This window comes from Pteropus medius, unplaced genomic scaffold (assembly GCF_902729225.1).
Source record: "Pteropus medius unplaced genomic scaffold, Ma_sr-lr_union100, whole genome shotgun sequence".
Lineage (NCBI taxonomy): Eukaryota > Metazoa > Chordata > Mammalia > Chiroptera > Pteropodidae > Pteropus > Pteropus medius.
The window spans coordinates 1,794,751-1,866,684 of record NW_024356397.1 but is presented as its reverse complement, the minus strand read 5'-3'; the positions used below and the strand labels follow the sequence as shown (position 1 = coordinate 1,866,684).

General features: G+C 45.8%; 3 protein-coding genes and 1 pseudogene across 3 annotated transcripts in view; all 4 read right to left on the bottom strand.

Moving 5' to 3' along the window:
* The window catches only part of KRT2 (keratin 2), a 7,445-nt gene extending 4,116 nt beyond the window's left edge, over positions 1-3,329 (bottom strand). Inside the window, 5 exon segments of the mRNA XM_039862161.1 lie at positions 189-284; positions 1,105-1,165; positions 1,544-1,758; positions 2,704-3,032; positions 3,065-3,329. Of these exon segments, the coding sequence (XP_039718095.1) occupies positions 189-284; positions 1,105-1,165; positions 1,544-1,758; positions 2,704-3,032; positions 3,065-3,329 (966 nt within the window).
* Positions 3,330-21,282: 17,953 nt separating this feature from the next.
* On the bottom strand, positions 21,283-27,528 carry KRT1 (keratin 1). The gene is given in 10 exon segments (XM_039862162.1): positions 21,283-22,389; positions 22,391-22,608; positions 22,707-22,741; positions 23,244-23,464; positions 24,029-24,154; positions 24,286-24,450; positions 24,652-24,747; positions 25,148-25,208; positions 25,607-25,821; positions 26,956-27,528. Coding segments are annotated over 10 exon segments (1,875 nt in total). The 3' UTR covers positions 21,283-22,224.
* Positions 27,529-31,388: 3,860 nt separating this feature from the next.
* LOC120602271 (uncharacterized) lies at positions 31,389-31,507 on the bottom strand (annotated as a pseudogene).
* A 5,415-nt stretch (positions 31,508-36,922) lies between these two features.
* Positions 36,923-48,607, bottom strand: LOC120602256 (keratin, type II cytoskeletal 1b-like). Its single transcript, XM_039862382.1, is given in 11 exon segments — positions 36,923-37,227; positions 37,674-37,708; positions 38,163-38,383; positions 38,504-38,629; positions 40,045-40,209; positions 41,211-41,306; positions 41,828-41,888; positions 43,071-43,285; positions 47,948-48,157; positions 48,216-48,243; positions 48,312-48,607. Coding segments are annotated over 11 exon segments (1,758 nt in total).
* Positions 48,608-71,934: the final 23,327 nt, after the last annotated feature.

Here is a 71,934-nt window from a genome sequence, read left to right as displayed (position 1 = left end):
TGACATCAGAGGAGAAAGTTTCTCTCCTCCAAGATCTATACCATAGAAACCTTGTGGCCTGGAATAATGGCAAGCTGAAGTCAGCCAGTCCATAAACCCCACTCATACCACATTTTATCAGTTAGGAAAGGCTTTCTTTTGGTGGGAAGGGTAGGCAGCAAGGTTCTATCCAGAAGCAGCCTCCTTACCGCATCAAAGAGAACTTTCATGAACTCAACCTCCTGGTTCAGCACATCCACCTTGGACTGCAGCTCCACCTTGGTCATGTAGGTATTGTCCACATCCTACAAGAAAGGTCAGGGGCCACTGGTGAAACTCATGCCCCCCACCCATCTTGCAGCTTTCTGTGTGTAAGCCCCACCCTCTCTACATCACTCTATTTCACCCAGTCCCTGTTAGCTGCTCTCCAATATCCTAGGCACCTCCAGGTGAGCCATGTCCCCAATGGGACCTCATTGGACATTGAGTCCCTATGGGGACTCCATGGTTCTATTCACTGATCATGCCCCTCTAGACCATCAGAAGTCTGATGGGCCCAAGCTTTGTCAACCATTCTCCCCTTCCTAACTGAGACACTGTGTGCTCCCACTATGAGACGTAATGGCCTCTGTGACTTTTAACAGTCCTCAACTTTCCCATCCTATCTGTCCATCCCACTTCTGAAAATCTCCTGGATTTGATTCCAAAACCTCTGCAGAACCAGGCAAAGAATCCACACTTTTGCCTTCTAGCTCAAATCTTTGTCAGCAGAATCGACAGCCTCTTTCAGTAGGCATTCTAAGAGAAGTCCCATTCCTTCTCCAGCTCTTTAGAAGAATTAAGTGTTCTCTGTGTTTGCGTTTTTCATGCTCCGATATAGATTGTAAGTAGGTTATCAATAGGAAAATCTCTATCACATTGCACAATATCTTTGAAAATTATCTCCAGAAGTTTGAACTACAGAAACACTTTTGTTTTTAAGAGAACCAGCCACAGACACACCTCATCCCTTTCCCTGACAACCGCTCTTTTCACTCAGAGTTGTTCTCTAGCCTGTCTGCTTGGACACAATGGATTTCTGAAGCAGCCTAATTCCCACCTGAGCCATGACATTTTCTTGCTCACCTTTTTAAGAGTCACGAAATCATTCTCAGCAGCTGTGCGCTTGTTGATTTCATCCTCATACCTGTCGGAACCCAAAAGACACAGCTGTTAGATTAGTTCTATGTTTACTTTTTTTCTTTTCTTTTTTCTAGTGGATTCACCAGAAATACCCTATTCTCTTGGCATATTAAGCACTCTTTAACTGTCTGTCTACATTGAAACTATGATATCCCAAATGAGGACCGTTTTCTATAAATTAACTCTCAAACATGCAAAAAAAAAAAAAAAAAAGATCCCTAATACCCTAAATGTCTTCCTCACAAAAAAATGACAAACATTCAGATGCCTCTCCCCTTTATCATCACAAATGCAATTGGGAGATGAGTAGCTTTTGCTGGAGGAATGGTTAGATGGTTCAGGTTAATATTTATCTCCACTCAGTGTTTACTCTGCCACCTACTTCTTCTTAAATTCCTCAACGAGATCCTGCATGTTGTTCAGCTCTAAATCTTGTGTTGTTCTTTCTGCAGAGAGCGAATCCACATATTTCTTCAGCTGGCCGATATATGCTTGAAAGATGGGGTCCAGGTTGGTGGTACGGGTGCGGACATCTATTTGCTGCAGCAGATCCCATTTGGTCTGCAATACTTGGTTCTGCTGCTCCAGGAACCGCACCTGCAGTGACCAGAAGGAGAGTACATGAGCTCCGGATTGCCCTGCTTCAGGATATGGAGAAGACTATGCAGCTTCATCCTCCTCAGCTGAATGGCGGGTAATGCCCAGCAGAGTTTCTGAGCTCCCTGCCTCCACAGGGGGAAAGTCCTACAGACTCCTAACTGTTGCATCCAGCACTCTCCTGCACAGAACTCTTTTTTCTGCTTCACCACCCACTATTTGGTTTGCAGCTGCTCCCAAGACTCCAGGCCATTTCCCTCCCTCATCCTAGTTGAATTTCCAGCAAAGGTCCCATAAATTCTGGGGAAAACCAAAAGTAGGCATCCGCTGGCACTGCCCCTAAGGGTGAAAAACAAATGCACTGGAAGGCAGGGCTCCTCAGCCTGGTTTTTAAGAGACTTGTAAATTCCTGAGACAGGTTCAACTGCCCTGAAATAGAAGAAAACCCTATAAAACTCCAAAGTGACACCAATAAAGACTTTATGGGTCACAAAACTGAGAATGCTTCTCTTCGAGGTAAGAATTTCATTTATCTCCAAGCAGATATGTCAGGTTCAGCTTCCTAGAATTTTATAGAGTAATAACTTCTAGGGAAGGAAGGACGATCACAGGAGATGCCTTACCAATCCCTTCTAGAACTTGCCATCCCATAGCCTGAACTATTTGTCTATATCACTTGTTCTAGGATTTTCAGAATTTTTCATAAATATTATTTATTTAGGCAAAAACAATAAAGCCAAGGGCACAAATAATTCCTAACTGCAGATGGTTATGGAAGGTGTAGCCCATGAAGCCAGCACCTTTCCCTTTGGAATATTGCCAGTAACCCAGGCTCATATGACTACACCGATAGCTCCTAAAAGAAATCTCTGTCATTGGCTTTTCAATTAGCACTGAAAGTAGGGCATCCTGAGCATCAGACGGAGCCAGCTTCTCATGACTCACCTTGTCAATGAAGGTGGCAAATTTGTTGTTGAGAGTTTTGATCTGCTCCCGCTCCTGCGACTTCACATTCTGGATTTCAGGATCGATTTTCACATTGAGAGGCTGCAGGAGGCTCTGGTTGATGGAGACTTCGTGGATGCCTCCACCAGGGAATCCTCCAGGCCCAAAGCCACCAGGACCCCCAAAACCTCCAAAGCCACCGCCACCTCCTAAGCGGCCTCCACCAAAGCCGCCACCTCCAAAACCGCCGCCTCCGAAGCCACTGCCACCGCCACCTCGAGCCGCTGCCACCTCCAAAGCCACCCATGCGCCTCCGAAGCCACTGCCACCTCAAGCACCTCAGGAAAACCTCCTCTGCCACCAAATCCACCACCGGAGCCAAAGCCTCCACCTCCTCCAGCCACACTAATGGAGATGCTCTTGGTCCCTCCAAGGCCAACAAGACTCCGGCTGCCAAAGCCGCCTCCACCAAAGCCCCCTCCGCCACCGCCATGGCGGCTAATGCAGGAGAAGCTGGCGCCTGATCTCCGGCTCCCGCCAGAGACCACAGCAGAACCGCTGCTGAAGCCCCGGAATCCACCACCTCCTCCTCTTCCTCGAGATTTGCACGTGATCTGACAACTCATGATGCCTTTGCCCAGCAAGGAAAGTTGAAGGTTCCTGAGAAGAGTTAAGGCTGGAGATTCGACTCTGCTGTTGGAAGACTGTCAGGGTCCCCTTTTATACTCTCTCAGCTAGGTGTTGGTGTGCATGGGTGTGGGCCCACTTATGCATGGGTTTGGCCTGCCTGGAAGCTATTCCTGGTGTGTGATTATCAAGCTAATAGCCATTAAAAATCTATAACCATCCCAGGACTTGCTACGATTGCAAACTTCTCCTGTTTATCTAGGCATCTGTCATGCGATTTGATTTTTGTAAAATCATCAAAAGAGGAGATCAGAATGTGGGTTTCTCAATCTGAAAAGGGACCTTCTGCAGAATGCTGCTCCCTGCCCTGGACCAACCCAAGGGAGGCCAGCTACCACTTGGGCCTGTGCAGGCTCGTCACCCCAGTTCAGCTGATTAAAGAGATGACAGATTTAGAGAGACTGTAGGTGCCCCTCAATACCAGCCTTAGAGTTCTCTTTGCTTTTCCTTTTCCCCAGGAAGAGTTTTAACAAGTGCTTTTGCATATGCTATGGGGAAATAGACATCCTCTTACAGAAAGAAGTTGGCCTAGGATACTGCACAAGTGTTGTCATTCTTCAAAATATCTTGACCCTTTCCTTCCCATGCCATATTAGCAATGCACAATAGCCAGGCATGGAGGAGAAGAGAATTTTCTTTTCTGTAACCAGAAATTTTTATAATCACCGACTCTGTCATTTTTCCACATGAAAACCCAGAAGATGAGGGGCTTAAGGAAAGTGCCTGTATTCCTAGGCTTGTCTCACTCTGGGCACCCAACAAAAGTTGCAATAAAAGGCTTTCCATAACTACAAGATCCAAGTGTACATTGACTTAGTCAGTCAGTAATCATGTATTGCCCAGTGATTCTGCTAAGTAATTAGGAAGTCGGGCTCCTCAATGATACCCAGGGATGAGTGAATATCAGAAGACCCATTAAGTAACCAAATGCCCAGAGCACTGGCACCTAAACTTAAGCACAGTCCTTTCTTTGTCCATGTGGCCGAGTATATAGGAGAGGCACCAGAATGAAATTTAAAGTCAGAAGTTCTGAGTTTGAGTCCCAGTTTTGCCTTTTAATATCTCTGTGACATTGAATTAAACTCTGAGTCCTGTACTTTTAGCTATAAATTGGAAAATTCATCTAAACTGTTTTGATAACTGCGAGGCATAATATAAACATTAGCTATCAATATTGTTTGAGGTGAAGCAAAGGTTTCTCCTTTTCCTTCCACATGTCATGACCATGCACTCCACACAGCTGGCTAAGTTACAGAACCAGGATTTTTCAGATCCTAGGACAGAGTTAGCATACAATCATGTGAAAAAACATAATCTTTGAGTTTAAGTCCTAGCTTCATCACATTTTAGTTAAATGACCTTGGATAAATTCATAATCCTCTTTTAGCTTCAGTTTCCTCGTCTATGAAAAGTGAATAATAAGAAGAAGATGGCTGTTGTAAAAAAAAAAAAAAGATAATAAACATATGTGCTAAGTGCAGTCCTAGTTAATAACAAATTCAAGTGTCATTTGCCTTCTCACACCACCATCCCCAGGTCTCCAAACCTATGTAGTAACTATGTGGCCAATGTGGGATAACAGGGAAGAACAGGGATTCAAGAGATTTGATTTGCAGTAAGGGAATACTGAAGGAAACAAATCCATGTGTCTCTTTACTTTCTTTTTCCCAGTCAAGCTTATATAATTATAATTATGCAAATAAATTATAAAGCTAAAAGCTTTGGAGAGAGCCTCAAGCCTTGTTATCTGTGGATATCTGAACCACGCCCTAATCATCCATTACTCCACCATGACTGTGCCGAGGCCATGCCGGCCTCAGGGGGTCTTACTCTTTCTGAGACAGAAAGGAACAAATATGAATCGAGCATCTACGATGCACCAGGCTTCTGCCGGGCACACAATCTGCATGTTTTATTGCTCTGTAATTCTATTTTCACACGGATTCTCGCTTTTCAGGCTTTCTGCTGGGCACCTTCCCTTTCTAGACCCGTTCGCAGTTTTTGAAAGTCAGGTTGAAAAGGAAGAGTCCTCCTCTTTTGTTGAAATAAGGAGGGTAAAACGATATATTACATAACATATTTTATTTCCACATTTTTTACTTTACCAATACATCATCTCAATGTACTTGTCTAGATAACATGTTCTGTACTCTTTGAGGGAGCTAAATGGGAGTTAAGATGCTTGATTCAGCTGTGATTTTGCAGCTGGCTTTGATTTCTTTGCAGCAGTCCTCGATTTCTTCATCTATAAAATGGTAACGTTCATCCTGGATTCCTACTGTCTCGCAAAGATATTGACCTGTTGGTGTAATGGGTTTTAGCTTTGCCGGCTCTGAGAGCAGAACAGGGATCCTGCAGGACAAAATGCTTCTTTCAACAAGCTGCCGGCAAGCCCAGGCCCCTGAATGCTTTTCCTTATAGGTTTTCCAAAGCACATTCCTTGGCTGGTGGAATAGAAAAGCAAGTTTCCAATGTTAAGCAGAGAGGAGGTGAACTGTTTAGCCAGTGGGAAATAAATGTGCATGTTAACACCAGATTCTGCTGGTAGAAATTGGTTTTACCCTCCCAACGACTCCTTTACAGCCGGCACAGTACTCTTTGTGTTACAATGTGCCATGTCCCTCGGTTTCTGCAGGGCAGAGCCAGGACTATATTTATCTTTACTGCAAACCTCCATCCCCTCAGCACAGAGCAGCCACTCAGAGAATAAGCCTACAATCCAAAAATCTTCTTTAAAGCTTTAGGTTTGGAGTTGTAGCTTTTCCCTAACGTGGAAATGTAATGTTAGCAATGCTTAAGTCTTCATAGTCTGTCATGTACTTGTTCCCTAAAGATCCCACCTGGACCTTGTCGAGGGTTTCTGTCCCGCCCATCCTCCACTGAGACTTCCCCCTCCACAGACTAGCAAGGTGAGTCTCTCCAAAGACCCAAAGCATCAGTGGAACAAAGCTGCTGAGCCCTCAAGCCATCTGTTCACACAGCCCCAGAATGGAAACCAAGTGTTTAGATTTCAAAAAAACAAACAAACAAACAAACAACAAACCCTCCTCTTTCAGCTCCCATTGCTGAGTTCAGGCTGCTTAAGGGGCCAATACCCATAGCGTCCAAGAACACCAAGAAAGAAGTTTGGGGAGCAGAGAGGAGCAGCAGGCTAGAAACAAGCTGTCAACAGGCCGGCCGGCAGCAGAAACCTTACAAGGCGTCTGCACCCAGTTACCGCACTGCTTGCTAAGCCCTGTGCATTCCATCAGAACCGCTCCAGCGGCTCTAAGGGAAGGTGGGACAGGAGACTTCCAGGCTCCCAACAGGAGTCACTTGCTCAATATCTCCTCCAGGGCATTTCTTTGTAAGTGATTTGTGAAAACTGCTCACTCATCTACAGTCCCAGTCCGTGACCCAGTTATCTATCGCAGCCCTGGACCTCCTTTTCCTTCTCACCTAATATGTCATTTTTAGTTCTATTTTCAATCCATCCTTTTTCTTACTACCAGCCCTGTGGCTATCGACTTCGAGGTGCCCTTGGGCAAACTGGTTTTAACTGAGAAGCCAGGCTGGTGGGCATCCAGGTCCACCCACCACCGCATCAAGTGCCCAAAACCATCCCGGGTAAAAAAGTCTATTTTGGAATGCAGAGACTCCCGGACTCATCAGGAAAGCAGGATGTGCTCACTGCTCTGAAACAATGCACAGCCCAGAAACAGAGGAGGAATGAGGACAGGGACACTGCCCAGTGCACAGCAGGGGCTTGTCACATGCTGGCTGAACTAAGGAAGCAATCCAGCTATCAACAAAGGAAGCTTCCAACATCATGCCTGGCAGGTACTCAACACATGTCACTTCCTTTCCCATTGCTGTGACCAAAATGTCACATGTAGTTCTAATTTTCTAATGAGACCCCAGCAGCTCTGGCCCAGGCAATGGAAAGTCACACATCCTAGGTTAGGTCTCCATGGAATCAATCAATAGCTGAATGAACTCGGCTCCTGTTATGGCTACTGACAATGCACTGGGGCACGTGCCTTGTTTGCTAAAATGCTGTCTAGCTGCTGAAATTACTCTGACATGTGTGCATGTGTGTTCTCACCTACATATCTTTATTCACAATGAGAGAGCCAAAAAAAGGGGGTCTTCCTATGAAAAGTTCTTGCCGTTCTCAGCCCCAACCCTCGTTCCAGGCACCAACATTCTTACTCTTGCCCACTATCTTATAGCCACCCCAACATGAAAAGACAGGACAACCATCAAATAATTCATATCATCCTAGTTGTGATTTCTTAAAAGTGGGGTCACACCTTCCTTGCAGTTCAAAGAGCCCTCCAGGTTTCCCTGGATTTAATGCTGCCCCCTTTCTATCCAACCCCTCATTCCTGGGGAGCCTTCCTACTAATTCTATATTGCCCTGCTGCCATGTACAGCTGTGATTCACCATCAGAGCCCCTATCTGAACACCTGCTATTTATTCAGCAGCATCCCCATGCCAAGTGCCCACCTGACCCCTCATCCGGGAGACTCATCAGATGCTTTCAGTCCACACTTTCCCTCACACCTTCAGCCCCCATCTCCTCCTACTCCATCACTTAAGGCTATCCACCACGTGATCTCTTCTATTGCTTTCAAAGCTTCCTGTGTTGAGTTGGCTGGGAATAATGGTAGAAAGTGACAGATGGAGAAAAATCCACCCACCCACCGCCCCCAAAAAAATGAGAAAGAGAGAGAAAATACTGAAAACAAATAGAATTGTAAAAATCAAATAAAAAGTTTCTTATCTCAAGAGACTCCTGCTCCTCAGACTAGTAACAAAGCTCTCAAGATGTCTTCACATCTGTGGGCACGAGAATGCCTCATTTTGGAAGGAATGGCCGAAGGAGTTGATTCTGGTTGTCTTGCTTGCTACAGGGATTTTTATCAAATGAAAAAAAAAGAAACTGTTCAAAACTCTCTGAACAACTTTTTTCAACATCAAAAATCATGGATCTTCCATGCCTTTCTTTAAAAACAAATAAATTCTAAAAAATAAAAAAACAAGTGAAATCATTGCTAATTAAGCAGGGAATGTTCGATAGAGCTAATAAAGTCATTCAATTGGAATGTGTCAAATTTGTATTTTTATGAGCCATAGGCACACTTCATAGACTATATTCAAAGCAATTTATTTGTTCCCATTTAACAGTACTTTCAAAAGGGATGCTGTGTGATAGACTGGGAAGAGTGCATTTAGCTACAAAAGTCAAGTCCCTCTGCCAGAAACTAATCGTGTAACCATGGCATGTCACCCCTCTTGCCGGGCCTAACTTTCCTCACCTGTTGACTGAGGGATTTGGAAACCAACAGGAATAAGAAGAACGTCAGATGAGGGGGTCAGAGAACCGACATTGTACTTGCAGCCCTGTGACCCCTGCCTGCAGAACCTAGAAGCAGCCTGCAGCCTTTTTGAGCCTTGATTTCTTCATCTGCAAAACGGTGGCGTTGAACTACGGATCAGTTCAGAAGTCAGTTTGTGCTTCAAATGGACATTAACCTATCAAGTTCTGAGAGCTGAAGCAAACTCTGGGAGAAACTTGGAAAGCACAGCGTGTAGACCCAGACCCTGCTTTCATTTATCTTGTTCTCACTGAGGGACAAGGATGGAAATGGAAGCCGCAAGGCAGACAGGTCCCAAATCTGCTGCTTTTCCTGTTATTCTGTCTCTCTCCTTGGCATCAGTTTACCAGCAGACCTGGGAGCAGGCAGAGAACTTCGCCCCTTCTTCTTGGGCTCCACCTTAGCCACTCAGAAAAATTTTAACAAATGTTTGTCTGCCTGGGTTTTGGGGTCTCTGTGATATCAAATCTTCAGGCTCTCTCTCCTCCCTGGAGCAGAAGTACTTTTGCTATTTCTGGCATTTGTCTAAACACTCTGACTTGTTTGGTGTTGTAGGCTTCAGAATTGTGTCTCTACCACACAGAGTAAAATCCAAAAATGGAAATGTTCAGAAGCCTCTCAACAAAGATCCTTGGGGGCAGGGGTGGAGATGGAGGGTCTACATGAACCCCACCTTCCCCACCAGCTCCTCTAAATCAGCATTTCAGCTGGCGCCTAAAAACTAGAGCATAATATGCTGAGGGCTTCCCGTGCCCCCATCTGTCAAGGCAGACCCCACACAGCCACACCCTCTGGTCAGGGCCTGTCCTCTAGAGACCCATTACTACAGCCATGGAATTGGCGTAGGTCCACACATTGGAAGTCCCCAGAGGGCCGGAATGGTGCCTGCTCTTCTCTCTGTAGATTTAACTCCACGCCATGCACTATTAAGCAGGAACAGTGTTTCTCTGGTAAGAAAGAGGAAGGTGATAGTGAGAGAATTTTACAAAGGAGAAGTTGTGCTAGGGTTGTCTAGGCAAGTTCGTGGTCGACATTTTCCATCGCCCTGTTTTGTAGACACTCACCAGGCACAAGTCTGCCATTCATAGCCAGCAGAAAGGAGTATCAGGTTTGACCAAGCAGGTCTCCCTCAGGAACCCTTCCTACTTGGGCAGTGAGCACAGCATCTGGAGTTACTGACCCTGGAATAGTTTGTACACTTGTTTGGCCTCCTTGGCAGGACCTCAAATATCTCTCATTTGCACAGCACTTTGTCTTTCACTAGGTGTTTTTTTTATATATTTTCTGGTCTCATTTTTAATCTACCGACAATCTCGTGAGGTGAAATTATGCAGATGAAATGGGGACATCAAAGGGTTTGCTATTGTGACCAGGGCGTGCAGGACATCTGTTGTTTTTTTTGGCCACGGAGATTCCCAGCCAGCTCTTGAGACACCAGAGGGCCAATGTTTTGGAACAGTCACCCCTCCCCCTCCCACTGCCCCCAGCTCATTTCCACACATCTTGTCTCTTGTCATTTCCCCAAATCTCTCCTGTTCAGAATTCCCCTTTGCTAGAAAGCTTTTGCTGATAAACCCCATGGAGTACCCGCTTCCCCCTAACTCTGTGCTCCCTCACTCTATCACATCCGTGCCTTTGTTTCTTCTTATTTATCTGACTTAGTACTCCACTTTCTCAAGTGGGCAAGCCATGTCTGTGGGTCTCAGCTCACACACTCCCAAGATGGTTTCTTAAACAGGAGTCCGTGGAGAGTCCCTGGCTGGGTTCTGGGCAGTTCTTACAAAATTGGATGCTTGCACAAGAGTTGTGCAGTTTCTCTGAGGAGAGGGAGTAAAGCTCTTCCGTATTCTCACTGGGGCCCAAGACCCTCATAGGTTTACACAGCACTGTCCTGAATTGATCTCGCTTCTTGCTATTTCTTGCCACCTGCCCCAGGCCCAGACTCCCAGAACAGCTTACCATGTTGCCACAAATATGATGGCTGACTCTGTATCTCTGGCCACTGTTTTTCGGCCACACAAGGGAGCCCACAGGAAGAGGCCTTTGCGGGATGCTCCGGGTTTCTGCTCACGCCCAAGAGGGTGGAGATGGTGGGCGGGGAGCACAGAGGAGGGGAGGCTACTATGGGTGTGGGCCCAGCAGGAGTATGATAGATTATCAGATTGAGTGTGAGAAAGAGGGGTAGTCCTCTGCCTCCTCCAGTGTCCCAGGACATCTGTATGTCACAAACTAGAAAAGACAAGATGAATCTTGGCATCCTTCCCCTCCATGCTAGGTGTGAATTCAGCTGGCAGTGGAGATGTTGTGGGAGACAGCAGAGAGTTGCCGAGGGCCTCGGCACAGAGGTGCTGGCACAGCAGTGCTCAGGACTGAGCACAAGTGCACCTCGACAAGAAGAGTAGCAGGAGAGGCAGCCACCCTGCCCCATACCGGGAGTCCTGCTCCAAGGGCAGTGGGAAGTGAGTAGTAAAAAAATCAAGGGTATCAGTTGGAAAGTCGCCAACCACACTGTACATGAGTCACTAACTTCCGGGGGGTGGGGGTCTCAGCAGTTGAGAGAAGGCTGGGAGCTGGAGAGTGTCCTGGGGGCTGGAGAGCTATCCAGAGGCAGACACTGAACTAGGCAAATGCCCCTGAGAAGAGCAGAGCAGAGTGAAAAGGAAGCAGAGGGAGTGAGGAGCTCGTCCTGCTCCTCATCTCAGAGTTGTTGAAAGAAGGGCCAGGCTGTCTGCACAGTATTTCCACAGCTCCCACACCCATGAGGTTTGATCTCTTACTCACCAGCCACCCTCCTCCTGTTATTTTCCACCTCTACTTCCCTTCTTCTCAGATTAGCAGCTGGGAGCTTGAGCTCAGCTGGATCTCCAGGATTATGCTGCCTCTTCCTATCCACGTTCCTACAGGAGGTCCTACAATGCCAGACCCCCTCCCAAGCCCTGGTGAGGGCCTGGTGTCCTGGCCCTTCTAGAGGCAACTTCTTCCCAGATAACAAACTGGGAACATCACACCGGAGCAGGCTGGCTGCTTAGATGATCCTGGAAAAGCATACTTTGCCTTTGCCCTAAAACTCGGACAACCATCTGCCAGGGGGTGAGCAGTCTCCCCTGCTTCCCCTGAGATCTGGGAAAGGAACGGTGCTGTCTGTGGAGGGGGAAGGATTTAGGTTATCCTTGCGATGAGGCTTGGAGATGCCAGGCCAGGTTTCCTCATCAGCATCTTAGCAGCAGCTCTGGAGTCTCTGCCTGGCATTGGGGGAAGTGCCCCCAGCCCCTGTGCCAGGGCAGACCAGGGGCCCATCCAAAGACCAAGAGGGTATGGCTCCATGTCCTCCCCTGAGAGCATCCTGAAGAGGAAAATTGTGAGAAGGAAGCTTCTGAAGCTAAGTCCAAGGCTGAGCTGCCCCGGTGACAGAGACCGCAGGCGCAAACAGTGAGTCTTTGGGGCTTCTTCCTGTCCATCAGGTCTTTCCCTTGCCCTTCGTCCCAACACGAAAAGTGACTACAATATCCTGAGAGAAAAGATCCTGAGGGATTCTCTGTTTAGGAGGAGAATAGCTATAGCGACAAATTACATTTGCCGGGTGCCTTGTAATAAACAAAGACCGTGCAGTGTGCTGGTTAAGGATGTGGATTTGTGTCACACACCTGGGTGGAAACCCGGCTTCACCACTTAGCTTCTTGACCTTAGAAGAGTAACCTACCATTCCATAGCCTCTATTTCCTTATCTGCGAAGTGAACAGAATAGTAGTATTCACTTCAGAGAGTTGGCAGAAAAATAAATGAAATCATACATGCAGCACTTAGCACAACTTCCGGCAGAAAGCAAACTTGTCCGCTTTCCCATTGTCCCAGTTGCAGAAAATGTTTAGAAATTCTAACACCGTGGTAATACAATAAAAATGACGTTAGCTCCTAGGCTGCCACCTGACTGCGCACTCCTACCCAAGTCTCATAAGTCCACTTCTCCGTCTCCCTACTCCCTAGAGCTCTGGTCTCTTCCTCATCCCAGGTCCCAGAGGGAGGTCCACTCAGCCCTACTCAGATATTAACCAGCTTCTCATTGCAAAGCTTGTGGTAATGGTTCTAGAATATGAGCCTTCCCCTCACGAATGAGTATTTCTTTTAAAAGGAGGACTCTTTTAAAAGGAGGACTCCAGCTGTGCCTCAGCTCATGGGCCCTACCCCACACTCCAGCACCTTCTCAAGGAAGAACGATGGTGGTAATGAGGGCTCCCATCATGTCACACTTCAGATCACCATCACAGATGTCATTTCATTTGGACCATCTCCTTCTGAAATAAGTTGGGCAAATATTACCATGCCGATTTCACGCATGAGCAGACTGGGCCTCTAAGAGAGTGAGAGACCTGCCCGAGATCAACAGCTAAGTACAAGACCGACCTAGGATCTGACCAATGTCTTTGGGCTCCATGTTTTTTTGTGAGACCGACTTCCACTCACGCGAGGTCATTGAAGGCAGAGTTGAGGGGAGACGCACTATAGCGTATCATCACATAGCAGTTCCACCCAAGTTACAGGAGATGGAAATCACCACAAGAGCACAGAGCACAGCAGGATGCAGTAGAAGATTAGGACATGATGTGTTCTGAGTATTGGTCGCCATTGTTTTTAATATGATGCATTTTATTCTAAATTTATATAATTTAAGTTTTGATAATGGCCATATCTAATAACTGACTCGCAAAAATCCTAAAAATGTAACAATTGGCTCTTGGGAACTGACATGGGCTGATGTCAACACTGAGATTTAATGAGAGTGATCTGCCCCTCTGAAAGGCTCTCCACCCCATTCCAGTATCTGTACTAAAATTACAGCTCAGAAACATGCTAGACACCACCCTGACTAATACCTTCATTTTTAAGATAAAGAGGCTAAGTTCAGTGATTTGTCAAGGTCTCGTGACTAAAAGATGAAAAGACCAGGAACCCAGCCCAGCAGCTCTGCCACCAAACCACACTACCCCGACAGCATGGAATTTCAGAGCCAGAAAAGGCCTCAGGTGGACCAACCACAGGGGCTTAATAAATATCACAGTAACACCCAATTACCCACAATGATGGAAGATGGGAGGTAAACAGGAGTTGTGCCTTTTACAGGCTTCTAAATCTTACACTGCAACACTTCCTCTGTCCTGTTAAAGTGTCACACTAACTGTTTCTTCCTAGTCGCACACCTATGGGTGGCTAGAGAAGGGGTTAACAGGTTGGGTCCAGAAGCAAGATAAATCCAACCCTTGCTCCATTAGACTTTCAGTAACCACACACTGGTAATTGTTCTGCCACAGGATAGACTGCATTTCTTCCCCTGGTCCTGCAGGATACACATGTCTTCATGGTGGCACGTGGCAGGTCACATGTGCCAATGAGGTGGCATGAGGCTCCTGGCACACCACCTTGCCTTACAGCCTGATGTTCTCACCATGGAAACCTTGTTTATGTATTATCAAACCAAGAAAGAAAATTACTGAAGAGAAAGGAGCCAAAAACGGGGCTTTCCCCCTGGATCCCAAGCACACCCTAGCAGTTAGCATGGTATAACTGAAGACTCTCAAATATTAACCTATTGACAAGGGATGGTTTCAATTGCAGAACCATCTCATGCTTCCTTCAGGGACACAGGGGTAGTGCAATATGTTCTCCACTTGCCCAATATGTTCTCCACTTGTCCTAGCTCCACTGGATGTAGGACAAAAAAAAATCAACTGTGCTGACCACAGTAGAAACTTAAGGCTGATAACAAAAAGGACTAATCAACTACTCATTGCATATAAAGTAGGAATGTGGAGAGTAGGAATGTGGGAGCTGTTGGATCCAGAAAACTAAGCCAGGGACCTGCCCCTCCCCATACCCCTTCTCACCTTCCAAGTAATTTTAGCTAATTAAGGACCTAGAGCTGGAGGTGGAGCAAGAGGGCCTCACGTCAGTCTTTGTCTCATACCTTGCCACTAACAACCCATGCTCAAGGACTGAATTCTGGCATTTTCTTAACTGAACAGACAAAAATGTTCTCCAAATAACCTATCAAATCAGCTCAAACCAAGACCAAACTTTTAAACATTTAAATAACTAGTCAAAATATTCTGGAAGTTGAATCTGAGACTTGGGACAGGAAAAGAGAGAAAGAAGAATAGGAAGGATTTGGGAAGATTATAGGAAAAGAGGCAGCCATAGGGTCTCAAGTTGGAAGTGGTTCCATCCAGGATTCAAGTGTCTTCTGAATCATCCTTGCCTCAGGAAAGACCAGTCTACTTGAGTGTCTCCAATGGAGACTCACGCATCATCTCTGGACCTGGGTGAAAGTTCTTCAGAGTGACCCTCATCACTGCCAAGCAAGAACAGGCCTAACCTTCTTCCTACAACAATGGTGTAGTCCATCTGCAGTGAACATGGCTGTCATGCCCACCCTCGGTCAACTTTGATCTCCTCCTAAGTCTCTTCTCTGCCCCAGTTCTTGTCCCTGAGTTCACACTAGCTTTTCAGTGTGTCACTCAGAACTTTCCAAATCCTCAAGATTGAGCTCAACACCCAGGAGGGAAGCTCTTTCTTCCACTGTCAGAGACCAAGAAGGTTTAGCTGCTTCCCTATGTCCCTGTGACCAACAGAACCAAGAAAAAGTCCTTTTAAAAAATTATTCCCAAGAAGTTTTCTAAAATATCCATATTACATCATCTTCACCACCCCTGAGAGCCACTACAGCTTTGTGGTGACCAGTAGCATTGTTGTGTGTAAAGGAGCTTTTGTACCAGCAGAGGACACTCCATACTGTCTAGGCAGAACTAACAGGGCCCGTTAACAGATTGGAAACTGCGCAGGCACCAGGGAGTGGTGGGAATAACCCTACATGAACCTGGGAAGGTCACAAGTTGACTAAGACTGTGCCATTTTTCTGATAATGGATTGGCAAAGAGTACCATGTTCCCTCCAGCAGAAATGGGAGGGGCAAACACAGTGACACAAATCATCCCAAAACATCTTAGGTATCCATACTTCCAACAAACAACCAAAAACTGCCGGCACCACCCAAATGTCTCTTTACCCTCCCTTTTGTCTGGCACAAGACTCCAGCCAACTGCAGCTCCAGGAAGCAACTTTATAGACCACATCTTTGGCCTCCAACTGTAATCAGCCTATGAGCCACACCCTCTTCACAAAGAAGTGTGCCTATAGTACCCACTACATCCCTTCCACCTGCTAAAATTCCTGACCATATTTCTAGGCTCTTCTCTACGTAGCTCCTCCAGGAAACTTCTGCTCACAATTGACTTCTTTTCCCAGCTGCTTTTCAGATGTGCTTCCTTCTTGGTTTCCATGACATTGTGCTCTCTCTTCTCCCATCTTCCATGACTACTCCTCTATACTCTTTACTGATGTCTCTGTCTTTGTTTGGTCCTTAGGCAGAATAGTCTTGGGATTCTGCTCTTGACTCTTCTTCTTCTTCTTCTTCTTCTTCTGCTTCTTCTTCTTCTTCTTCTTCTTCTTCTTCTTCTTCTTCTTCTTCTTCTTCTATTTCAATGGCTATTTCAAGCTGTTCTCCTCTCTCTCTCTCTCTCTCTCTCTCATAAATTTATTAATGAACTATGAACAAGAAACTAATGGAAATAGTTACACTATTCAGGGATCTGCATAATATTCTCTCAGATGGAGATATAGTCTTTCTACAACCTCTCCACCTCAGCACACACACACGCACATGCGTACACACACAGAGAAAAGCATACACCTGAAACTATGTGCCTCATAGTCTCCCCTGGATGCTCTAAAAATGTCCCCAGCCACAAAATATCCCAAAGCATAAGTACTGCCAAAGGGATCTTTTGGAATTCTATGGAGACATTTCTTGCTTGTCTCTGTCATATGGTGGGGCGGGGCAGGCAGTGGCATTTACTGACATTTGGTGAGCAGGATCCAGATTATGCTCAACCTCCTGCACAACTTTTGAAAGCTCCATCATTTATAATGGTTCAATCCAGAACCCAATTTCATATTAGATACACACACAGGAATTTTTGCTCAGTTTTCAGATATATTGAGTTGCTGAGAAATGCAACTACTGTGTACATCAAGAGAAGGCTATATTTCTTTTCATTAGCAAGCTTACAAAGGTTTTTAAATTTTGGAAAATTGTGCTGTCAAAGGCAAAGTTGCTCATTGTATTTAAGTTGCCAATACAGCATACCTGCATCAACCTGCATTTGTAGCTAATTAAACTCATGGTAATTCCACCTGTCGGTGCAAATAACTGATGCTTCATTATGTCTTCTAATATGGTCCTGCCTGAGAACTGACAAAATGAAATCTGTATAATGTTATTACCAGTTTTTTCCCTTTTGTGTCTCCTTAATATTGCAGGTAAGGCATTGTGTTGACATTTTTCAATCATATGTGATTGTAAGGTATACTATCTATGTTTTTTCTTGACAGTAAAAGGTATTATTACTTCAATTTTTATTATAAAACAGAAGTCAATGAGACTCATACCTTTACAATTACTGACCTAAAGAAAGAATATTCTTTTTCAAAAGAAACCTTCATCAAAGACCATAAACTCCCTGTTAAGATTTACACACGTGTTTTTGATAGAACCAGGCAGTTGTATGAGACTTCCTCATAGTCCCTCCAAGGGACAAACAGAAGGTCCCCATTCCAGTCAAGTCTGTCCTGGGGATTTAGTTTCTATAATTTCATGCAAAACCATAGGGTCCCATTCAAAATTGCCTTTTGGGATTCTCTCTCCTATGAGCTAGTGAACAGCCCCTGAGACTAGTGAAGACCCTTCCCCAAGAGAAGGAGTAGCATGGTGGTATTAAACTAAACTGAATGAGGATCTGAGAAGCAAGGGTTGCAAAAAGAGTTGCTGAATTCTGCTGTTTTCCTAAGGGCACTAAGTGATTGTCTTGATCTTGGAATTATGAAAGAGGAGGCAGTTAGTGTGGGGGAGGGGAGAAAGTGGAAAGTTTGTTCTTCTCTAGAGTTAGATGAATCCCAGAGCTCTATTAGAGAGGTGCCTATGTAAGAGCCATACAGTTATGGAAAGAAACTTTGGCCAGTTATGGAAGGAAGACTGGCCACCAAACTAACACTGCAGTCATTCAAAGAAGAAAGGCCCAAAGAGAGCCCTAAGTCTTTGTTGGCCAATGAATGGAGGGAGGACTTCTGTCCTTCCAGCTGAGATTCAAAGAGGGATACACAAGGATTTAGACCCAGGGAGAAAAGGTGTGTGCAGAAATTTTAAAGTTAAGAAAGGCTTACTGGGTCATAGGCTGTGGCATATAAGCAGAAGCCACAGCCAGATTCCAAAAGGCTTATCTGCTGAAGAACATGCAATTCAAATCCCAATGGAGAAGAGATAGTCAAGTCTTCTGGGGTGGGAAGGCCAGGGTGGCAAGACATCTGAGAAAGGAGAATAAATATATATGTACAGTTTTGCTTACACATGCATAGATGCCAAGAAAGTATGGTTGCCACAGAGATAGGGATCTCAGTGCGGGGGATAGGAGAATTTTTATCTCACAGTTGTACTTGTGGATTTCCCTCCTTCTGAATGTGATTACTTAAATAAGCACCAAGCCTCACATCTACATCAGGCAGCCAAGGGTGAAATATTGGAGTCTAAGATTTTGAGACGTCATCACCAGATCTGGGGGGACCTCAGTATCTTGGCTGAATGGCCTCTGAAGAATTATCACTGGTCTCATGTCTTTTAAATTTTCTTTATTTGAGCAAGCTGCTCCATGTATTTCTGGCTTTCCCACTGGAAATTCTCTGCAATCCCCTCTCAGCTCCTTCTTCCTGAGTAATCTGTTAGTTTACTCTAACTTTCAAATTTTGGTGACTCTTCAGTTTACACCTCTAGCCCCAATGGTTACATGGATAGAGCACAGGAACCTCAAAAGAACTAACTCATCGTTTCTCCCCCACAAGCCCTCTTGCTGTATTCTCTGTTATTACCCAAGCCAGGAACGTGGAGCCGCCCTTGGCTCTTCCCTTTTCTTACCACCACCCACCCCACCCACCCAGCATTCAATCCATCACCAACTCCTGATGATTTGACTCCTAACTATCTCTAGAATGTATATCCTCAGCCTCATTTCTAGCCACTACCACCACTAAGGACTTGAACTAAAGTGCGAGCTTTGATTATCTTTTGCCTGAATTTTTGCAATAACTCCTAACAAATCTTCCTAACTCCAACATGGGCCCCTCCAATTTGACCTGAATGATCCCTCTAAAATATCAATTTGACCATGTCACTCTCTTATTCAATCCCTTTACTGGCTCTTCCTCACCTATCACAATTGTTTCAGCCATAAAATACCTTAAAAAATGATATTTCCATAAGCAGATGTCCCATAGGCAGGCCAGATTTCTTAGGAGATACTCAAGTACGAGACGAACTGTGGCTCATGCTCAATTCTTATTCCACTAACTGTAAGGCAACCCTTCTGTCTCCCATTAGCCCAGTATACAGGGCTGAAATTAAGGTTGTAATAAGCCGATAGGTCCCCAAACGTCATCTGAGGACTTCTGACTCACAAACTATAGGCCAGACTCCATTGAGTGCCTACAAGACACTTCTTGATTGGATCTGACTAACTCTTTACTCTTATTTCTTGTCACTAACTTCATGTTCCTTCAGATAACCAAATGCTTTGTGAATTTCACTCATCCAAGTCTTTATCTATATTTTTCTTAATACCTATAATGTCCTTTTCTGCCTATAAAACTCCTATTTATCCTCTAAAACCCTGCCAAGCATCACTTTTAATAACCCTCATAAACATATGTACCATTTCTATGCCTTATATGCGTTTTTATCATTGTGTGGGCCATGTGCCTTGTAACAATGTGTTTACATATTCCCCAATACCCTAATCTCTAAGCTCTTTGAGAACTAATCCATGTCATACTCATCATAGTATCTCAGTGTTTGGCCTTATCCCTGACACATGGTATGTGTGCAGGAAATATTTGTTGAACTGAATCGAATCCAGATTTTTCCTTTACTGTCTTTCTAATACTAACTCATTTGGGCACTTGAATTTATTCAATTTAGTTCTACATTATATACTGACTTACACAGTGTTTTCATTTAGTCCTTATGACCTTATAAGTTTTGATAAGTTTCACTGTAAATTATACTGTTCTCTGTTTCATGTCTGACCTTACCAAGAAAACTCAAGTCCAAACAAGATGAACAGGTATTCTCAATACTGAAATGTGGTGGTAAAGAAAGTTGTACTGTAAGAAAGAATTTAGAAAATGTATGTCAAAGTATTAGAATACATCACTCTTCGTTCAATAGTGTCCCAGGTGCTGTATCTGGCAGCCCCAGAGGTCAGCTCTCCCACAGAGCTGGTAAACCATCTTTCCCTTCAAGGCCACCCAACTCCCACCGTTCTAAATCTGCTTTTTTTGACTAATTCCGTTTCCTAGATACCTTGATAAAAGGATGATATTTCAGTCTCTGCAAGTATAGGTTTCCCCACTAGAAAACACATGAACATTCTATTTAACACATTTATTTCTCATGTTTTTGATTCACAAATATGTCTTCCAGAGCAGATTCAACTTGAGTGCATTAAGAAAATCAATTTCATGTCCCGACAGAGTTGGCCCTAGGCCACAGTGACCATGTCAAGTTACTTCCCTCCTTGGCGGTCCTAAAAGCCAGCCACTGCTTTCTACTTCTTTGTTACTCCCTTTTAGTTTCACTTAACTACTTCTGTATAACACATTCACAGTTCACAAAGCATTTTCATATTATTTATTTTTATCTTCTTGATATCTAAAGGTAAATATTCTTATCCCCATTTCACCTTCAAGAAAACTGAGGCTCAGAATGGTCACATGATTTGTCACAGGATCCACACATCCTGTAAACTGTGGATTATTTTCCTTTGCCTGTTCCTTAAACCACAGTAGATTAAACTTTGGATCAAGTAGTTGGGAAGAAGTTTGGCAATGAGAGGAGAGGAAAGTATTGCATGGAAAAGTAATCGTTCATGTGGAACAGCCAGTGATGAGAGGGGTGTGGGTAACACAGGGCCAGCTACTACAGTCAGAATACAGACTTGGCCTAGGGAGTTCAAGAATGGAGAGTAGTAATGGAGAGCTAGATATCCATTTCCCCTATTTTTCAGGACACTATCCAAGGCTCTGCTTAATCTAAGAAGTTCATTTGTGGACATGTAGCCTCTACTTGTAAAGTAGTACAATGGGATAGCATAGTGGCCAGAAGCATGGATATTTGGATTCAGATATACCTGGGTTTGGATCTTACCACCACCGTTTACTAGCTCTGTGTTAATATATACAAGTTATAGACCTCTCTGGCCTCAGTTTCATTTTCTCTAAAATGAGGATAATAATGCCCTTCCTCATGGGAATTATAGTAAAAATTATATAAGATGATTGGCACATAGTAAGCATTAGGTGAGTGCTAATTTTAATGATAATGGTGATGATGATGATGATGATGATCATCATCATCATCATCTGGCTGTTGTAGCACTGCTTTTTGGTCTCTAGGCCACTCAGCAGATACTTGCTCTAAGGAACAAATGAACATCAGCTTCCCAGTGGTTCTATGACCATGAAAAAATCAGTCAGCTTCTCTAAGGATCAGTTTTTTTAGCTTCCAATTAAGAAAAATATTCCTAGCTCCATTGTCAACCAGAGCTGAGAGAAATAGCATAGATCAACAAGAGTATTTTGTAAGTACAACTTGGTATATTCTATCCCTCTTCCCCGTCACCCCTTCTCCAGAGCTGCTTCCTGTCTGGACTGATATGAGAGTCTGGACAGCATGATGGTGGATAGAAAGAACAAGAATAAGAATTTCATCTACTGTGTCTCAACTCCCCCATATGCCTTGTAGCTCTAGGGTCTTCTTTCCCTCCCACGAAGCACCCATCCAGGATAGACTATGCTGTGTACAAAGGAGTTTGAGACTCATAGAGAATTTCAAATGCAGTTTATTGCAGAAACACAAGGAAATGAGAGTTTAAGACCTCTCCAAAAAAGACAATGAACTTGCTTACACCATATGTACAAAACCAAAACAGCACAGAGCTGGTTGCAAGATATAGAATATTACGGAGCTGTCCAGAGCATGCGCACGCCGTGCGTGAAAGAAGACCTGCGTCTAACCAGCCCTCCTCTGGCTGACTTAGGAGGTGCTTTGAAATGTATTGTGTGTAGTGGTGATGGCTAAACTGTTTCTGAGGCAAAGCACAAAGCAGGGTCATAGTGGGGGACCGAGGTGACCAAAGATTTAAAAACTACTTTGGGAAGCAGAGCAGAAAAGAAAGAGCTGGGGAGATATGATGAACCAATAAAAGTAATGGCAGCTTTTTTCTTCAATAAGGCTGGGGCAATTGACTTTGGTCTTGCCAAACATATTTGGTAGAAATGGAGAGGAAGCGCTAACAGGATAGGATAAAAAGCATCTCTTTATCTGGAGCCTCGGGAATAGCTGGTGGAAATAAACTTCACGCTGGAACTGCCACCAGAGGTCTTGGTGCCCCCAGAGCTGGATCCCCAGCCTCCCGAGGAGCCGCCGAAGCTGCCTCGGGAACTCCCGCCGCCGCCAGAACCCCTGCCGCCAGAGCTGCCTCCAGGAACCACTTCTGTGTCCCCCGCTACTGCCGCCGCCGTGTCCCCCACTACTGCCGCCGCCGCCGCCGCCACCTCCTGAGCCGTAGCTGCCGCTTCCAGAGCCGTAACTGCCACCTCCGGTGCCGTAGCTACTGCCACCTCCTGTGCCGTAGCTACCGCCGCCTGAGCCAAAACCTCGGCTGCCACCTCCACTGATGCTGGTGTGGCTGGTGCTCACAGCTGCAAAGGGACAAGGACGCTCGGTTATCTTCAACCACAGCTCCCTTTCCAACCCAGTAAAACCTCCACAGGCCCCTGAGAAATAGGCTTGTACTTACACACACTCACGTTGGGGGCACACTCTCCAGACATCCTGTAGAAGAAGAAAAAGCCAACCCATCATCACTCTCCAGCTTCACAAACCACTTCCCCAAGCTCTCTCAGCCATCCCATGGCTCCCTGTCTGCAGCTCCTCCTTGATCTGAAACTAAACCAGTCCCCTCTGACTTCCCAAACCTCTGTCATTTTTTCTCACGATCAGGGAGCCTCTGTATAAATTAGAAAAGTCTTGCAGCTAATGTGGGTTACTTCTAAAAGCACTGACGTTAGCCAGACGACATCTGAGCCAGCCCAGATAAAGAATAAATTGCTCCATCTCAAAGTACTTCACGGAGACACTAGAGCCCACTATAAAGAAAAGTGGAGGGCTCTAGCTCCCAAAGTGAAGCTAAGTCTTTCCTCTTGTACCATGTAGCTTTCCTTTCCCCATACACAGGATAAGCTGCAGTCACACGTCTGTACCTTCAACAGCAGTCAGCTTGCAATGGGAGGAAGCACATAAGAAGTGGACAAAGAGCCCAGGGTCCCTTTCTCACCTGCACTCCTCTCCTTCCAGGAGGGTCCTGTAGGTGGCAATCTCCATATCCAGGGCCAGCTTAGTGTTCATCAGCTCCTGGTAGTCACGCAGCAGGCGGGCCAGGTCCTCCTTGGCCTTCTGCAGGGCGTCCTCCAGCTCATTCAGCTTGCCCTGGGCATCTTTGAGGGCATTCTCACCACGCTGCTCAGCATCGCTGATGGACTGCTGCAGCCCAGAAATCTGAGAAACGAGAATCCAACACATGATGTACTCTCTTATTATCTAATCCCACCTTGACCTTCTTATTTCAAATTGATCTCTCCACCCCAGTGAGGCCAGTACTCCACCATGAGAGCTTAAGTTATCTCATGCATTCACCTGCCTCCAGATAACATATCACCATATTGACTTCCTCAAAATCTCTTGAAGGCAATGCAGCAGCCTCTCTTGGCCATGAGTCAAGTCTCCTCCACTCCTTGACATTCTTCTAAAGGCCTACCCTGAAACCTCCTGACTGCCTTTCCTCTCACTCACCACATCTTAAGTCTCACTTTGGGTCATGGGCTAGATCACTCATGACCATCATTTCTATTTCTCTACAAGGTCATTTTTATAAGTTTCCTTAAAGAGAACCCAGCATGATGGCTGAATTCTGGAAACCAATATAGTCACCAAAAGAACTAGGAATAATAAGATAACCATGATATGGACTGTAAGATTCAAAAGTAGAAAAGTGTCCTCCAATTAATTACCTGTGGGCCCCTCTTCCCCATCCCATAGAGCTAAGCAAGAAGAAGCAAATACCTGCTTCTTGACACTGTCAATTTCAGATCTAAGTCTCTGGATAATCCGATTCAGCTCAGAAATTTCCATCTTTGACGTTTTCAAATTATCCCCATGTTTGCCAGCAGTGACCTGGAGCTCTTCATACTAAAGATGGTGGATTAAGTCAATTAGATATGGCAGAGTGCACTATGGCTCATGCGCACAAATATTAGAGAAAACACAGAATAGAAAGACAAGACATTGAAGAAACGTGGCCAGACAAACAGCGCATTCACCTTGGTCTGGTACAGGGCCTCAGCTTCGGCCTTGCTCCTCTGGGCGATCTCCTCGTACTGGGCCTTGACCTCAGCAATGATGCTGTCCAGGTCCAGGTTGCGGTTGTTGTCCATGGACAGGACGACATTGGTTTCACTGATATGAGTCTGCATCTGAGACAGCTCCTGCAAGACATATTAGTTCAGCAACACTTAAGTGAGTGTAAAAAAAAAGGAAAGAAAAGAAAAGAAAAAAAAAGCACCTTAGACAGGGGATGGGGGGAAGGGGCAGGAGATGGAAGATCTATCTCTATTCTTCTGGATAGTGGAAGGTTCAGGCTTTAAAGTTCTCCATTTGGTAAAAGTGGTTGAAATTGGAGGACTCACCGCTTGGTAGAGTGCTGTGAGAAAATCGATTTCCTGACGCAAATTGTCCACTTTGGCTTGAATGTCCACCTTGGTCATATAAGCAGCATCCACATCCTAGGGGAATAAGAGACATCATGAAGTCAGTCTTTCCAGGACAAGTCCCTCTCAACAGCTGTGAGGGGATTTTCCGAGTAAAAAAGCTGTTTGGGGTCTACTCCACACCTTTATATTGCAGATGGATCACAGTCCCTAAATCGCTCCACCCCTGGGATCACAATCACAAAGAAGCTTGCCTGACTTGCTGAGAACTTGCCTCCTCGCTTACTGCATGAAATACTGAGGGATCTGGAGAAGCAGAGTGCCTGGATAAGTCCAGGTCCATAATAATGTAGGGAAAAAACTACTTCAGCTATTCATCAGGCCCTGGTTCTCCACATCATGACTTATTTCTGCTTAGTCATTGGAGACCCTCTTTTATTATTTATTGAAGGTCCATTCTACAGAATTTACTCACCTTCTTGATGGTCACAAATTCATTCTCTGCATTTGTCCGTTTGTTGATCTCTTCCTCATACCTGAAAGGAAATCAGAAGTGAATTCAGAGAAGGCGAGGCCCGAAGTTCCAATTTCTAGACTAAAATTGGCATGGCCTGTCATTGCTTTTCTATTACTAGCCTAGGACACCTTGACCACCCCTTTCTTCCGCGCAATAAAACCATTAAACTGTTTCCAACTTCTGAGACGAAGATTTCTGAAAATGCCAAATTGATTTGCCTATAACTTAAGACAAGCCATTGTAACGCATTGTTCATAGTCTTAGCTTGCCACTTTCTGGAAATGGAAACTCAACTCCCTTTTTACAGTTAGAAAGACCTTCCCAGGGCTCTCATTTGCACCCTAGAAGGTTGAGATAGCCCCATTTTGGAAATATTTTAGAACAAAAGTTGGGAATTGCCCAGCCCGTTTTCCTTACTTGTTCCGGTAATCTTCCACCAAGTCTTGCATGTTCTTCAATTCCGAATTCATCCGAGACTGGTCACTCTTCAGTTGGTCCAATCTCTTTCTAAGATTGTTGATGTATGACTCAAAGTAGGGCTCTAAGTTCTGGGTCCTAGTGGAGGTATCCATCTGCTGCAACAGCTCCCATTTTGTTTGCAGCACCTGGTTCTGCTGCTCCAGGAACCTCACCTAAAAACACAAGGCTCATCATCCACTGGTGCAGAAGTGGAATTCTTCGTCCACTGAGCACCAGGGTTACCACACTGCAATACCCATACCTCACTTCGAAAAGAACTTCAATTCCTGTTTTTCTGGCCATAACAAACACAAAAACAGGAAGAAGACAATCAAGTTAACATCATTTTCATAACAAAACCCAACTCACTGTTAATTCAGTAAAGTTTTACTTTCCCTGTGAATGGCAATTATAGTACTATTTCAGTTAGAACTTTAGGAGGGTAGTTACACAAAAACTAAATAGCAAAGCACAAAAAATTAGTGCAATTACACTTTGAAATAGATACATGACACTTAAGAGATTTATTTTCCTTTTTTTTAGGTAGATTACCATAAAAATTGGTTTGCATTCTCTGAGCGTACACACAGTTCAAAAGTATATTGGGGAAATCCAAAATTGAATTCCAAATCTATTGTGAATAACTCGAGTTGACATTATTTATGATTAAGCAAAAAGTAAAAAATGATTTACATATTTTTCTAGAGCTGAATCTTGGAAATCCAAGTATAAAAAAAAACTCAATGCTGATCTGGTAACAATGTAAAATTCTCAGAGGGCAGGCAACAGATGTTTGGCAATGACTGTATACTTTCCACTACAATATCCATAGCACTCTGTTTACACTCAACTCCCTTTTTACAGTTAGAAAGACCTTCCCAGGGCTCTCATTTGCACCCTAGAAGGTTGAGGTAGCCCCATTTCTGACATGTTCATTCAACATATGCGAGTCCCAATTCAGCTCAAGAGCTGAATTAAAAAAAAAAAAAAAACTTGTCAAGGTTTTTAAACTAATAATAAAATGCTTAACAGAAAAACACATCAAAGTGATGTCAAATTAGCACATTTTTATAGACTACAGACCTCTTCGTCCGAGAAATTTTAGTCATTAGCATCACTTACAAACATACTTTTAACATATCTTCTATAAGACAATTCCACAAAATACCCTTTTAATCATCTGAACGCCAAAAGTTGAGGCTCAAACTCAAAATATGTCTTGGCTCAAACTCAAAATATGTCTTGGCTGTGTCAATCTCAAATGGACCAGGGGAAGCTCTCCCGATGCACTGAGTAGATAAACTCACCTTGTCAATGAAGGAGGCAAATTGGTTGTTGAGTGATTTGATCTGCTCCCTTTCTTGAGACTTTATTTTTTGGATCTCAGGGTCAATCTCCACATTAAGGGGTTGCAGAAGGCTCTGGTTGATAGTGACTTCCTGTATGCCACCAGGGGGGCAGACAGGCCCCAAACCACCCCCAAAACCTCCTCCAATCAAACCACCTGCACCAAAACCACCCTTACTTCCAAAGCCACCACCCAAACCACCACTGCCAAAACCAACCCCAAAACCACCACCAAAACCACCACCCCCAAAGCCACTGACGCAATAACCACCACCAAAACCACTCCGTCCACCTCCTCGAGCCACGCTGATGGAAATGCTTTTACTGCCACCAAGGTTGACGAGACTCCGACTTCCAAAGCCACCACCAGCACCCCCACCACATCTTCCACCTGAAAATCTCCCGCCACCTCCTCCGCTAGAGCGCACGCTGCTGCTAGTGGTCCTGCGCTGTAAGCTGACCACCCCGGCAGACCCAGAGCTGAAGTTTCTTCCACTCCGGTACCCAGACCTGGAACTAAAGGGTCGACTCATGTTGACTTAGAAAGAATAGGAGCAAAGTAGAGAAGGAAAGGAGCTAACACTCCTCTACCCCAAGCACAGAGACTTCCCCTTATATAAAGGGAGGGATTGGGCTTGGTCCCAGAGTCAGCGGGATGCAGGTTTGGCTTGCCTGCAGGCATACAAGATTTTTATGAGTTACAATAACACTACACACCTTGCTGCCAGGATGGTTCTCAAAATTGCTGTGCATGCAAAATCGTTAGTGTGGTAATCATATTATCAGACAAAATCTCTCTTCAAGTGCTTGCGACTTTGGGAAAGTAGGACCCCACATCTACCACCTGGTGCTTCTTGATAAGATTTCATAACTACTTGTCACAAAGATATGCAAGTTTCCATTCTTGCCTTGCCCTTGTAAGCTACTAAGACTCTCTCTCCTTGGGCATGGCAGATGCAGTTCCCCAAGCTTGAATCTCAGGAGCTCTTTAGCCCATTTCTGAGATCAGCCCTCCAAACTCTAGAGCTCACCAAGTTTTACCTCCTGACATGAAGTCAGAGCTTTAATACAGGAACAATCAAAAGAAGTTATTTTTATTAAATGTTAGCTTTATAAATACACTGTATTACTATTAGAGGAAGAGAAGCTGTCCTCAAACAGGATAGATTGGTAAGTGATCTGGAAAGACCAGAAGGGAAAGACGTGTTCTTTTCTAAGTTTTCCAGTTCCTCCTTTTCCTCCAAGATGGACCAGGGCAGAAGACAGAGACACCAGCAACGGAAAACAGGTACAAACAAAAGCATGCAAATGCCCGTTGAGAAAGCACATAGAGAATTGGGATGAACAGGTAGAAGCTATTTCATACATTTTGTAAAGCAAAGGGGTGGAGGTAAGACTTGACAGGTGGTTCAAGACTCATACTAGACTATTAAGAGAGATGAATGTAGATTTGGAAGGGAGTCTGGAAAGCCTAATTTGAGAAGCTAAAATTATTTCTGGACAAGAGTAATGGCAATAGTAACAGTAATAGTAATCATAATCATAATCATAATCATAATAATAATAATAATAATAATAACAATAACTAACATATCAAAAACTGACCTTGTACCAGGCATTGTTCTGCATATTTTATAGGTATTAATTTACCTACTTTTCACAACTTTGAGATAGATGCTATTATGCTACCCATTTTTTAAATGAGGAAACTGAGGCACAGAGTTTGAATAGCCTGCCCATGTTTACCTAGATGGTGAGTGGTGTGGCTGAGATTTGAACCATGGATGCTGAGCTACAGTGTACAAAATCCAAACTAGCATGTTGTATATGACAGTACAGCAACTAAATTCGGGGTGTGCTGCCACTCTGTGTAAAGCCAGACAGCATAAGAAGTTGTCCCACTGCAGAGAAATCAAAAGCAGAAGGTCCATTTTATTCCTTTGAATCCTTGGCTCCAGACACATGCAAGTGCTTGGAAAATGTTTCTTTGATTTGCTCTTAGAGGGGAGATTGGAGGTGCAGAGTTCATGGGGAGATTATGCTTCCATTCGGATGCAAAATTACCCAGCATGCAATGTGAAAGGCCAGGAAACCCCAGGAGCCTTCCTGGAGAATAGCACTTGATCAATCTTAATGCGAAGTAGTGGCATTGAGATGTTTATTCTGAGACTTCTTAGGAGCCTGGCATGCTCCTCACACTTGCATATAAACACAGAATTGAAGACTCAGTGAAGAGAAGCCAGAGCTAGCTTCAGCTAGCTCCAAGCATCTTTAAGTGGTAAATCATAGTCCTGTGTGGGTGATCTCCACTGTGGAATACAAAATATGCAGAAGGACAGTCTGTGGAGACTATCTGGTCCTGTCGCCCGGCTTCTGAACCAAGACAAATAAGTGTCAGCCCTCTCCAGCCACTGAGACTTGTCCCTCTTCTTCTCTCACAGTTTTTGCTCTACACCCTCTTTCAGAAAGTGCTCCTCACTTCTCCACTGCTCCTCTCCTTCCCTGCCATCTCCATGGTATTGTTGTCTGAAACTGTCTTAACACCAACATCCTTGGGCTGCTAAACCAACCATCTCTATAGGGAATGAGTAATTCAGATCTTGTTTCTGACTAGGAACAATGGAACCTGGGATGGTCTTGGTGTGGTAATGACTATTGCCAAATCATCTTCTAGATCAGCATACTCCCTCATGAGAAATATCACTCTTCCCAATTGATTCCTTCTAGCTTTTTGGACAGGTGTGCATATATGTATGCATGTGTATGTGCGTGCATATGTGTATTCATTCTCTCACCTCTGCCAGCCAACAACAGATCTTTGCAGTGATTTGTGCTGCCATCCTCAAACTAAGAAATTGATCAAGAGAAAAATCAAAGAGGTGGATGGTCAGGTAATAAATAGACAATTTACAGAGCTGCAAGACTTACTCTTGTTGCTACCATGAGGAGGAAGAGACACAAGAACTAGAAGGAACAAGAAGGCATACATTTGCATAGTTCAGCTCACCAAAAACATGCACGAACACTATTCCAACAAGAGCCCTGAGAACTAAGCAGTCAAGCTGTTTTCAACCCATTTTACAAAACAGAAAACTGAAGATCAGAGAGATTAAACGACTTGCTTAAACACTCCAGCTAGGAAAAGACTCATCTGGGACTAAAACCTGAGTTTTCTGATTTCAATTCAAGTGTTCTCCCTCCTGAACTGGAGAAGAGAAGAGGCTCAAAGACAGGCAACTAGAACTGGTTCCCATAAATAAGTACACAGAGAATCACAGAAAATTCCCACCTGCCTATCAAAGAAGTGAGATGGCAGACCAAAGGAAGTCAAAAAATATCTTCAAATCACACAATCAATGCTTGAGAATCCTCCAATTCCTGAATCAAACTTCTGTTCTCATTCCACTAGTTACTTTTGAGGCAGCCCAATAGGCCTGAAAAAACCAAGCTCATCACATCCTGTGCTGTCCCCAGGACATGCAGGGTGTGTGGTGATATTAAAATGGGAGAAAAGTGTTAACCACACACTCTTATTCTTGGCTTATTTGTGTACTCTGAATTTATAAAATAAAGGCAAAATACATGCAAAATAAAAGAGCAAAGAGGCCTTATCTATGGGCAACAACCACGTTCAAGGAGCTAAAAGTCATTTAAACATCACAAAAAGTTAACAAAGTGGTAGTTATTAACCCCATTTTAAAGAAAAGCCATCTTAGGTTCATAAATAGGTGCCCAGTTTCCCCCAGGTGATAACTGACAAGCCAAGCTTGTCAAACTCCCAGCGCATGCCTGTCTTCCTCCCATGCGCATTCCCTTGTCATCGGTCTGTTCCACTACCTGCATCACTTACATCTTTCATGATCACTCTGTCACCAAGTCTCACACCTTGACTTTTTCACTCCCATGCTTTGATGAGACTATTCAGTCCTCTTCTTCCCTTTTTCTCTGTTCCTCTCCAAGCCAACTTCTCCTCTTCTATTCTCTGAAAGGCCTTCCGGTTGCCTTGGCAACTCCCTTCTAATTGCCTTGGCAACTCTCTTCAAACTCTTACCTAGGTTACAACCTGGCTCTGAGGCAGCTAAAGTTTCAATTCCTGAGCATTTGGGCCAGAATCTGGTTTTGGTTTGTCAGGCGTTGAGGGCAAATACCTACATCTCTGCTCTACCAGGCAGTGAACAGGCTGTCTCCTCCAGGGAGCTTTCCTTGATTAACACCACTCCATTGCTCTACTGGTTTCTTTTTCTAATTTCAGTTGTGCCAAATTCAAGTGCATACTTATCTATCAATCGGCTCATTTTCACATCTGTGCACGTGTGTGTGTGTGTGTGTGTGTGTGTGTGTGTGTGTGTGTGTTTGCCAGTCCCTCGATTGCTCTGTAAGGTTTTTTTTTTAACACCTACCACACCTGGTCTTCCTAGGTGGTCTCCCATCCATGTACTAACCAGGCCCGACCCTGCTTAGCTTCCGAGATCAGACAGGATCGGGCATGTTCAGGGTGGCATGGCCGTAGACGCTCTGTAAGTTTTTAAAAGCAAGACTAAGTCCTCCATATCTTTGAGGGCTCTCCCAGCGTCCCGTCTTTCACCAGCCTTCCACATGGTCCCCTGCACTTGAGAGGTATCCCTATCAGTGATGGATAACAGAGAGCCAGTGTACCTCCAACCCCAAGGACCTACACACACACCTCCAGAATTGATCATGGAGATGGGGCTGCCACAGTCAGGCCACAGCAGGGACAAGGGCAGGTGTGGTGAGGTTTTGAGAGCTTTTTGAGGGATGGTACTGAGAAAAGAATTAAAGAAAATCATGCAATGACAAGCCACCCAGCCCTGCGGGACTCCACCAAGAACGTGGGAGAAGGAAATTTCAGGGGAGTGAGGAGAGCTAAAACCTTGGAGGCGTAAAGGAAAATCACAAACAATGGGGAGGCGGGGTAAGATCTTGAAAGCTGGCAGCCAGCGTAGGAAGAAGGGAGAGGTGCAGAGCTAGGGGCAGCCTATTTAGGACAGATAGCAAAGGAAGAGGCCTCCAGAAGTCACTCACTAGCAGTGCTAGAGCAGAGTAGAGGCCAGAAAGGAGGAAGCCACAGATAAGCATGTAGAAAACGGAGGTACAGTTTGTCTTACTTTGAGGTATGGTGTCATCCAGCCCAGACCCCACTCCTGACTGCAAATTTGTAGCTGTGCAACCCTAGGCAGACCATTTACCCTCTCTGAGCCTAATTTTCCTCGTGTGATAGATAACAGAGAGAGAGGAGGAGGGATTCTTTTTTACCCTCGCACTTGGATAGACCCAGAGATGATCTAACAATCGGGAAAAGTTTAAGAACAAGCCCCCGTTTCACTAGAAACCATGGAAAGACCCAGAGAGGAAGTTCAGTGTCTTGAAAGGAGGCCATCTTGTGGGAGAAAGCCTTCGGGGCTCCATAAATCTGCACCAGGGAAGCTAGGGGCCCATCACATACAGGAAGGAATGCTGAGCTCACCTGAAGCAGAAGGAAGTGAAGCTAGAATGGAAACTACTCCCACTATGGAATGCCTGCTCTGCAGGTTGGGGATTATCCCCAGGGCTAAGCACACTGGGACAGGTGTGGAAGCTGGGCCACACTCTTAGAGCCCTCCACAAGTCTTTGAGACCTGGCCCTGGCATATTCAGAACTGACCGTCCATGCTCAAGAACCTCCCAATATCCCAAGTTCCCAGCTCAGCCTCATAACAGAGCATGGATCAACCCAAAGACATACAGTTCTCTGGACTGATCAGAAAGCTGATAAAACCAGGGTATCAGATCCAACAAAATCATGGGGGCTACACTGAGCTTGACTGTCGAAGCACACAACTCATAAATTTGAAGACACATCCTGGGCCAATTGGCCAGTAATTGAAGATGAGGTGACATTCTTAAGAGACTTCCTTAGACCAAGGACTTTCCCAGCCCAGAAAGGCACACTTTGTCCTAGGTCAGACAGAGTTGGAATTTTATTAAGCTAATGGTTGCTCTTCCTGTTTACCATGTCTCCAGATCAAAATCTATATAGATGAAAAACTGGTGGAATTAAATTTAGATTCCCAGAGCACCCCGCCCTGCCATGCCTCTCAGAGGGAGGGGCAGCTGACTAACTTCCCCTGGGAGTCCTGATGCCTGAATGCCATGTTCCCTCCTGCTGCCCCTCTGTTGATTAATGGATGGGCCTGCTTGGTCTCCCTCTGAGTATCTGCCTTGTGGGAATAGCACTAATCAGAAGCAGGTATGGAGTGCTCCATAGTCCCTAGAAGGACCACAGAACCCCCACATATGGTCTGGTCTCCTCAGCACTCTCCCAGGGCCAATGAGAATCATGTATTGTGAGATAATGCATGTGAGAGCATTTTATATATGGTTAAGGGCTAGAGAATTAATTGCTCTTTGCTCCCAATGAGATTGCTCCTTGTCTGTAACAGAATACTATTTGTCCCAGGAATTCTTCTGCTGTCTTAGTGCTGGTCCCCATTGCTCAGACTCAGAATATCACATCAAGACTTCTCATTTAGACTCTGAGATCCTCCTTGATTAATTCCTCTTTCCTTGGCCTTCATTTCTCTTGCCCCTGCACTGTGGAATCTCTGTTCCAATATTCTTAGAATTCAGACACATGATTCCCTCCTTCTTGATCATGATTGAGATGGTCAAGTTTTCTGAAGAGAAAAGGCAGGTCTATGTTTTCTGGAATAATCCGAGTTCCTACTCAGAAGAAGGTTGGGAAAAATGACCTCCGGTTGGCCTTGCCCTTAAATTTTTTCCCAGAGCCAACTTAGATTCCCTATAAACATCATACACACAGGTATAATCCAGGGGTAATCAAATCCACACCCTTTAATAGTTCTAGTGGTGCCAGAAAACGTGGGTTCATTTTACTATCCTGACTAGCGCCTTTGGCCTTTCCATGACTTGATCCTTCCCTGACATCTGATCTTAATCTTCCCAAATATAAAATAGAGAGTAGAATTCCGTTTTTTCCTTTTTTTTATCAGGCTTCATCATATGAATTCTTAAGGCATCAAAGAGGTGAAATGCTGCCCTATATATCCCCACCTATCCTTCACTTTCTCCCTCAACCTCCTGCCGAATGGTTAGCCAACCTCTGCTTGAAATGTGCTAACCCCTCACATGGCCTCTCTTATCTCAGGACCAATAAAAGATGCTTCTTATATTGCACCAAATCTTTTGTAGTTCCCACCAGCTGGGGTCAACCCCTCTTTGCTAGAGAAGCTCTTCTTATCTTGGCTGTTAGCCATTTCATCTCCCCCAAAGACTGCTCTTCTTCTCCAGGGCCTTCCACTGACTTCATGTAGCCTGATTCACCACCACCACCATCCTGGCCACTGTCCTCCAGATGGGCTCCTATTTAGTAATGCCCTCAGAGTGTCTAACTGCAGAAGAGCCAAAGCAGTCTCTGTATTCTCTTCCTGGTCCCCATGCCTGTTCCCAGCAGCCACCACACCCTTTTGGCTCATGTGTTGTCACTGTCAGCTGAACGAACACTTTAAATCATGTTTACACCTACTGCTGTGTATCCCTGTCTTCCCATCATTGTCCTCATGCTCTTGGTCTTTGATTTCAAGTGTAGAAATTGCATCGGTCTGCTCCTTCTGTCCTTCCCTTCAGGCAGCCCCTCTGCTCACCTTTCCCTTTCCTGCCCCGCCCCTCAACATAGGCCTGCCACCAAGACAGGTGAAGGGCCGGGAAACTTCTCAGAGAGAATGTAAGGGTGTGCCTAAGAACACACTGTCTTATCAATCTGAGTTGCAGTCATGTATGAGTGAATCTCATATCCAAGTTCCATCTGTACTCCTTCGGGGAATGAGAAAGTAGGTCAAATCTTTTATGCGACTTCTTTGCATGGACTCAGAAATATCACATAGGATGAGATGATAGCTTAACTTGCTCTATTCTTAAATTTCTGCATCTATGCTTCCCTCAGGGGCATTGATGAAAGATGCCCATGCTCATGACCCCACTGGCTTAATGGACTCAGCCTCTCATCTCCCCAGCTGTTTCTCCTGTGTAGCTGTCTCTTCTGACTCTTTTGAGTCTCTGAACAGAATGTTTGAAGGGCCTTTCTCTGACTCCCTGCCCACACCTGCCTCAACTCTGTTCCCCAGCCCTGCTCCACTTTCCAGCCCTCCAAGAACCTGTTGGGACTTCCCTTCCCCAGCATTGACACCTGATGAAGGTCTCATTGCTCCTGTTGTGTTGGGTCTGCCTGTGTCCACAAGATAAGCCCTGCTCCTATCCTTAGGTTAGGAGGCCCATTGGGGCACATGCGCTGATTTCTCCTCCCTCTGAATTTTCCCCTCCCCTATATCATTTGAGTTGTCAGTGTCCTTCAGATTTAGACATGTATTCATTTACCATCATATTCCCAGTGCTTAGGGCTCTGGCGACCACACAGTAGGAGCTAAATAAATGCCTGTCAAATGTGCAACTGACTTTTGAATGATTAGTCACTTTAAGGTTCAGTAAGATTATGTCTGCAAGGTTTTTCAAGATTGTGTATTACTCACACAATAAAAAAATAATAATAAAATTTACGTCCAAAATATGAATAATTTCAGAGGTCTGCAGAAACTAAAGGAGAAATAACTCATCTCCTGACCAAACAGCAGTTTGAGATCACATAAAAGTTTATTGTAGAAACACCAGAAATTTCAAGGTACCACCTTCTACCAGGAAAAGATGATGTTACAGAACTCCCCAAGGGACCTACGCTGAGCTCATCAGATGTTCCAAGAGAATCATGGATTGAGAGTTTGTGTTAGGACTCAGCAAACAAATGAAGGTGACTCCAGATTTTAGAAGCAAAGACACCTTCCCTCTCTCAAGGCCTATCAGTTGGCCAATAGTTTCCTCTTCCTGTCCCCTCCAGCACATCTCAAACATCTTAGGTAAGTCTCAAAATAAAGAGTCAAATTCTCACAAAGGGCTCAGTCACAGAGAACAGGAGGCAGAAGGGAAAGAGCACTAAGCTACCTTACAAATAACAGGCAGCTTGCAACCTGGTTCAGAACTGAACCTCCCAAGACCCAAGTCTTAACCCCAAACTCCTCAGGGCCTGCACACCTAGACAGATCAAAGCTGGGCTGCATGTGCCCAGTCTGTTGGACAATTCTCAGGAGGGCTGTTATGGGGCAGAGTTCAGGAAGGGCCATGCTTCCAAAGAATGGAGCTCTCTGGAGGGGCGAGACAGAACAGAATCCGATTGCTTGTCTGTCGAATCCTCCATTCACTGCTCATTACAGTCCTCTCTGTGGCCAAGGACTTGTGCCCTCTGAAATACTCCCACCTGGAGCTGCTAACCCAGAGAATAATGCTTCTTGAGACAGAGATTCAGAATCAGGTCCAGACATGACTTACAGGTGTCAGATGTGAGCAGCCAATCCATACTCTCTATCAACACCATAGTGTGAGGCTACAGACCAAAAGGCAAGAATTGGTCTCTGGCACCGAGGAGCCCCTTACCGAGCTACCTTGCCTTGTCATCAGCCAGTCACCTAAAAGCCTCATTTTGTGGCTCGTTGCAGCATGGATTCTCATTCCTGGGGCAACTCAGGTATAGGAAAGGGAGCCTGGGACTGAGAAACCGGGTATGCTTGACACTGACTCTTCGTCGTCTGCCTTGGGATGCTCTCTACTCCATGACTAAACTGGGCTCTGGGTGTCCCCAGGGACAGAAGCAGGGCCAGCTGGGTGGAGTCGAAGTTGAGAATGTGACTGGCTGTGTTCTGACTGCCAGCCAGTGCCCTTCATAGATTGATTTGCTGTTTAGGGTTACCCACCTGCTACCCCTTCTAGAGTGAAATTTATTGGCAAAACTGCTGAGACCCATCAGAAAAAGATAAGTGAGCCGGAGTCAGAAGGATGTGGAGGAGGGGACAGGAGCGACCGCCTCTATTCCACGATTCGCCTGTGGGAGGTGTTGGTAGAGGTTTGGATAATCTGCAGGCGAGAGGAGCCTTCGCTTCTGCCTCCGTACTTGCTGCTGCCTTTACTGCTCCCTCCGTAGTTCCCGCTGTTGTGGCTCCCATAACCACCTCCACTGCCCCCTCGGGAACCCCCTCCGTAGCCCCCACCACCCCCAAAGGAGCTGCCACCACCATAGCCCCAGCTGCTGCCGCCGCTGCCACCGTAACCTCCAGAGCCTCCACCACCGCTGCCTTGTGCTCCGCTGATGGTCATCTGGCTGCTCTGCACAGCTGTGGAGGAGAGGGCAGCACAGTCAATGGTCAAAAAACTGGACAGGGGACCCGCCTGCACCCACCCTGGGGGTAGCTGCCTACATCTTTTATCACGGGCAGCATCTGACTTTCAAAAAGAGATATTGGATGAAAGTATTCCTATTTCCAAAGTATTCTTCATGCTACTAAGAGATGTCAGGACTCATTTTCATTACTGAGGTATCTTAGAGAGCTCTAAGCCATGCTGATTATTAGGGATCGTAAAAATTAAGGTAAAGAAGAGCTAAAATCATAATTCAGTTCAGTGAATTTCCCCAGGCTTTGCAGTTGTGTTTGTTCACTTGGTTCTCATTGTGTAGGACTGGAATCTAAAGTGCCCACTGCCAGTTCCCTGCTGGGCAGCTCTGCTGAGCCCTCCCTCCACTCAGCACCAACCAGCCCCAGCCCTGGGCTCTGCTACTTACAGATGCTCACGTGGCTCTGCAGCTCTCCTGACATCCTGTAAAACCAAAGCACACACATCAGCCAGACCTGCAGAGCCAGAAGGAAAGCAGGCAGCAGCTGGTGACATCAGGAGCAGAGATGTTCCAGGGGAAGCGAGAGCTGTCCTCAAGCCTTGTTGTACATGGGAAAGGTGAGTGTATAGGCAGGGAGGTGAGGGGGCCAGTAGGGCCAAAGGGGATTTTAAGCATTTTCTTGAAGCCTGTTAGCATTGGGGTGGTGGGGGTCACCACCTGGTTGCAATGGCTTGGGTTGGGACATAGGGACATTCTGCTTAGAGGCAGGAGAATGATGACCATGACCCTGCCAAATCACACATCCTCCACTTCTGACTTGAATGTTTCTGCTTACCCTGGACTTCCAGTCTTCCCAAAAAAAGCTATTCTCTCCAAATAGTCAGTCCCACTGCTCTGGGGGCTCAACCTGCACTTCAGCCCCAAAACACTGCCCACCTGCTCTCCTCGCCCTCCAGCAGCCTGCGGTAGGTGGCGATCTCCACGTCCAGGGACAGCTTAGCTCCCAGCAGCGCCTGGTAGTCACGCAGCAGCCGGGCCAGGTGCTCCCTGGACTGCTGCAGGGCCTCCTCCATGTCCTGCAGCTTCTGCCCTGCGTCCTGGAGGGCCCGCTGTCCTCTCTCCTCTGCATCCGAAATGGCTGTGTGCATCTGGTCAAGCTGCTCAGGAGATGGTCATGGAGAAGAAGAATGTGGGAGGCTGAGTTTTAGAAGCCCCATTAGGCAGGGCATCATGGGAGGCAATGTGTCTGGCCAGCCCACCCTGAGCACCCATCTCACCTGCTTCTTGGTATTGCTGATCTCTGCCTGAAGCCTCTGGATGGTGCGGTTGAGCTCTGCAATCTCCATCTTGTTATTCTTCAGGTTGTCTCCATGTCTTCCCGCCATCATCTGGAGCTCCTGGTACTGAGGGTCAAAGGCAACATCATGGTCAGCCTGCTGCTCACCGTGAGTCCCCCCACCCCGAGGAAGGAGTGGGTCTGCCTTCCCAGACACTGCCCAAGACCACTCTCCCCTGGGAAACTGCCCAGAGTAAGCCCCACCCACAGAGCTATATCCCACACACAGTCACATCTGTACCAAACTTCCCTCATCTGAGCTGTGACCACGCGCACACGCACACACCTATATCAAATCTCCCTCATTACCACCAGTCTCTGGGCCAGCCCTACATCTTTTTCCCATATCTAAGCCTTCACACTGGTCCTTATCCACTCTGGGCCCCTCCCCACCACATACTTTTTCCACCCCGCCATATTCCTTCCTACCATTTTCCAGAATGTTTTCCCTAGAAGTCAAGCCCTCATTTCCTCAAGGGCACTTGGCACTCTTCTCGTTTATTTGAATCTCTTTCTCTATCTCCTTTTCTGCATCTACATGTCCCCAGCAATAGGAACTCTATCCACAGGCCATGACTCAAGGAAACAATGGGGAGGGTTGGCCAAGGGACTCTCTGCATTCTGGAGTTTTCACTGTTGGCCATCTGCCTCCCCAGTATGATGTTGAAAATCATGCTATTCAGAACATCTGCCTGCAGGACAGTGGGACAGAGGCCAGGCAAGATTGGAGTTGGCCACAGGTAATCCATCCACAAAGCAGATATCAAGTGCCAGGTGTTCAGAATTTAGTGACTGGCTCTGACCCTTAACCACAGAGTCTTCACCCTCCAAAAATGTCCAAGTCATCATATGTTAAAGAAGTAACCAAAGTTGTTTCCAAAGCCTTAATTTCAAAGATGTCTATCTGATAAACGAGAATATATTCTTACTATAGATTCCACGCTGTTAATAAAAATGATGTCGAATATTTAATGTCACAGAAAGGTATTCAAAGTGGCAGGTAAAAGAGAAAAATACAAAACTATATTTTAAAAGATCTCATTCTGGAAAAATAAGAATACAAACATTATAATGGTTGAGAGCATGGGCTGCTAGACAGCACACCTGAGTTTAATTCAGTTCTGCCTGCGCCATTTACCAGCCACAAGACCTTAGAGAAAGTAGGCAATCTCGCACTTTAATCATATGTAACAAGGATAATGAAATTATCCTTACTGTTGTAGGAATAAATGAAATAATATATATAATGCTGCTAGTGTAGCACCTGGCACATGTGAGTTTTCAATAAATGTTAGCTGCAAAAAACTAGTAGAAAATATGTTAACATTAATAGTAGTGGAGGGAGATGAATGATCTTTATATGTAATTTCTAAGTTTTCTATAACAAACATGTTTTACTTTAGAAATCAGAGGAAGACGATACAAGTCCTGGAGCTACGTTTGGCTTGAGCATCGAGTCCGGACGGGGGCAGCAGTGCCCACCTTGCTCTGGTACAGCGCCTCGGCCTCCTCCTTGCTCTTCCGTGCGATCATCTCGTACTGGGCCTGCACGGCGTCGATGATGCTGTCCAGATCCAGAGAGCGGTTATTGTCCATGGACACGATGACGTTGGTGTCACTGATGTGGGTCTGCATCTGAGACAGCTCCTGCGAGGCATGGACCACAAGCTGACTTTTCCCACTGTCCTCCTGGGACCTCGGTTTCCCTCTTCTGCCCCTGAAGGCTCTCCAGAGAAGCCAGAAGTCTGGGCCAGGTGGGAGTCTTGGGGGAAAGTTCTTTGAATTGTTTTTGTGCACTGAGAGGCACCTTAACAAAAGGGGAAGGTACCCAGACCTAGCCTCCAGGGAGAATAAAGAGCCTGAACTCAGAGCCCCTGTAGACACCACCTGCCCATCATGCCATTCCTGTGCCCTGTATTTTCTGCCTTACTCTGGCTTGGCCACCATCTTGAACTGGGCCCTCTGACAAGCAGACTTGCTCCTCAAAACCACAGGAGCTCTCAGAGACAGTAGAAAGGACTCCGCTTATGTAGCCACTCACACTCATTTTTGAGTCTGGGCTCTACCATTGACTAGCTGGGTAAATGAGCAAGTGATTGAATCTCTCCATGTCTCAGTTTCCTCATCTGCAGAATGGAGATACCCAGGACTAAGTAAAGCTCTTAGTACAGCATCTGGCCCAGAGCCGTGCCCCCAGAGTAGACCTGGGTGACCGTAGGATCAGGGGTGGTAAGAGCATTATCCCCCACCATTGCAGTCTTCATTTTCATCCCCTTTAAGATCCACACGCTCCTCTCCTTTGGAGTTCCCTAATAGCCCCATCAACTTGCCAGTACTGATGAAGATTTCTAGTTGGTTTTGTCCCTGTACGTCCCAGGTGTTAACTTCATTTCCCAGACAGAAGCAGGGGCAACTTTCTTTACCTTCTCCTGCTTTGAGATTCTCCATGCCTCTCATCTCCAGTCCCCCCTCCCAGGAATCCTGAGCACTGGGGCTTCAGAGGATGGTTGACTGTAGGCTCACAGAGTTGGAGAGACTGAGAAGTCCCTAGTGGGCAACGCTGGGTTTCAGGTCTCCCCTGTCTTACAGCCCATACCTCTTGTGAGATATTAGAAAAGGCAAGGGTTTTTCATAAGGACTGAACTCACCATCTCAAATAAGTATTTCAGGAAATTGACCTCCCCAGACAGAACATCTGCCTTGGACTGCAGGTCCACTTTGCTCATATAGGCAGCATCCACATCCTGAACAGCAAGCAAAGACAGTCTGACTTTTTTGTTAGGTGTTACCTGTCATCACCAACTACGTGGACTGGGCAAGTGGCAAAGGCCCCCTGGGTTTATTTCCTCACCTGCAAATTTCCTCCCCTCACTCAAATAAGAGACCTGCAAACTTCACCTTTTCTGGCCTGAAGGAAGTGTGACACCAAGCTCTTCATCTCAGTCAATCACACACAACACCCCAGGTCCCTCTCCAGGTCCCAAGGCCACGTATAACTAACACTCAAAAGCTGTCTGTTAATTTAATTTCACTTGCAGGATCCTGGACAGATTAAAAACTCAAGAATTCCTAAAGATTTATGTTAGCACCACTTTCAGACTTTCCCCTTTGGTGTAAGGGTCCCAGCATTTGGGCAGCACACTCAACAAGCCGGCCCCCAAGGTCACCCTGTCTATTCCTCAGTCACAAAGCATCCCACAGGAATTCCTCACCCTGCTCAGCCTCCTGGGCTCACGGTCCCCCTTGGGACACCTCCATCCCTCACCTTCTTCAGGATGACGAAGTCATTCTCATTGTTGGTCCTCTGGTTGATTTCTTCCTCATATCTGTGGGAGGAGGTAAGAAACACAGACAGGCTGCAGTGGCTGACCTTGGCTCCTTGAGATTTTTCCTTGCAGTGAGAGTCTTAGAATTCCTTAAACTTGTACTGTCCTGGACTCTGGCTGCTCCCTCCAGGGCCTGTTGCTCTCACTGACAAGCAGCTGGAGCCAGTTCCTGGTTCTCCAGGTCAACAAAGGGGACAACAACCCAACGTGGAAAAGCCAGAACCACATAGAATGCCCCCATTTTTACTTGTACATTTGTCAAGCTCAATCATTTTTTTCAATTGAGAACTTAAAGTAACCACTTTTGCTATATGTTTTTAAAAGAGAAAAAAAAATCACCTATGATTCTGCCCCGCAACAATTTTACTTCTCCCTTGTCATCTCACACACACATGACCCTGTACCGGCCCAATGCAGTAAGCATGTCAAGGTAATGTTAAGAGAATCACCCTGCACCCCCAGCATGGGGAGGGAGGGGCCACTCCATTGTCTGCAAGATGCAGGAGCAGCTGATCTAGAATTAGACAAGTCCTGTCATTCATATCCTTTTCATTAGTAATAGTGCATACTGAGTGCTTATTATGTGCAGACACAGCCTAAGAACTTATTAAGAATAATTTCATCCAACCCAATGGGTCTCAAAGTGTGATCCCCAGTCCCCCAGCATCAGTATCACTTGGAAACATTAGAAACACAAACACTCCAGCCGCATTCCAGACCTATGCGAGCAACCTGATTTTAACAAGCTGAAGTGTACTAAAGTTTGAGAGCCATAAGTCTATTTCTCACAACAGTCCAACAAGGAGGATACTTACTATCCCCACTTTACTAATGTGAAAACTAAAGGCTTAGACAGATGAGTTTGTAGGCAGCCAGAAAGTAGCAAAGCCCACACCGAAACATCCATGAAGCTAGCCTGCCCCTCCCCACGCAAGACAATTAACGGCTGACTGGCAATACCATCCTGGCAATACCTATTGGATGGTATTGCCAGTCAGCCATTAATTGTACCACACGCAAAATGGTGCCCCCTGCAGTCGTGTCCAGTTCAGAGCCTGCATGGCTGTGCCTGGCGGGCCTGCTCTCACCCTTTACACATTAAACTCAGCAGAACATCTTGCCCCGTGAATCAGTTCCCTGCCATGCTTCTCCCTGAGCCTTTTGCCCCTCCTGGAGCCTCACTTGTTCTTGTAGTCCTCCACGGCATCCTGCGCGCTCAGGATCTCCATGTTCTGGCGCATCTGCTCCGCGTTGAGAAACTCCAGCTGCCTTCTCAGCTCGCCGATGTAGTTCTCCAAGACCGGCTCCAGGTTGTTGGTCCGAGTCGATGTGTTGATCTGCTGCAGCAGCTCCCATTTCATTTGTAGCACCTGATTCTGCTGCTCCAGCAATCGCACCTAAGAGCAAGAGACCTCCAAGTTAACCCCAGGCAGTGGTCTGAGAAGCACCTCCACCAGGAGGAGCATGGGCAGCCCCACAGCATATCCAGAACCCAGAGAATCAGGAGGGCCCCTGTAAGGTCAGAGAGCGTAACTTTCTCTGGGCCCAGGACACACACAAGAGCGCAGTGTGGTACCTGACAGTTGACAAATAACTGTTAAATCAACTGGCTTAAAATTAACATTAAGCTAATTCCGGTTTTGAAGGTAAATCCCTCCAACTGAAATGGTTTCCTTTAGCTCCCTGCATTTACATCACAGAGTTGCGCTCGATTTATCCATATCGACATAAGGAAATGGTGATCGGAGCATCTGAAGCGCTGATACATCCAAGGCTCATTTCTCTTTGTGGTTTAAATGCTTTATGTCGGGGGTCCCCAACCCCTGGGCCATGGACCAGTACTAGTCCATGGCCTGTTAGGAACTGCGCCGCACAGCAGAAGGTGAGCAGCGGGCACGCAAGTGAAGCTTCATCTGTATTTGCAGCCTCTCCCCAGCGCTAGCATCACCGCCTCAGCTCCACCTCAGATCATCAGATATTAGCTTCTCATAGGAGCATGGGTCCCTGGTGCCAAAAAGGTTGGGGACCGCTGATTTGTGTGACTGAGGAAGGAGGAAATAAGAAGAGGAAGGGAACAATTTGGCTTAGAACATTAAACTGATTTCTGAGCAGACTTGCCTGGGTATCCTCGCCCTGCAGGCCCTACTGCCTTTGCTGTCCACCAGTATTTTTCAGGAAGGTCGCCTCATTTAAATGCTCTTATAACTCACACCGAATTTTAAAAGTAAATGTTCTCATTTTGTTCGTGTTGTGTAATGCACTCCGGCACCCCAAAGTCATGACTTTGGGGTTGTCTAGTGTTCAAGAACTACCCAGGTTGCTATTTCCTTCATTAACATAGAGAATAGAAAGCAGCTATCACCCGATATTCTCGCCACCTCTTCCTCAAAACTGTGGACACAAAAGTCAGGTACCAGGTCCAGAGAGCTTGCTGGCCGTGCAGACCAAGTGCGTGGACTGTTCTTTGCATGATAATGATCAACCCTCACCTTTCCTCTGCTGGCTGCCCATAGATGGATCTCCCTACCCCCCATGCCTTAAGGGAAGATCATGGATGTCTCTATGCTTTGCTAAGGTGTGTACACACACACCCTCCAGAGTCAGTCTAGGACCTGCATGTGGGGCAAACTCACTGCTTGTGCTGCAGAACAGAACCCTGAAGACACCCTCCTACAATATGGCACTAAAGTGGGCACCCAGAATCCCCAGCCCTGAAAGTGCCCATCCAATGGTCCAGCCTTTGTTAACTCATTTTGAGTTTGACTCTAGGCTGGAAAATGTGCACAGAGAACACTATTTATTGTGGCTCATTTTGTTTGACTTATCAAAGCAAGAGATAAGGCAAACAGCTCTCACAGGTTTGTCAGCACAGTTCCTAACACCCCAGTGAGAAATTCCTGCCACCTGGCCTATTTTTACTCTGGTGGCACTCCCAGGGAGTGGAGAGATCTATTGGATACTCATTCACAGCTCTGTGCTCTGTGTTGTGGGGACCAGAAGAAAGAATCTTCTGGTCTCACAGGGAACCCCCACATCAAACAATGAGGGGCCACTCGGACAACTCTGGGTGCTTTGGGCTTAGGCTGAGTCCCGCCTCCAACCCCGTGCCCCAGTCAAAGAGGCTGGCTTCAGGGAACACCAGGCAATTTTAATGGGATTTAACCACTAGAAAAATCATTGAAAGCCATTGTGATTTTTCTCCAGGCACCCCAAACACTCCTCGGCTGTGTTTCTCATCAGCAATACTTAGGGGAAGCTCAGCTAACACAGATAAAACTTTGCATCATGCTGGGCTAAACTTCTGACTGGAACAAGCACACCCCAGTCGGCCTCTTATGCTCTTCTGCTCACAACGTTCCAGCCACAGAGACCTCCTGGTCTCTTCCAGCAGCCCAGATCTCCCCTTTACACCTTTTAGAGCTCAACGAAAGTGACATCCCCCTGGTGTCTTCCTTTCATCAGCGCTTGTCCTTTCCCCCTGTGGCATCTATTGTAATTTGCAGTCTTTTGGTATGAGCCCCAGGAAGGCAAACTCATGTCTGCTTTGTTCTCCAGCAGACACAAGGTGTTGAGACCCATGGACACGCAGAGCCTACCACAGAGAAGACAGTTCATGAGTATCACAAACTAATGAAATGCTAAGGGCTTTGGAATTGCCTGCTAGTGTAGACTATCCAGGCTACTCACTACCCTGGTATAGTGGATTCTAGGTCAGCTGAACAAAGTCAGGCCAGTGTCCCCATGGGAAGGGCTGGATTCCCCACCCCCCTTCCTGAAATCCTTTTCTCTTGTCATTGGTTCTAAAAAGGACTTTTTCCTACTCTCTGAGGGTCAAGGCTGACACTTGGAGGGCGGACTCAATATTTCATTCAACAAAGATGTATTGACCAATTATGTGTCAGGCACTATTCTGGATGCTAGAGATTAATTAATAGACAAAGCAGACAAACCTCTGCTTTTCAGGAGTATAAATTCTATTCAGAGAGATAACTGTAAAGAAATGTGACACATGCAGTGTCAAATGGCTGTCGTGGCTATAGAGAAAAGTAACACAGGGCTAGTGGATAGGGATGCTGGGCTAGGGGAGCCAGTTTAAACAGGGAGATCAGGGAAGCCCTCACTAAGGTAGTGGCATCTGAGCACAGACCTGAAGTAGGTGGTAAGGAAAGCCAGCCCACTCTTTGGAGGGAGGAGTTTCAAGCAGCAGAAATGGCAAGTGCAAAGGCCCTGAGGCAGGACCATGTTTAGGGTTCGGGAGGATGCAAGAATGCGATAGTGCGCTGGTAAGCAAGAGGAGAGCAGGTGAAGAGGCCGAGAGGGAGAGCAAGGCCACTGCAAACAGTGAGTTTATACCCTGGGGAGCTAAATTCCATCCCTCACTCTGTTTACTAAACCTCGAGGCTGAAGAGCTGTTCCATCCAGTGGTGGCAATGTTGCCTAGTTCTCACAAATGCAAGACAGAGGTCAGCAGCCGCTGTGGGTTAGAGGGCCAGATCATACAAGGCCTTATAGGATCTTAGTTTTTATTCTAAATGAGATAAGAAGCCAATGGAGGATTCAAATGGAGAAGTGATGTGATATTTTTAAAGGATGGCTCTCGTGCGGTGCTAGGAATAAGCTGGATGGGGTTAAGGGTAAAAGCAAGAGGACCAGATCAGAAACTAGGGTCAGAAGTCGCTGCAATAGAAGGCTTCTCCCTTCTAGCCAGGCCAGAACCCTCCTGCATGAGGATTCTCTCCTCATGGTCACCATAAGCCATGCCCTCGGGGAAGAAAGAGAAGCCACAGTTTCCTGCATCTTGGCCCCATCCCACAGTCCCACGCCACAAAAGTGAATAGATGCCCTAGTAAAGGCAGGAACCACAGTCAAATAAGAGTCTCAGAACAGCTGCCAGCAGTCTGTAGCCATTTCACTGACCCCTGCCCCCTCCAGCCCACTCCTGACCCTGTTCTTCCCTTGGCCTAGCCTTAAACTTTCAGCGCTCTCTCCTTCACCTATCACCTCTTTGCTCCAGTTAAGCCCTCCCAGTCTCTGCCTGTGCCTGAGGTGGATGATATTCAGCTAAATTTCCCATCGAAGATGATCAGAATTAGCCAGAAGCGCTTAGCTCTGTTGAACTCCCTTTTGGCTATCTCTGGGCCTCTCTACTGCAGCTAACACACTCTGTCCTGTCCCCAGCATTTGCCCAGATATCAGAGGTCTGATACACAGCCCAGTGCTGGACTTTGGCCATTGGCTACACTGCAGTCAACCACAGGCCAGTCAAGCTCTGACCTCAACACAGAACTCCTAGGGGAACTGAGGGAAAGTCACCGAGCATCCAGGGGCCTTTGTGCCAAGGGTGTTTCCTACTACACCCACAAGGGCAAAAAACCTTCTGGGGATCCTACAGGAGCTGCCTTGCCTCCACCTCTGGACAAAAGGAAATGCTGGAGGAAAATGTTTACCATAGGTCTTCCACCAGCCTCTGCTCGGTGTTTTGGGCCTAGACCAGACCTAACCTGAGGTTTAATCAGGGAACTAGGGAGAGAAGCTTCAGTGGCTTCATCTGGCCCATCGTTGGCCCTTACCAAGCTAAAATGAGGAACTCAGTCAGAATCCTACTTAGTATGCTGTTGACTTTAGCCCCCAGAGGTATCTACCAGGGCATTCACCTAGGCTCTGCTAAGGCTCCTTGAGGGTAGGACCTGTGTCACCCCTGTGGCATAGTGTCTGGCGTATAGTAGATGCTTAGTAAATGTTTGTGGGATGGATGAATGGAAAGTGAACAATGATGAATGAGAATGAGGTTACTACACCATGTATTTTGTCTGAGTATTTTTACACCTTTTATCTGCTTTCCTGCCAAAAGGAAAAGATAGAGATAAATTCCCTCATTAAGTTGAAATGAGGCCTAAATAAGGTAAATCCTTCCTTAAGGTCCCAGGACACACACATCTGGAAGTGACTGTCACCACCAAACTGAAACAGCACAATGTGGGTAGAGGTGGCAGGACAATAAGGCCCTCTCAGTCATTTGGTCAGGGACCAGAGACTCCGCCTGCCCCTGAAGCACTCACCTTGTCAATGAAAGAAGCAAACTTGTTGTTGAGAACCATGATCTGCGCCCGCTCCTGGGTCTTGATCCTCTGAATTTCAGGGTCCACTTCCAGGTGAAGTGGCTGTAACAGGCTCTGGTTAATGGTCACCTCTTGGATGCCCCCCAGGGGACAAGAAGAACCAAAGCCCCCAAGCCCAAATCATGCCCCAAACCCGGACATACCCCAAAACTACCTCCTCCACATAGCCAATAATACTACCTCCCAAAGTCAATAACCTTTCAAAGGCGCCACCTCCAAAGCTGCCGCCCGAGAGCCTCTCACCTCTCCTCCTAAAACCACCAAAGGTGCTACTCCAAAATCACCACCACAATTTTAGAACCACCACCCCCCCCCAAAGTTTCTGCCCCCTCCAAATCCCCTGCCTGCTCCCCCACCCTGGCGGAAACCACTGGAGCTTCTCTCCACTAGGCTAACGGAGATGCTTTTACTGCCACCCAGATTGAAGAGGCTCCGAGAGCCAAACTCCCTCACATGGCTTCCATACCCACCACCGCCACACCTCCCTCGGGCCTGACACACTGCCGGACTCCCACCACCACAGCGTGCAGAAGAGCCAAGGCTGTAAATCCTCCTGCTCCTTGAGCTAAATGCCGACCGAGAGCTAAACTGGCGGCTCATGGTTGCTGGAGCATCCAGGCAAGCAGACGTGAGAAAGGCCCCAGCTGAGAGGAGGCAGAGACAGGGGCGGGAAGGAGCAATGACTCCTTTGCAAGAGATCTGGCTCAGTTCCTATATATACATGCATTCGCTGGGCGGGGCACGTTCTGAATCCTGGGAGGAAAGTATTTATGTTTAGTTTGTCTGCCAGTAGCATCTGTTTGAAACCTCATACCTGTGAGTTGCCGAAATTGCACTGTAGACAAACTTCCCCAACTTGATCATTTATCATTCATCTCTTGCCATTTAGAGATCAGAGTGCAATAATCTCTTAGGATCGAGTTGCTGGAAACTCCTCTACAAGTTTCCCCCAAGTCATTTGTTAATATCTTCCTAAGAAACTCCACCACTGAGTTGTTTATTTTGGGGGTGCACCTAGAAGATCTAGGGTAATGCTAAGGGTTGTCTAGCTGCCTCAAGGCCAAAGTGGGGACACAGGTAGAGACATCTGCTGCCACAGAATTATGGTGAGGCAAAAGTTTTATTCTGACCTCCCCACTCCATGCTTCTGCTTCCCACTGTTATCATCGCCATGCACAACCCAAATTTTAATCACATAAAGATACAATATTGTGGTCAATGGTTCCAAGTGGAAGCCGGGGGACTGTGCCCAACACTGCCCACATTTTGCTGGGTACATCATTGCTTCTCTACACACCTCAGGCTGCTCAAATACAAAACAGATGAGGTCCTGTAGCACTGATGGTCTGTGGTTGTAGATTTACCTAGCATCTACCAGGACCTAACATTGTCTTCTAGACCAAAAGACAAACTATCCCAAAACCTCTCTTTTTCTCTTCATTTCCAATCTATTATAGACCTATGCTTTTGTAAAATAGAATAAAAATTAATTACCCTTAACAGGAGATTTTTTAAAAATATATATACAAAACATAGGCCCTGATTTTTTATTTTAGATACAACAGACATAAAATTGTTCTTTTCCTAAAAGGAAAAGAAAATTCTTTTAATTAAGTTCTTAAACACTTGTCCTCAAATTCTGTGTTTATCTCCTCTCAAACCAGTAACGAAGTGCCCTGGACCAGTGCTTTTGCGTGGGGCCATGTTCTAGGAAACATTGTCCCAGACAGCAAGCAGGAGGCAAAACTCATTCAACAAACATCAGTGTTGACCAACAAAAAATGTACGCTTGCCCTCTGGGCTCAAATAGATGCTAGCCATCATCCAAAACTTGATGATGATGATGATGATGATGATGATGATGATGATGATGACAATGATGATGATTAGGGGAAACAAATGTCCACACCCAGAAAAATGGCTAAATGATGGCTTGCCCCCTGGGATACAATTATTTTAAATGATCATCATGGAGACCATGTAGCAGCATTGGAAACACTAGTGATACAATGTTAAATGAAGGAAGCTAAATACACAATGGAGGCTGTGCTATGGACTCATAAAAATTAAGAATGCAGAGATTATAGAAAGGTTTTTTCCTAATATTTTAAATATCTTCTTCCTTTGTATTTTGCAATAAGTAAATAGTTTTGCAAAAGTTGAGGCTGAAATCACAGCTGCCAACAGCTGTAGAGGTGGGGAAAGGTGGGTGGTGGGAGAGGTGTCAGAGAGCAGCGGTGAGGAGAAAGCATCCTAGGACTGGGAGGGAATCTGTGGGCAGCCTCAAGCCTCCACACCTTCATATCTGCTCAGAAACTGTTTAGTGGACCGTCTCCAGGAGACACTGTGAGATAAAAGAGAGAGTAAGCCTGAAATTTACTGTCAAGAGAGCTGGTTTCAGCTCCCAGCCCTGCTTCTACGGGCCTGCGATCTTAGGCAAGTCACCTACTCCACAGTCTCAGATACTTAAAAAAATCAGAGTATCTATTTCTCAAGGAGTCAATGCTTTAAGGCATGTGAAAAAGCACACAACACTATAGCTACTCTCAGATCCTGGTAGATGACTAACTGTTCCACATTGCCTGGACTTTCAGTGCTCAAACCAGGATAGTCCTGGGCAAATCAGGACAGTTGCCACCCAAGTCCTGGCACCTCAGGTCTCCATAGTCCTAATCCTGACCCTAACCCCCTCAGAGAGCTTCTAGTAGGAGAGGGAAGCCCCCAGGCACAGGAGACAGAAGGAGAAAACCAGTAGGACTAGAGGAAGGCAAAGGAAGTGGAGCTAGGGATTGGGATGCGTCCCTGTGAAAGAGTTGCCTGAAGGCAAGGATTCTGAGTCTGGTAGAGGCAGAGAGAAGAGGCAGAAGGTATCTGGAGAAGGGAAGGTGGGTCCCAGGCAGGAATCCACAGAGGTATGGTGAAAGATCCTTAGATCCTTTGAACACCTGGCTTTGAATCCTGGTTCTGCCCCTTCCAGCCTGGATGGGCATTTAACTCCCTGAGCCTCAGTTTCCTGGCCTGTAAAATAAGAATAAAATACCAGCTTCACCGGGAGACTATGATGAGTAGCTGAAATCGAATACGGAAGAGTACATTGGAAACTCCAAAGAGTCATACAAGTGGAGTTCCCTCCCCACCACTCCCCGCAGCCTTCCCTGAAGACTCCAGGCCACTGGAGCTCATCTCTCTTTCACATGCTGCAAGGCTTTTTGCTTCACTCACCTTCAACCATTGTCATGAAGAACGCACATAATTAACCCCTTTACAAATGTCTCTACTGCCAACTAAAAAAACAGGATGTTCACTCAGCTTATATTTACCTTCATTCTGAATGTAGGGAATTATGAAATTGTGATCAAAGAGGAAGCCCCAGGCAGCAGAATTCAGAAAGACCTCTTTGATCTCTGGCCATGACCAGCTGCCACCAACCAAAACCAATACTTTAGTCCATCTCCTGTCAGCTATGTCGTCTCTGGGAGGCTGCTGTCACTCCTTGAAGGCTGAGAGTGTGATGCCCAGCAAATACTACTAACTTATCCTTTGATGTAAGGTGGCATTTATTCTCTACTCCCTCAAAACAAGAGAAAATTAGCTTAAAGTAAGGCAAGAGAGGTTTTACTTGTCCTGAAGGGGATACTAAACCCCAAGTTAATATTAGATGGTGGATGAAGTTTTTAGGACAAATTGCTATCCCTAAAGGAAACCCCTCAACTGGTCGGACAGCGTTAGAGCAGTGGTTTCTAAACTCACTACACGTTGGAGGCACTTGGACAGCTTCAAAACCACTGGTGCCGGGGCCCACCCTTAGAGACTGGATTTTACTGGTCTGGGGTATAATCTGGGCTTTGGAATTTTTAAAAGGACCAAGGTGGTTTTAATGAGCAGACAAATTTGGACACGACTGGCCTGGAGGAAACAGAACGACAAATAAAATAGCCTCTGGAGATTCCATTCCGTCTGACAACAAAACATAATAATAATGGTCATAATAATAGTAGCTAATGTCTTATTGAGTGCTTTCAGTGGTCCATACACTGTGCTAGATCTACAACATGGATAGTCTCATTAAATCTAAAAACCAACATTTTAAGGAAGATATTATTATCCTCATCTTAAAGATGGTGGAAAAGAGACTTGGAGAAATAAAGTAACTAGTTCAAGAACACACAGATGAAAGTGGAGGAATGGAGATTCGAACCCAGATACTCCCACTCCAGAGCCCACATGTATTGCAGAAGAGGTGGGGTCTTTGGAGAGAAAGCTCCCCACCTGCTCTCCTTAAAAGGAAAGGGGAAAGTCAGTTGAGGACTCCAGCTTGCCTTGCTTATCTCCCAGGCTGCCAAGAGGGAGAGGCCCCAGGCAGTTATCAGCCACCAGATCAGTCTCAGGCAGTGGTGGGAGGCAGAGTTTGAAAGGAACAGCTGGTGTGATTGGCAGGCGCAGCCCCTGCAGGCCTGCTCCCCATCTCACCCTGCATCTCTCAGGTCTGGAGGTGGATATCGCAGAGCAGCACAGAAGTATGGCAGGGATGTGGGACAGAGGCAAGGCCCATTGGGCAGAGAAAGGGAGGGAGGGAGAATTTCACTCACCAGCCCCCACCTGGAAAGAAGGAGAGAGCTACAGCCCTGGTGCAAGTATGGGGGCCTTTAATCTCTTTGAAATGGGAAATTTTGGACCCGTGGGCAGCAGAGGAAGGCAATGATGTGACAAGGGTCAGTGAGAGCAGCCTCCTGGAACTGAAGCAAAGCTCATAGCCCTGGCTTTCCACACCTTCGACCACTATTCTCCCTGCATAAGAGTGTCAGACCTGGACAAGTGACAGAAACCATCAGCCTGGTATCTTGGTTTTATAAAAATAAAAATAAAAAAATAGGTACAAAGAGAGGAAAGGACTTGGTCAAGGTTACAGGGGAAACTTGTTGGTGCAGCTAGAACTAGTTAGGTAATATCCTTTCCAAACTAAAAAAGGCGGCGGGGGTGGGGGGGGTGCAGTATAAGGAATCCCATCCCAGCAGCCTCTGTGCTCCTGCAACCAGGCTGAGGTGGGTGTATGGGGAGCATCCCCTCCAGTCTCTAACAGGCCCTGCCTACAGGGTGGGAAGGTGGTGCTGGGCACATAGGAACACCCTTGGTGAATACTTGTTCTGATGTCTGGGGTAGGGTCGGTGTTTGAAAAAACAACTAAGCCTTCAAACTCCTTCTCAGGCCCCAAACCAGCCAGGCCCCCACCTCAGATATCCTTTGACTAGAATCCCAAGGCCCACCTGGAAACTAAGGATCAGTGTCTTTCTTTCTCATTAAACCCAACAGGTGCTCTTGAGCCAGAAGGCCTTGCAAGGTCTCAGAGCAGCCCTACACGTTCTCACAGCCAATGATAATATTGTCCAGGGATAACACTGTTCCTGGCATATTAAGCTCTTCCATACAACATGCTCTAAGTCATGACTATTTTTACAACCCTTTTCAAAGCTGGCAACTCTCACTTGTCTCTGTGGCCCAAAGAAAAATAAGGCTGCAGGTTAGACTTGGATTAAATTCCAAGAAAAACTGCAAGGCCCCAGCAGGGGACAGGGGTCATCTAGGCAGAGGGTGCTTCTCTATTTTAGATCAAAAAGGGAGACTGAACAGACTCAAGGTTACAGGGCTAGTTAGTGGTGGGGTGGGGACCAGAATCCCAAGTCCATGGGGGAATATGAGACCTGTGGGAAATTCTCAAGTAATGTCTCACCTTGCCCATGGTGGGAGAGATTCAAGTACTATATAAATATAAGGAATTAATAATTTATTAATTTTCTTCCCATTTGAATAATAGGTGGGTTCCTGAAATGTTGGCCATAAATGGTAATGACCCTTTATTAAATTTTTACGACGTGCAAAGAGTTAAATAGATGACACCGTTCATCCCACACAATCTTGTTTTACTGATGTGGTGCGGGGTAGGTGTAGTGAGGGGCACTGAGCAGCTTGCCGACAGTCACGCAACATTAAGTGGTAGACCCAGATCACACCCAGGGCAGCCTGGTTCCAAGGCTTGAGAACTTCCCACTGCACTTTCTGCTTTCTGAGGCAGTTAGGGAGGCTTTGGAGTTAGGCAGCTGAAGTTTAAATCCTGGCTCCACCACTTATCAGTCATATGACCTTAGATAAGTTCATGAATCTCTCTGTGCCTCAATTTCCTCATTTGTAAAGTGGAGATAATAACAATGCCTAGCTCTGTGAAGATTAAATGAGTTAATGCACAAAAAGCTATTGGAGGAATGCCAGGCAAATCACATGAGAGCATCAGTTGTAGCAATTATTGTACTGCTACACAATATACACCAATTTCTGTTGACCAAAATATATTTTCCACCCACCTTCCCTTAACAAATCAGAAAGTTACTGCAAGCAGGAAAGTATGGCCTTGTGATGTATTGTAAATCATACAAAAGACATAGAAAAGCTTTTCGTCGATCATCTACGTCAAGGAACATGGCAATATCTTGATAAGTTTGAGACAAGTCAAAAGCATCTCTTCTGTCATTAGGTTAAAGGTGCATCTCTCCACACTGCATTCACCACCTTAGGGGGATGTTTGGACAACAGCAGGTTTGCTTTTGAGAGCCAAGGCTATAGGCTTGTAGTTCAGGCTGCAGTGGACAATCCCCAGGCTTCCCTCTTTCTAAATCAGACTATTCCCGGGAAGCTATTCACTCTAGAGCTAGAACATCCTGTGTCAAAGCTGCAGTTACATATGGTGCTTAGTTAGGAGGTAAGCATTTGGCTCTCTCAAAACTGCGTGTTTAATTAGCTAAGGGTTTCTGTGATCACCAAAATGTGTGTCCTTTCTGTTTCTCTGACAAACTTTGTCAGTCTTTTATGCTAATAAGGGTCATGCTTTATAAAGAAGGTACTTATGCTCATATTCATATATTTGTTGGCCTTTTACTTTGCTTCTCCCACCTGTAGGCCCCTTGTTTGAGAGGGTTCTCCCTGGCCATGCACTGAACCCATGTTCTATCCAAGTACTCCTGGCTCTGCCTTGATTCTGTGCTGTGTCTAGAGTAGGGCGGAGGTGACCTGTCATGGAGCCATCCTTAGTTCTTTGTCAGTTCTCATAACTCTTCATATTTGAAGGTACCACCTCACATTGTATCAAACATGTTAAAATATATCCTCAGTATATGTCATTTCTTGCTAATAAATCAGTAGAATTTTTATAATTGCTTTTGAAAATATTTGTCTATCAGCAACTCACTTGATTATGATTAACTATAATTAATGGACAATTTCAGGCATATTCGAAATTACTGAAAAGCAAAAAAACCTAACCTACAGCTTTTTTCAAATGTAATGAGATTTTCGTGAATTGAAAATCTTATCAATTAAGGAAGTTGAGCTATTTCATCCATAGTGTGGGTGTATGAAAAGACCCTGCCCCTCCCACCTGCGAACTCTCAGAACCTTCTTGGTAGGGTGTCCTCCAGGCTCAGGCCAGAGCTCTGTGTGTGAAAGGAACTGCAGGGATCCACTGACAGTGGAGCTCAGCCCCAATGACCTTGGAATCCAGACTGAAAATTCCACTGCTATGTCTGAAACGCAATGCAATTTATTGAAGATACAGACAGAGAATTCCCTTCTTGGAGCCAAGAAAGAACAAGTACTGCTCCCAGGAAATGAAAGCACCAGCAGGAGGTGGAGGCCAGGGGCCCAGGGAGGCTACACGATGCCAGCTGGGCTGGCTGGGGCTTTCCCATGAAGCAGTGGAACATGTGGCTGGGATGGTGACACCTACGGAGCAGGGGCAGTGACAAAGCCAAACTCCTGTGGCCTGACTTTGTCGGAGTAGATAGTTTTTCAGCCTAATCATCCCTCCCAGGAAATTTTGGGCTGCGACAAGCAGTCTGGGAAGGTGAGACTCAGGGACACAGGTTGAAAGATGTTGGGAAAGGGTCCCACCGCAGTGTGGAATAGTCCAGCGCTGAGCTGGTGCATGCAGGCGAGTGAAAGAGGCTGCGGGGCTGAAGACACCTCCCGCACAGAGTTTAGAATTTGCGGTGGGACCGCTGGCTCTGGGCCGAGCTTTGTGAGCCCCAGGCCATGCTGCTGCTGCCTTCTCCACTGAAGGCGCAGGAGCCCCCAGAGGTGGAGAAGCCCCCGCGCACCGTGGAGCTCCCTCCCGAGGCTTCGCCAGAGTTCAGGCCCTCGCAACGGCCCTGCCGCTGTGGACCGGGATGCTCTGGCCCTGGCTGCCCAGGCCTCCCCGGCTCCCAGCTCCTCCTCCCAGGGCTCTTCTTCCCAGGGCGGTACCTTTGCCGCTGGTACCCCTGCCGCCCCCGCCGCCACCGCCGCTGCTGGTGTTATGGACCATTTCTGCAAAGAGCATTTGGGGTCAAGGAGCCTTTAGGAGGTCCTCGGGACATTCTCACTCCCCAGCCCACAGCCCCAGAGCCACCGGCCTCTGCCCTCCATTCCTGCCCGGTACGGCCCACTTGGACTATGCAGAGGGTGAAGATGGCAGGCCTCAAGACCAGCGGGAGGGAGGTCCCAGAGTCACTGGATTACCCAGCCAACAGTTCTTTCCAGCCTGTAGATAGGGTGATCTCACGCCAGCTCTGGCCCGCCTTTCTAGAAACATTATTCAAAGACGCACAATCCATTCCCAAAGAAGGAACCTGGGACTCACCGATGCTCACGGAACTCTGGCACTCGCCAGACATCCCGGCAGAAAAACAGACCTCAGTGTTAGTGATCTGCCCCAGGTCCTCCCTTCCCTAAAAGCACCTTGCTTAGGTCAACAGCAGTGAAAGACCTGGTTCCCCAACTCCTTCCTAATTGAGGTTGACAATAAGAAATACACTAGATAAGTTCGCAAAGCAATCATGGCATGCATTCCTCTTTCTTTCGGGCGGAGTCAGACTTAAATGATTACTCTTTCCACTAACATTTTCCCGGAGAGTAACAGATCGGAGGATCGTTCTTGGGCCAACCTATCCTCTCCCCGCTCCTCAGGATCCTCTTCATTCAATAAATAGTATTTGAAGCCACATGGGCCAGAGCCAAGTGCCAGCCTACAGGAATGCACTTTTCAGAAACCTACAATTAAGGCAGTAATAAAGAAATGATCTAGAAATAATATTTATGCCTATGACTCCTCTTTGTGGACATGTGTTTTACAGCTAAAACATGAGACATGAAGGGTGGGGAAAACTATCCAAGATGAAGTTCTAGTGGGGTCAACAGGCACAGAAAACATAGCTTTCCTGAACATCTGACAGTATCTCACAGCCCTTTGGAGGCTGAGCCTGCAAAGAGCTACCACGCATGCGCACACACAGTACCCGGCCGCAGGCTCAGGCAAGAAAGCTGCCAGGCCTCTGGTCTCCAAGGAACCGAAGGGACCCCCACTAACCTGCAGTCCTCGGCCTCAAGAAGGGTCCGGTAAGTGGCGATCTCGATGTCCAGGGCCAGCTTGACGTTCATCGGCTCCTGGTACTGACGTAGCAGCCGGACCAGGTCCTCCTTGGCCTGCTGCAGGGCGGCCTTGAGATCCTGAAGGTCAGTATTGGCGTCCTTGAGGGCTACTTCGCCGCACTGCTCTGCATCAGCGATGGCTTTCTACAGGTTGGCATTCTGGGTATGGGGGCTAGGATTCCAATTTAGATTTAAGTGACATTCACTGAGGCTTACCCTGTGCCTGGCACATGTACACGGGTCACCTCACATTGGCAAATGAGGAAACTACAGCCCACAGAGGTTAGAGCCTGAGCCTTCATCTAGGTCCTAGCACATCAAGGAATGGGACTAGCAAGATCTGCCCTCAAGGACCTCACCCAGCTGAAGATGAGTCAGACTCTTCCTGTATCTCTTTCCTTTTTCATGGTAAGAGACTGAGCATCTTCTGAAAACCTCCTTCCTCCAGGAAGTCTTCCTGAATTATCAGAGAAACGTTCTCCTTGCCCTAGCCCATCTAGATGTGTGCTTCCTTGGCTACTTTTCCAATTCGATCTTCACGCAATTAGCTTCCTTGACCTCCCTAATCATGTCTGTACTCAGTATTTCTGGTCTATCGCCCTTCAGTCTCCAGGGAGGCAAGCAGGACCTGGGTCCACATGACAACTTTTGTTCAGCACCTAGCCCAGAACTGTATCCAATCAATCTTAGCATGCATGAGTCTGCAGCATCTTTTCACTGCGATAAGTACCGAACCCTGAAGTTTACAGTGACAGCATAAGCCAGTGGTCTCAGACACATGCTCCTCCCGCTCCTTCCCACCTGCTTCTTGACGCTCTTGATCTCCACCCACAGCCTCTGAATCATCCTGTTGAGCTCTGAGATCTCACTCTTGATGCTCTTCAGGTCATCCCCATGTCTGCCAGCTGTGGTCTCCAGCTCTCCCAACTGCGTCCAAGAGTCACACTTTCAGAAAGCCAGCAGGTGCCTTACAGGTCCTGATTCCAACCCCTTTGTATGCTAAAGAGGAAAACCAAAACATAAACGTGTGACTTGTACAAGGTCACCTAGCTGGAAGAACTAGGTGGTCTCTCTCCCCTGCATCAGAGACCTGTCATCTAGCAAATTATTGTTGTTTGTTGAGCAGTCACTTTGCATCAGGCCCTGTACTTTATCTCATTAAACCTCACAACTAAAGACGAGAAAGGCATTGTTATCCTCATTTTATGAATGGGAAAACTGAGGCACAGATCGCTCGAGTACCTTGATCAAACTCATCCAGCTGTTGAGTGACCATGTTGAGATTGAATACAAACATTTCAGATGCTAGAGCCATCTTCTCAACCAGCAGGCAATACTTTCTTGGAGAGAAAAGCCAGAAGAGTCATATGTATGAAGGCCAGCTATGCCTCATTCAGATTTGGGGACTGGGAAGAAGGTATACAGAATTCCTCAGGTCTGTAGTCTACTTTTGCTTCCCCTCCCTCTCCCTACTACATTCCTGACACTGGCTTCAGTGTGATTGAATCAGAAGCACCCAATGACAAGAACCAGACTGGTGGAGAAGAAATGGAAATGTCTCCAGCAGTAAATGGAATGAAGTTGGAGCGATTTAGTTAAGGATTTATCAGCCTTGGCACTATTGATATTTTGGGCAGGATAATTTTTTGTTGCAGGGAGGGGTCTTCATGCATTATAAGATGTTTAGCAGCATCCCTGGCCTCTACCCACTAAAGCCCTAGATGTGACAACTAAAACTTTCTGCACACATTGTCGAATACCTCCTGGGGTGGGGGGAGGGGCAGGAGAATCATACTTTCCCCTTCCTTGAGAAGCACCAGGTTAGAGCATAGTCAGAGCTCTCTGATTAGAAAGGAAAACGTCTGTGAAGACCAGGGAAGGTGAGAGAACTGCCATACTGGAGATGAAGAGAAGAATGACTAGCAGGCAGGGTCTACCTCCCAGGTGGCCTGCCCAGGTAGGTTGATGAGGAAGACAAAATTCTCTAAAGCTACATGATGGTGGCTTACCCCCCAGGTAAGCCACCGCGCCAAAGCCACCAGAGCTACCAAAGCCACCGGGGCCTCCAAAGCCACCAAGGCCACCAAGGCCACCGAAGCCACCCGCTCCTCTACCAAAACCCCCAGCTCTCCTCCCAAAGCCACCAGCTCCTCTTGAAACCCCAGCTCTTCCACTGAAGCCCCTCCCATCCCTCTTCCACCGCCTCCAAAATCTCTGCCTCCTAAACACCCACCCCTAATCTGCCAGAACTCTCCAGCCGTGCTAATGGAGATCTCGTTCCTCCGAAAGTTGTAGAGGCCCCTGCTGCTGTAGCCTTCTCCCATCATAGCACAGGCAGCAGACCCACCGCCACCGCCACCTGAGCAGGAGGTAAAAGAGGACTTGCTGGAGCTGACCCGGCTCTGGCCCCACACCATGGCTAAGTGACCACTGAAGCCCTGGCTGTGTCCCCCGCTAGAAGACCTGCAGGATTGTTGGCTGTAGCTAGTCCAGCAACTCATTGCAGACAGCAAGGTATTCCAAGGGAAGGGTAAACTCAAAAGCCTTCTGAGGTTCTGGGCCGGGGATGGCCCTTCGATAGGTCTGGGAGCTTGGATGGCTGGTAGTGCCAGTCGACTAATTGAGGTATTATCCACTTTGGTTTGCCTGACAGCAAGAGGTCAAGTCCAAAACTTGCAACACGCCTTGGCAATCACCCCAAATTTCCAAATTGCTTTGATTTCCCAGGGTTACTCATCTGAAATAAGCTAAAGCTGACAGAGGGGCCATCCTGCAGGGCTGAACACAGCCCCTAATCTCAAAGAGACTTAGGCTTCCATCCTGGGATTGATGAGAGAGCATTTCTCTACTTCTCCTGCACCCCCGCGGCCACTCCGCCAGCCCACCCAGGCTAAAGAAGTTATAGGATAAGTGTGGAGCCTCAGCAAGGACTTCGGGGGAGAAGAAGGGGAAGGGTTGGAAGGAGAAGGAAGATACAGAAGTTAGAGAAGGTACAGCGGCTGCCACTGGGGCTCTTGCCATCCAGGGAGGAGAAGGTACACATAAGAAACACACAATGGGGCAAGTTCTGAACCACAGGGGCCTTGTAGGGAGTGCTGAGGTAGGGGAGGAGAGAAAGGTCAGTCTGAGAAGAATAGGGATGTGCAGTGGCCTGAGAGGAAGTGAAGACCATTGCCAAGAATAATGGGAGGGAGGGAGCAGACAGGGAGGGGGGATGTAGGGAAGGGAAAGCTGGAGGTGGGCTGACCCAGGCAGGGAGAGGCTGAAAACTGCCTGATCAAGACCAGAGAGACCACCAACCTTTGCTCTTCCAAGTTCATAGTAGGAAAAGTAATACGAGCTTTCCAAAGTCTCTTTCCCTCAGCTTCCCTGAGAGACACCACCTACACTGCCTAGGAAGCTTGGTTCCTCCCTAGGAAAATTCAAGAAGAATGATGGCTAGAAATAACCTCCATTCTTGCAGCTGGGCTATGGCCACTTAACTTGACTCAGACCATACACAAGTGAAGGCTCTTTTCCATCATAAATTTTCTGAAATACCTTTTTATTTATCATCCTGATGTATACTATAGAGCTAATTACTTCCAAATACATCATGATCTAGGAATAATTTTTTTCTTCAAGTTCTGTACATTGCTCTTTCCTTTATATTAGGAACAAAATTTTCAGATATCTTTTGACTCAGTGTTCCAAATTGTTGGAACACTAGCATCAGTGTTTTTCAGTCCTGTTGCATACTTGCCTTTCATCTCTAATTCTTTTTCTAGGATGCATTGCATTGTTGACTAAAATCCATAAATTTTACAGAAACCCATTTAATCTGCTTATTTCTCTTTTCTTATCACTATTAAAGTTTTTTTTCTAAATAATGAAGAATGAAGGCTATTTCTAAGATTGTCGAGAGGAGAATGTATGAAAAGAATGTTTTATAAATTGTCTAGTGTGTTGTGAACATTAGTCCTTTTTGTAGCACTTGCCTCCTACTTCCCTGCAGCAGTGAAGACCAGTCTTGATGATGGCTCCTAACAGGGAGACTCAAGGCACTCTCAGGAAAATGAGTCTCTGCAGAGGCCATTCCTGTTTTAAAGAAGCCTTTCCTTTCCTCTTCCAGTCTGACCTCCCATGTCCTCAGATAACCATAGGATCATCCTTCATTTATCTCACCCTTCCCCTCTGTTCATCCCTTACCTCTGGCTCCTCAGCACCTACACTTTCAACCAGGAGTACAAAGAAATTGCTCCCTTACAAGCTAACTGGGGGGAGGGCCAATTTAAACCAATACCCGCCAAACCCTAGGGCAATTCCAAAAATCGTGTTCCTGTTTCCTTCAAACATACAGACACAAAAACCCTCAAGTGGGCCAAGTAGAGGCTCTGCCTGATCCAACTCTCCCACCTCCAGAATTCAGCGTCCTAAAGCTACCAGACTTCAGAGAGAAAGAGAGAGAGAGAGAGAGAGAGAGAGAGAGAGACAAAACACAACACACATACCATGCAATCACACTAACACACACGTACAGATAAAACCACACACACACAAACACACACACACACACACACACACACATCACTGGTCCCTACCCAGTGCTCTTCCCCATGAAGCTGTATATGTCTCAGATATGCCCTCCTTGCCCTCTTCAAAATCTAGGTGCCTGCCTAACCCATTCCCCCATGACCTTGTTCTTTGCCCAAAGCATCTGGCTAATCTGAGAAACCAAGATAGAGCAACTGGATCCAAATAGAATGAGAGTTAGGCAGCCTAGGTCATATCCTGACCCAGTCTGAATTTTCTTGCTGTTCAGCCTCCTCTGCTGCACAGCAGGGCTTTGGACTTGAGCAGGGTGTTCATGGTGGACCTACTAAAGCCTGAAGTTCAGAGAAGGTATGGGGATAGTGCCCCAGTTTCATTGCCATGGCCATCTCAGCCTGCTGACATCATGTTGCTGAGGATGGTCAGTCTAGGGAAAGTGGGGGGTGGGGGATTGGGTAGCTAGCTGTTGGGGGAGGGAAACTTTACAACACAACACATAAAGCCGGTTCTCTTGGCCCACATGTGAGGCTAATCCTGACTCCAAAATCCAAACAGGCTTTGGGTTCAAAGTGAGGCTGATACCTTCATCAAAAGAGATTCTGGGAGCAAATGAGGAACTGTCCCAAGCAGTCTTGCTGGCCTCCCTTACCTTTCTTTTCAATTCTTATTATTAAAGGGAAACACTTCAGAACGATTGACTGGTTTCCACCCCCTGACACATGCCAATGACCTGGCCTAGTATGAATATGCTAACAAACTAACAAGTCAGTTTGCATTTTAAACATTAATAATAAATTCCAAAGAGATTGGGGTGGAAGTTTGAGACTCTGTTGAGGGCCTATCTCAAATCTCTCCCTTCCTGGCTAATCCCACTGCATATCCCCACACCTGCAAACTATAAACAACAAAGTATTCTCCCCCACACCACCCCCCAGTTGCCTCTCAGGGAAAGACACAGTGTGCTGATGGCAGGGAGTCACTACTACTGCACTTAACCCAGATGGGCCTTTCTAAGAGGTGAGGGCACAGGGGTCCCAAAAGAGACACCAGATACTGCACCCCTACACTCCACGGCCATGGCTATGCCTCCCAAGTGGGCACCATGACCAAAAACCCTTCTGCTCTGGGGAAGCTGAGGGAATTAGGGAGTCAGAGGGGCACTTGCTCCTACCCGCAGGCAGCCCCAACGTCACTGAGAAACAGGGCACTTGGATGAGAGCCCTCAGGGCTAAGGCAACACACAGTACAGCAGTTGGCAGATGATGCTGGGCCAAGGACAGCAGGTGAGATAAGTAGAGCTGGGAAGGAGCTGAGGAGAGAGAAGCATGTGCAGCTGCATCAGGATAAGGGACACTGGGCGAAGAGACCTTAGCAGGGAGAGGGACTGGTGGTCGCAGGGTGAAGGAGTCAGCTCTGGTGTCCTGGGTACACTGCTGCCCTGTGGTCTGCAGTTGGAGAGAACACTGTTCCGTAAGGAACTACTCTTTGACCCCTGGTGAGTTCTGAGCCAAGTTCCCCTGAGGAGGGGTCAGCCTCAGGTCATCTGGACTCTGGAAAGGTCTTCTGTCCAGCAGCTACAGCCTTGAACTTAGCTCTGCCCTAAAGGAGAGGGCCTCTGAGGGGTGAGGCGGCCTCCCTAAAGAGCCCAGACTCTCCCACTGTAAGAGGCTGTCAGATCAGTGCCATAGAAAGCCCCCTGGACAGAAGCAGGAGGCCTCGGTTCCAGGCTCCAGATCCCTTTAGGCTTCCATTTAGCCAGTCATGAAATGGAGCTCATAAACTTTCACTCACTGTTGAGAAGAGTGGTTGAGAGGTGAGTTAAGTACAAGAAAGGGCTTTATAAACTCAAGAAAAGGAGCTCTGTATTAACTGAGGGATTTTAATAGCAGCAGAAAAGCAAGTCACGGGATGCTGGCCACGAGGCAGGCTCTGTAATTAACATGTTATAGACCACTTCCCATTTGGTTCGCATAGCAACCCTATAAAGAAAGGTTTGGAGTTCCATTTTACAGATGAGGAAAACTGGGGCCTAGAAGTTAAATAACTTTTCCAAGGGTCCATAGATAGTAAGTGACAGAGCCAGGCCTCCAACTCAGTTCTGTCCTAGTCTGGAGCCCATGCTTGTGGAACAGACTGCAAGACTCAAGCCCTTGGGAAAGGCTTCCTGCAGGTCCCTCCCCACAGAGCATTCTGTGTCTGTTTCTTCCCAGAGCTCAGCACGGAACAAGCCCTGACTGAACAATTGACTCAGATTTGATCATATTTAGGAAATTGTGGATGAGAACAGAATGCAGAATAGGAAGAAAGGACACAAACAAGACCCCCCACTTATTTAAGCATGGTCCTCAAGAGGGGGCTTTACACTCAACCCAGCAGATGGGAAAGTTTGTGCTGCACCATCTCATTACTTCCTGGTCAGGGTTATGGGCCTGATTTTGCAAGATGACGGACCACAGTGTGGAGCCATGGACAACTGTGATGCTAAGCAGTTCACAGTGATCTTTGCCTACCCCCAGCCTCTAAATGAGGCCCTAGTGTGAAGCTCCTCTGCTCTCCTCCTCCCCATCCCCCAGCCACCACTTCCTGAGCACCTCTCCATGCTGAGCACTGTGCTTACCTCTTCTGTCTGGCTCTCCCTCTGTCCTAGGGACCAGGAAGAGTCCTCTGACTTAAAACCCTTTTCCCCCTATCCCTTACTCTCCAACTCATTATTTAGGAATCAGCAAGTGGCTCCACTCCACCATGATGCCTTATATGACCAGCCTGGTCCTTTGAGCTCTCCTGTCCTGCAGATCCTGAGATACCCGTTATCCCTACCATGTCATAAGTGAAATGAGAACATCTTTCTTCCCTTCAACCAGCGTAGAAGCCCTTGGTGGGCAGGCCCCAGACCTGGGACAGCCTCCCAGAACCTAGCACCCAGCCAGCCTTGTACAACTCGGGAGGTTCTTGGTTCCCCAAAAAAGCCAAGCAACAGCCTCACAAACATCCATGCCAACATTTAATCATATCTGACATGTGTGGAGTGTCTTCAACTTTTTAAAACACGTTCACTTGTCTGACCTGACAGACAAATGGGCAAACATGCCACACACAGACATACACCCTCTTGTGACTCACAGACGAAATGCTTCCATACAACCTGTGACCCAAAATGAAAATGACAAAAGCATTTAAGCATGAACTAGGTTTGAAAAATGATGCAATCAGAAGGTAGATGGTGTCCTAACCTACCCAACGACTAATTTCTGCCATGAGACATGAAAACTAGAGCAAGGAATGAGGGTCAGGCACAATGTTCAGAGAATCCAGCCAAGAGTGCCTAGCTCTTGTTTCCCTAGGATATCATCTCTTCCAAGGGATACAGCATGGACCACTCTCCATTCAGTCATCTCTCCAAACATTCATCCATTCTCTCAGCAATCATTTGTTAAGCACCTACAGTGTCAGGCACCAGGCTACCTAATAGGAACACAGGGATGCCCAGAACAGGTTCCATGGTTTGGGGAAGCTCACAGTTGTATTGAAGGAGGGGTCAGTCATGTAAACAACTCCTTATAGCACATTTAGGTCAGTGGTTATGACAGCAGGTCAAAGCACTATGGGCATAAGAGGAAGAAAGGCTATGGAAAGCATCATAAAGGAGGTAATTTTGAGCAGGGTATTGAGAGATGAATAGGAGTGGATCCAGTGGGTGGACAATAGGAGAAAGACACCCCTAGAGAGAGGAAAACACTTCAAATATGGGTGAGAGGAGAGTACTGGTGAGAGATCCTACATGCCTACAAAATAGGGGACATGGAAAAGGAGGACAGGTGCTGGGAAAGGAGTTGAAGGTATAAGTTGAAACTGTTTATGATGTTCTCTCTGTGTTACACTGCAGAACTGGGACTCAGTGCTGACTGCACATCAGGAGCACTGGGCAGCTTTCAAAAATTTATATCCTCAAACTCCACTCCCGACCTCCTAAATCAGAATCTTAGGGAATGTAGTCTAGGCACCTGTATTTTTTAAAGCTACAGTTTGCTGTAATTTGGATGGACTAATTCCTATAATTTAAGTAACTATTAAAAGAGGAAAATTACATGTTTTTATTATTAAAGGCCCAGAGGGGAAAAAAGAGAGAGTCACCAGTCCGGTCTTCAAACCACATGCGGAGTTTTATCTAGTCAAAGAGTCTGGACCAAGCATTCAGTCTCTAGATGCAGGCACTAATGCTGATGATTGTGAAGCACCACCAAAGCAGTTAAAAGGGGACAGGAGCTTCAAAACACAGAGCTGAGAACAAGAAAAATCAAACCATAGCCTGGGCAAAATATTCACAATGCGAATATCTGATGGATCTCAAAAAATTCACGATGAGCAAAAGAAACCAGACACGAAAAGAACATGTCCCGTATGAGTCCATTGATATGAAATTCTAGAAGAGGCAAAAGTAAATTATAATGACAGGAAGCAAACCCCTGCCTGAGCCTCCGGGCTGGTGGCTGATTGACTGCAAAGGGACAGCATTTGGAAGGTGTCCCGTATTGCAATTATGATTGTAGTTACACAAGTATATACATTTGTCAAAACTCATTGAAATGTACTCTGCAAATGGGTGCATTATTATTGTATGCAAATTATACCTCAGTGAAGTTGATTTTAAAGAGGAGACAAAAAGAGGAGACAGCAAGGACAGAATACTCATATTAAAGATAACATGAGCTCTGAGCTGTTCTTTGGAATAGTTATTCCAAGGAAATTCACTGCATTTATTTGTTCCCATATATACCAGACCATAAGTCCTTTACGGGGACAGACATGTTATATTAATATGTGTAACAAGCAAGCTCATTGTATATGGACTGAATTGGTGTTAGTGAAATTTTTAAAAATTGATGAATAGAATGGAAGTAGGCAAACTCACCCAGGAAGAACGTGTAGCATGAATAGAATAGTAGATCAAAAAGGGCACCCCGGGGAGCATCATTGCTTAAATATTTTTCATGTTATTTTTAATTATAGAATATTTCAATTATATAGAAAATAGTATAGCAAACACCTATGTGCTCACCACTAAAATTAACCAGCTGGACACTTCTCTTTTAATAATCAAAGTGTTGTAGAACCCCCAATTTGATATCCATGTGAAAAAAAAATACACAAAAGTCAACTGCAGACATGAATGTAAAAGGTAAACAGTAAACCTTTTAGAAGACACCAGAGAATGTCTTCATGACCTTAGAGTATAGAGCAGAGTACAGGACACAAAAATCACCACACGAAAGAAAAAGAATATGATGAATTTGGCTAAGTAAAATTAAGTAACTCTGTGTATTAAAAAGCTCCATTAAAGAGTAAAAAGGCAACCCACCAAGCAGAAGGAAAATATTCATATGTCAACAAAGGATTTATATCTACAATACATAAAGAACTCCTATAAATTAACAAGAAGACAGACAACTCATCCAATAGAAAAATGGGCAGAAGGTAGGCATGAAAGAGGCTATTCGAATGGCCAATAAACATATGAAAAGAGCTCAAAATTTTTAGCCAGGATGGGACATGTAAATTAAAACCACAAAGATATATAATAGGCTAAAATACAAAAGAAAATACCAAATGTTGGCAAGAGCTTGGAGCAATCAGAACTCTCCTACACTGCTAGGATGACTAGCTTAGGAAACTGTTTGGAATATCTGCTATAACTGAACATACTCATAGCGTATGGACCCAGCAGTCTCACTCCTAGATAGACACAATGCCATTGAGTGAATGCATGTGGTCACCAAAGACGTGGACTAGAATATTCACTGCAGCATTGTTCATAATAGCTGAAAACAGGAATCAACCCACTTCCATCAGTAGTAGATTATGTTAATAAACTGGGGTTTAGTCACACAAACATGTACTCTGGCTCTAGTGGGAATTAGTAAGAATGCCAGAGAAGTGACATGATTTGCTTGTGGGAAATTTATCATAACTAGATAGACTCTGCCTTCTAACTCTGCCTAGCCACCAGAATTCAGCATTGACTTAGCAATGGAGAACCTACTCAGTAATAGTGTTGGGTTTCCTAAGGAGAGGTTATGTTGCATTGTGTTCCAATAAAAAATTTCATCTCATAGCCTTTCTAATTACCTCTTCAGTATTGAATAGTGGGGGGAGGTGGAGAAGAAGCAGCAGAAGGTGAGATGCAACCTCATCATCCGATGAGGGGCCGGGGAGCCCCGACCAATCAGGACATTAAGAGACACAAAGATCCTAGAGTCAAGGCAGAGCCATGAGCTTCAGGACACGTGCTCAAGATAATTTGGGGGAGATCTTCCCAAACACACACATGCATCATGAGATTTCAGGGGCCAGCAAGGCTTTACAAAGGACACATTATGACAGACAAAATCTATCTGATTTTCAATAGGGGCAGCTTGCCCAGTAGGTCAGAGGATACTACAGATGTAGGGAAACAGGATCCCAGCAAGATGCCAGCTAGGTTACTCATGAGGCAGGTAGAGAAATACCTGGAGGGAGTATAGTACCAGTGGACATACCCACAACCAGCTAAATCCCATACTCAGCTGGGCAGTGGCCCCTGAAGGGATGCTTCATCCTCAGCTCTTACTCATTACACATTTATTTAGTATCTATTCTGAGCCCAGAGCTGCCAGATGCTGGGGTCACAAATACAAAGAACTGATGCCTGCTCTCAAGGAGTTCACAGTCTAGCAGGGGAGACGGACAAGTCAATACAAAAGTATTATGCACACTGCTGGGGCAAAGACAGGACTTGTGCAGGGCCTGGTGGTGATACAGATGAGGAGTGAGCTACTCTGCTGGTAGGTGGGACACAGACATGGATATCGATCAGCAAAAGCAGATGTCAGAGTAGAAAGAAGATGGAGAAAGAAGATCCCAGTCGAAAGGAAGCATATCAAAGGACCCAAGACTTGAAATAGCTCAGAGTCATTAGGAAAATGTAAGGTCCAGGTAGTACAGAAAGAGGTGCAGTGTTCAGGAATAGCATAGGAGAGAGAGGCAGAGCCCCATCAGGAAGGCCTAATAAGTCATAAGAAGGTGTCAGATTGTGTCCTCAGGCAGTGGAGAGCATTCAAGGGCTTGATGAGGAAATGGTATAGTAAGATTCATGTTTTAAATGTAAATCAGATGTTCTCAAAGTCCTCCAACCTTCCAAGGTCTCTTTCCCTTTAATATTCAACCAAATGCCTAAGCTCCATTCCAGTCCTGCAAGGAGTACAGTACCACCTTCCACTCCACGTGCCCATGGAGCCCGAGCCAGACATTCCCCAGTCAATCTACAACACAGCTTCTTTCCACTTGATGAGGGAGACACTTAGTAGGACACTAACTCTACAAGACAAACTGATGCAGAACAAGGCAAATTTCCCCAAGTTGCGGGGAGACCGAGCCCTGCACCGAGAGAAGAAGAGGGTCCTCTGGCGGAGAGTATAGAAAGAATTCAACACACACGCCAAAATTAGAGTCAAAAGGAAAGTTTATTAGAAGGGGTAACACTCCACAGACAGAGTGTGCTCTCCTCTCAGAGGCAAAGAGTGAGAGGAACCATGAGAAACTCTGAGTGTTCTGGGAATTCAGTTTATATGTCATTCTTTAGTTCCCGTGAGTTATTGTTTAAGAGACTTTGTTAACCCATTTCCTTTGATATGGACATACAGGGAGGAAGGGGAAGAGTATGTAGCAGTGAAAAGTTAAGAATATGTAGAGTGAAAGGCCTGCTGCCATTTCCCAGCCTTTAATCCACAGGTTCCTCATGGTTTTAGCCATAGGGAAGGACTCTTGGTTCCTGTTTCCCCGTCACAGGTGTGGGAAATGGGTTGTTAGCAATCTCAGCAGAAATCTTCCTTTGTTCCGAAGGTGTCCTCCTGGCCTGGCTGCAGGGCTGATCAGCATATTGCAGTCTCTGACTGTGGCTTTATTAATATTTTGATTTTCTTGCCTCCTCTCTACATTAAAATAACCAGGTTTCTTCAACAAATAAATTACAAGGACTATAAAAGAGCATCTATACATATGAACCAATTGCAATGCATGAACATTATTTAGACCTTGATTCCAACAAGTGATTTTAATGAAAACATTCATGAGACGTTATGGGAAATGTAAACTCAGACTGGATAGTTGATCGTGTTAAAGAATTAATGTATATCTTATTAACAGTGATAATGTCATTATGATTACATTACTTAAGCGTCCTTATCTTTTATAGAAACTTACAAAAATATTTATAAATAAAATGATACGATGTCTGGGGATTCACTTCAACATAACCTGGAGGAGTAAGAGGAGTGGGTAGAATAGAGATGAAACAAGATAATGTGTTCATTGTCAAGCTAGGTGATGAGTACAGAGAAATTCATTACACTATCTCTCTTCTTTTATATTTGTTCGAAATTTTCCATAATAAAAAATTTTTAAAGAATTACTTCCCCTGAGATTTAATTTAACACCTTTTTTCTTTATTATAAATAAGCAGTTTTTGTTTTAAATAAAAGATTTTTTTTCCAGTACACTCAGATAAAGACATCTTTGCACATGGTTCAATTTATTATTGGCCTGAACCTAGTCAGAATAACAAGAAGCTGAATGGCAGGAGAAGAATCCAAAAATAATTCAACGGTTCGGAGCTTGAGCCAAATCTAATAAGATTTAACAGACATTAATGTAAATTAAAACCTTATACATGTATTCAAACAAAATAACTGTATAATTCAGCACAGAGAGACACGGTTTCACAATAGCTTATATAAAATGATGCCAGCTCATGATGAGTCAGCAGCAGAAAGAGACTGCCAGTTCACCTGCAAGGTTGGAGGATGCACAAAGAGAAGGTCCAGGCCCGCTCATTTCCTGGGCTAGTCAAGCCTCATTTGGAGGTTTGGGTTGGGTTCTAGACATCCAGAGGATGTCTATGGGAGAGCACCCAAGATGGCAGGAAGCTCACCAAAGCAGAGGAAGAAATAGACATTTTACACTTGGAGATAGAATTTGGTAAAGTGAAAAGCCACCCTCGAACATTTGTAGACTCTCATGCACAAGGAGACTTAGGATTGCTCCTTATGGCCACAGAGGGAAAAAAACTTGGGCCAATGAATGAAATATATAAGGTAGGACTCAGCTTATCATTCTCTATGAGAGAGAAGAGTTACCCACCGCAAGAGAGTGGATTGCCAATTGTAGAATGATGTTTCAGAGAGGAAGGACCCAGGGTCTAAATGCAGACTCTTCTTCAATGCCTCTGAAGTCATTTCTATACCTTGAGAGTCTGATTTCGCAGAAATCAATTAACAGTGGTGACCCTGGAAATAATGATGGCAATATCTCCCATTTATTGAGTATTTACCTTGTTCTAAAAGCTATGCCAAACTCTAGAATGCATTATATTATTTAATCAGTCCGTCGGTCAACAAGTGCTATGAAGTACACATTTTCTGTCCAGTATTATGTAACATAGAAAGCAATGCATGACACAGTCCCTCTCTTTAAGAGTTTTTAATCTAGGTGTCAATCAAATTTGCATACATGTCTTATAATATCTGTATGAATATCTTTCATTTTATAAAATGCTTTTCAGATAGTATATTATTTTCTGTATTCCTTGAACATCTCTGAGAAGTAAATCTTATTTTTATTACCACATTAATGAATAGTAATAGCTAATATTTTAAATCACTCTCTTCCCGTGCAAGTGCCCGGTTTCCAATGTTGCTCAGCATGAGCCTAACCTCATTCGAAAGAAAACTAGCTTTTTAATGTTTTTATTTTTATATCCCTCTCATCTCAATAATAAAGAAGTTATATTTAAAATAATAATTCATGTTAAAAGAGAAAAGAGTATTATAATCACCCAATGACAAATACTCCCCAGCAGCTGAGGCAAAATGGAAAACATGCTAACTTAAATAAGTTTCATTATCCAAAAGGCT